Genomic DNA, 71763 nt, shown 5'->3' on the forward strand with positions numbered 1-71763 from the left:
CAGAAATGTGAATTTAACATAAAAACTAATGAAAACATCCCTAAAAGTAACTAGATCTTACTAAAAATATACTAAAAACAATGCCAAAAAGCATACAAATTATCCGCTCATCACAACACCAAACTTAAATTGTTGCTTGTCCCCAAGCAACTGAAAATCAAATAGGATAAAAAGAAGAGAATATACTATAAATTCCAAACTATCAATGAAACATAGCTTCAATCATATGAGCGGGACTTATAGCTTTTTGCCTCTTGAATAGTTTTGGCATCTCACTCTATCCATTGAAGTTCAGAATGATTGGCTTCTTTAGGAGCTCAGAGTTCAGATAGTATTATTGATTCTCCTAGTTCAGTATGATGATTCTTGAACACAGCTATTTTATGAGTCTTGGCCGTGGCCCTAAGCACTTTGTTTTCCAGTATTACCACCGGATACATAAATGCCACAGACACATAATTGGGTGAACCTTTTCAGATTGTGACTCAGCTTTGCTAAAGTCCCCAATTAGAGGTGTCCAGGGTTCTTAAGCACACTCTTTTTTTACTTTGGACCTTGACTTTAACCGCTCAGTCTCAAGTTTTCACTTGACACCTTCACGCCACAAGCACATGGTTAGGGACAGCTTGGTTTAGCCGCTTAGACCAGGATTTTATTCCTTTAGGCCCTCCTATCCACTGATGCTCAAAGCCTTGGGATCCTTTTTATTTACCCTTGCCTTTTGGTTTTAAGGGTTATTGGCTTTTTGCTCTTGCCTCTTGGTTTTAAGAGCTTTTGGCTTTTTCTGCTTGCTTTTTATTTCTTTTTTTTTTCGCCTATTTTTTTCTTTTTTTTTTTCTTTTTTTTTCGCCTACTTTTTTTTTCTGCAAGCTTTGCTCTTTGCTGATTTTTCTTGCTTCAAGAATTATTTTTATGATTTTTCAGATTATCAAATAACATGTCTCCTAGTCATCATTCTTTCAAGAGCCAACATATTTAACATTCTTAAACAACAACTTCAAAATACATATGCACTATTCAAACATACATTCAGAAAACAAGAAGCATTGTCACCACATCAATATAATTAAACTAAGTTCAAGGATAAATTCAAAACTCATGTACTTCTTGTTCTTTTGAATTAAAACATTTTTCATTTAAGAGAGGTGATGGATTCATAGGACATTCATAACTTTAAGACAAAGTTACTAACTACTAATGATCATGTAATGAAGACACAAACATAGATAAGCACTTAACATAGAAAACGAAAAACAGAGAATGTAAGAACAAGGAATGAGTCCACCTTAGTGATGGTGGCGTTTCCTTCTTGAGGAACCAATGATGTCCTTGAGCTCTTCTATGTCTCTTCCTTGTCTTTGTTGCTCCTCCCTCATTGCTTTTTGATCTTCTCTTATTTCATGAAGGATGATAGAGTGCTTTTGATGTTCCACCCTTAATTGTCCCATGTTGGAACTTAATTCTCCTAGGGAGGTATTGATTTGCTCCCAATAGTTTTGTGGAGGAAAATTCATTTGAGGCATCTCCGGGATCTCATGGTGATGAGATTCATGCGCCTCTTGAGCTCCATGAATGGGCTCTCTTGCTTGCTCCATCTTTTTCTTAGTGATGGGCTTGTCCTCTTTAATGAGGATATCTCCTTCTATGTCAATCCCAGCCGAATTGCATAGGTGGCAAATGAGGTGAGGAAAGGCTAACCTTGCCATAGTGGAGGACTTGTCAGCCACCTTGTAGAGTTCTTGAGGTATAATCTCATGAACTTCCACCTCTTCTCCAATCATGATGCTATGGATCATGATGGCCCGGTCTATAGTAACTTCAGATCGGTTGCTAGTGGGAATGATTGAGCATTGAATGAACTCCAACCATCCTCTAGCTGCAGGCTTAAGGTCCAGTCTTCTTAGTTGAACCGGTTTGCCTTTTGAGTCAATCTTCCATTGAGCTCCTTCTACACATATGTCCATGAGGACTTGGTCCAACCTTTGATCAAAGTTGACTCTCCTTATGTAGGGGCGTGCGTTCTCTTCCATGTTTGGCAAGTTGAACGCCAACCTCACATTTTCCGGACTAAAATCTAAGTATTTCCCCCGAACCATGGTGAGATAATTCTTTGGGTTCGGGTTCTTACTTTGATCATGGTTCCTAGTGATCCATACATTAGCATAGAACTCTTGAACCATTAGGATGCCGACTTGTTGGATGGGGTTTGTTAGGACTTCCCAACCTCTTCTTTGAATTTCATGTCGGATCTCCGGATACTCATTTCTTTTGAGTTTGAAAGGGACCTCGGGGATCACCTTCTTCTTGGCCACAACATCATAGAAGTGGTCTTGATGGGCTTTGGAGATGAACCTTTCCATCTCCCATGACTCAGAGGTGGAAGCTTTTGTCTTCCCTTTCCCTTTTCTAGAGGATTCTCTGGTCTTAGGTGCCATCAATGGTAATGGAAAAACAAAAAGCTTATGCTTTTACCACACCAAACTTAGAATTTTGCTCGCCCTCGAGCAAGAGAAGAAAGGATAGATGAAGAAGAAGAAGAAATGGAGGAGAGGGAGAAGGGGTTGTGTTTCGGCCAAGAAGAGAAGAGAGGGTTGTGTTGTGTGAAAATGAGGAAGAATGGAGGGTTATATATAGGGATGGGAGGGGGTGAAGGTTCGGCCATTTAGGGTGGGTTTGGGTGGGAAATTGATTTTGAATTTTGAAGGTAGGTGGAGTTTATGAGGTAGGTTTATGGGGAAGAGTGGATGGATGTGAGTGGTGAAGAGGTGACGGGGAAGAGAGATTGAGGTGATTGGTGAAGGGTTTTGGGGAAGAGTGTTTATGGGATTGTGTGAAAGATGGGTGAGAAGAAGTGAGTGGAGGTAGGTGGGGATTCTGTGGGGTCCACAGATCCTGAGGTGATCCTGTGGGGTCCACAGATCCTGAGGTGCTTAAGGATTTATAACCTTGCACCAAATTAGGCATGTAAAATGCCCTTGCACACAACTCTGGGCGTTCAGCGCCAGGTTGGTGCTTGTTCTGGGCGTTGAACGCCCATTTGTAGCCTATTTCTGGCGTTGAACGCCAGAACCATGCTTGTTCTGGGCATTCAGCGCCAACTCTCCTCCAGGGTGCATTTCTGGCGTTCAACGCCAAAACCATGCTCTGTTCTGGCGTTGAACGCCCAAAACATGCTTCTTACTGGCGTTTAAACGCCAGTAAGGTCTTCCTCCAGGGTGTGATTTTTCTTCTGCTGTTTTTGATTCCGTTTTCAATTTTTATATTTATTTTGTGACTCCACATGATCATGAACCTAATAAAACATGAAAAATAATGAAAAATATAGTTAGATAAATAAAAATTGGGTTGCCTCCCAATAAGCGCTTCTTTAATGTCAATAGCTTGACAGTGGGCTCTCATGGAGCCTCACAGATGTGCAGAGCTTTGTTGAGACCTCCCAACACCAAACTTAGAGTTTGGATATGGGGGTTTGACACCAAACTTAGAGTTTTGTTGTGGCATCCCAACACCAAACTTAGAGTTTGACTGTGGGGGCTTTGTTTGACTCTGCTTTGAGAGAAACTTTTTCTGCTTCCTCTCCATGGATGCAGAGAGAGATCCTTGAGTTGTAAACACAAGGTTGTCCTCATTCAATTGAAGGATCAATTCTCCTCTGTTCACATCAATCACAGCTCTTACTGTGGCTAGGAAAGGTCTTCCTAGGATGATGGATTCATCCTCTTCCTTTCCAGTATCCAAGACTATGAAATCAGTAGGGATGTAAAGGCCTTCAACCTTTACTAACACGTCCTCTACTTGTCCATAAGCCTGTTTTCTTGAATTTTCTGCCATCTCTAATGAGATTTTAGCAGCTTGTACCCCATAGATTCCCAGTTTCTCTATTACAGAGAGGGGCATGAGGTTTATCCCTGAACCAAGGTCACACAGAGCCTTAAAGATCATGGTGCCTATAGTACAAGGTATTATGAACTTTCTAGGATCCTGTCTCTTCTGAGGCAATGTCAGCTGATCCAGATCACTTAGTTCATTGGTGAACAAGGGAGGTTCATCTTCCCAAGTATCAATGCCAAATAATTTGGCATTTAGCTTCATGATTGCACCAAGGAACTTGGCAGCTTGCTCTTCAGTAACATCCTCATTCTCTTCAGAAGAAGAATACTCATCAGAGCTCATGAATGGCATGAGGAGGTTTAATGGAATCTCTATGGTCTCTAGATGAGCCTCAGAGTCCTTTGGTTCCTCAGAGGGAAGCTCCTTATTGATCACTGGACGTCCCAGGAGGTCTTCCTCCTTGGGATTCACGTCCTCTCCTTCCCTTACAGGTTCGGCCATGGTGCTTATGTCAATGGCCTTGCACTCTCCTTTTGGATTCTCTTCTGTATTGCTTGGGAGAGTACTAGGAGGGATTTCAGTGATCCTTTTACTCAGCTGGCCCACTTGTGCTTCCAAATTTCTAATGGAAGACCTTGTTTCATTCATGAAACTTACAATGGCCTTGGATAGATCAGAGACTAAGTTTGCTAAATTAGAGATATTTTGTTCAGAGTTCTTTGTCTGTTGCTGAGTGGATGATAGAAAAGGTTTATTATTGTTAAACCTGTTTCTTCCACCATTATTAAAGCCTTGTTGAGGCCTTTGATCCTTCCATGAGAGATTTAGATGATTTCTCCATGATGGATTATAGGTGTTTCCATATGGTTCACCCATGTAATTTACCTCTGCTATTGCAGGGTTCTCAGGATCATAAGCTTCTTCTTCATAAGAAGCCTCTTGAGTACTGTTGGATGCAGCTTGCATTCCATTCAGACTCTGAGAAATCATATTGACTTGTTGAGTCAATATTTTGTTCTGAGCCAATATGGCATTCAGAGTATCAATTTCAAGAACTCCTTTCTTCATAGGCATCCCATTACTCACAGGATTCCTCTCAGAAGTGTACTTAAACTGGTTATTAGCAACCATGTCAATGAGTTCTTGAGCTTCTGCAGGCGTTTTCTTTAGGTGAATGGATCCACCTGCAGAAGTATCCAATGACATCTTTGATAGCTCAGATAAACTATCATAGAATATATCCAGGATGGTCCATTCTGAAAGCATGTCAGAAGAACACTTTTTGGTCAGCTATTTGTATCTTTCCCAAGCTTCATAGAGGGATTCACCTTCTTTTTGTCTGAAGGTTTGAACATCAGCTCTAAGCTTGCTCAGCTTTTGAGGAGGAAAGAACTTGGCTAAGAAATCCGTGACCAGCTTATCCCAAGAGTTCAGGCTGTCTTTAGGTTGAGAGTCCAACCATATTCTAGCTCTGTCTCTTACAGCAAAAGGGAAAAGCATGAGCCTGTAGACTTCAGGATCTACTCCATTAGTCTTAACAGTATCACAGATCTGCAAGAATTCAGTTAAGAACTGAAAAGGATCTTCATATGAAAGTCCATGAAACTTGCAGTTCTGCTGCATCAGAGAAACTAGCTGAGGTTTCAGCTCAAAATTGTTTGCTCCAATGGTAGGAATGGAGATGCTTCTTCCATGTAAATTGGAATTAGGTGCAGTAAAGTCACCAAGCATCCTCCTTGCATTATTATTATTTTCAGCTGCCATCTCCTCTTCCTGTTTGAAAATTTCTGAAAGGTTCTCTCTGGATTGTTGTAATTTAGCTTCTCTTAGTTTCCTCTTCAGAGTCCTTTCAGGTTCTGGATCTGCTTCAACAAGAATATTCTTGTCCTTGCTCCTGCTCATATGACAAAGAAGAGGGCACAGAAAAAATAATAATAATAATAACAGGGATCCTTTATACCACAGTATAGAGGTCCTTATGTAAGTGGAAGAAGGGATGGGGACAAAGAATGTAATGTAAAGAAAGAAACACAAGGGTGAGGAGAGCAGAGATGTGAGATGAGGAGATGTTAGTAGATGAATAAATAAATAGAATAAGAGAGAGGGAAAATTTCGAAAATAATTTTTGAAAAAGAGTTAGTGATTTTCGAAAATTAAAATCAAAAATTAAAATAGTTGGTTAATTAAAAAGAAATTTTGAAAAAGAGGGAAGATATTTTCGAAAATTAGAGAGAGAGAGTTAGTTAGGTAGTTTTGAAAAAGGTAAGAAACAAACAAAAAGTTAGTTAGTTAGTTGAAACAAATTTTGAAAAGATAAGAAGTTAGGAAGTTAGAAAAGATATTTTGAAATCAAAATTTTTTTGAAAAAGATAAGATAAGAAGATATTTTTGAAAAGATATGATTGAAATTAGTTTTAAAAAGATTTGATTTTTTTTTAAAATTACAATTAATGACTTGATTCACAATAAATCACAAGATATGATTCTAGAACTTAAAGTTTGAATCTTTCTTAATAAGCAAGTAACAAACTTAAAATTTTTGAATCAAAACATTAATTGATGATGTTATTTTTGAAAATTTGATATAAAAATAAGAAAAAGATTTTTGAAAAATATTTTTGAAATTTTTGAAAATAACTAAAAAAATTGAAAAAGATTTGATTTTTGAAAAAGATTTTGAAAAAGATGAGATTTTTAAATTGAAAATTTGATTTGACTCATAAAAACAACTAGATTTTGAAAATTTTTGAAAAAGTCAAATCTAATTTTCGAAATTTTAAGAGAGAAAAAGGAAAAGATATTTTTTTGAATTTTGAATTTTTATGATGAGAGAGAAAAACAAGAAAAATGATGCAATGCATGAAAGTTATGGATCAAAATAATGAATGTATGCAAGAATGCTATGAATGTCAAGATGAACACCAAGAACACTATGAAGATCATGATGAACATCAAGAACACATTTTTGAAAAAAATTTCATGCAAAGAAAACATGCAAGACACCAAACTTAGAAATCTTTCATGTTTAGACTCTATGAATGCAAGAATGCATATGAAAAATAAGAAAAGACACAAAACATGCAAATGCAAAGATCAAACAAGAAGACTTACCAAGAACAACTTGAAGATCATGAAGAACACTATGAATGCATGAAATTTTTTCGAAAAAAAAAATGCAAGATGAACATGCAATTGACACCAAACTTATAACATAACACAAGACTCAAACAAGAAACACAAAAAATATTTTTGATTTTTATGATTTTATGATTTTTTTTTTTTGTATTTTCTTTTAATTTTTTTTCGAAAATCATTTAAAAAAAGGAAAATAAGGATTCAAAATTTTTAATATGAATTCCAGGAATCTTATACTCTAAAGCTCCAATCAAAGGGTCAGGCATGGCTTAATAGCCAGCCAAGCTTTAGTATGTAACTCAGACATGACACGTCTAACATGCCCTACAGTCGTAGCTTTACAGCCAGCCAGGCTTCAACATGCTTTATAAAACACTAGAATTCATTCTTAAAAATCTATATTTTTTTGAAAACATTTTTATTTTTATTTTTTTTAAAATATTTTTTTCCAAAAACAGATGAGAAATTTTTGAAATATTTTTGAAAAATTTTTGAAAAATAAAACAAAAAGAAAATTACCTAATCTGAGCAACAAGATGAACCGTCAGTTATCCAAACTCAAACAATCCCCGGCAACGGCGCCAAAAACTTGGTGCACGAAATTGTGACCTCTGGTAATGGCTCCAAAAACTTGGTGCTCTAATCTTAATTCATAATTTGTCACAACTTCGATACAACTAACCAGCAAGTGCACTGGGTCGTCCAAGTAATAAACCTTACGTGAGTAAGGGTCAATCCCACGGAGATTGTTGGTATGAAGCAAGCTATGGTCACCTTGTAAATCTCAGTCAGGCGGATAATAATTGATTATGGAGTTTTCGAAAATAATACTAATTAAAAAGAAACTAAGGATAGAAATACTTATGTAAATCATTGGTGAGAATTTCAAATAAGCATATGGAGATGCTTTCGTCCCTCTGAACCTCTGCTTTCCCGCTGTCTTCATCCAATCAGTCTTACTCCTTTCCATGGCAAGCTTTATGCAAGGGCATCACCGTTGTCAGTGGCTACAATCCCCTCCTCTTGTGAAAATGGTCCAAATGCTCTGTCACGGCACGGCTAATCATCTGAGGTTCCCGATCATACTGGAATAGGATTTACTATCCTTTTGCGTCTGTCACTATGCCCAGCACTCGCGAGTTTGAAGTACGTCACAGTCATTCAATCATTGAATCCTACTCGGAATACCACAGACAAGGTTTAGACTTTCCGGATTCTCTTGAATGCCGCCATCATTCTAGCTTACACCACAAAGATTCTGATTAAGAGATCTAAGAGATACTCATTCAATCTAATGTAGAACGGAAGTGGTTGTCAGGCACGCGTTCATAAGGAATGATGATGATTGTCACGTTCATCACATTCAGGTTGGAGTGCGAATGAATATCTTAGAAGCGAAATAACATGAATTGAATAGAAAGACAGTAGTACTTTGCATTAATCTTTGAGGAACAGCAGAGCTCCACACCTTAATCTATGGAGTGTAGAAACTCTACCGTTAAAAATATATAAGTGAAAGGTCTAGGCATGGCCGAGATGGCCAGCCCCCAAAACGTGATCTAAGATCGCATACAACTGATCAAAGATATCTAATACAATAGTAAAAAGTCCTATTTATAATAAACTAGCTACTAGGGTTTACAGAAGTAAGTAATTGATGCATAAATCCACTTCCGGGGCCCACTTGGTGTGTGCTTGGGCTGAGCTTGAATGTTACACGTGCAGAGGCTCTTTCTGGAGTTGAACGCCAGCTTGTAACGTATTTCTGGCGTTCAACTCTGGTTTGTGACTTGTTTCTGGCGTTTAACTCCAGGTAGCAGCGTAGAACTGGTGTTCAACGCCCTTTTACGTCATCTAAACTCGGCCAAAGTATGGACTATTATACATTGCTGGAAAGCCTTGGATGTCTACTTTCCAACGCAATTAAAAGCCCGCCATTTTGAGTTCTGTAGCTCCATAAAATCCACTTTGAGTGTAGGGAGGTCAGAATCCAACAGCATCAGCAGTCCTTCTTCAACCTCTGAATCTGATTTTTGCTCAAGTCCCTCAATTTCAGCCAGAAAATACCTGAAATCACAGAAAAATACACAAACTCATAGTAAAGTCCAGAAATGTGAATTTAACATAAAAACTAATGAAAACATCCCTAAAAGTAACTAGATCCTACTAAAAACATACTAAAAACAATGCCAAAAAGCGTACAAATTATTCATGGCCTTAGATAGATCAGAGACTATATTTGCTAAGCTAGATGGATTCTACTCAGAATTCTCTGTTTGTTGTTGAGTGGATGATGGAAAAGGCTTGCTATTGCTAAACCTGTTTCTTCCACCATTATTAAAGCCTTGTTGAGGCTTTTGTTGATCCTTCCATGAGAAATTTGGATGATTTCTCCATGAGGGATTATAGGTGTTTCCATAGGGTTCACCCATGTAATTCACCTCTGCTATTGCAGGGTTCTCGGGATCATAAGCTTCTTCTTCAGAAGATGCCTCTTTAGTACTGTTGGATGATTCCTTCAATCCATTCAGACTCTGAGAGATCATATTGACTTGCTGAGTCAATATTTTATTCTGAGCCAATATGGCATTCAGAGTATCAATTTCAAGAACTCCCTTCCTCTGAGGCATCTCATTACTCATAGGATTCCTTTCAAAAGTGTACATGAACTGGTTATTTGCAACCATGTCAATGAGTTCTTGAGCTTCTGCAGGCGTTTTCTTTAGGTGAATGGATCCACCTGCAGAATGGTCTAATGACATCTTTGATAATTCAGACGGATCATCATAGAATATATCTAGGATGGTCCATTCTGAAAGCATGTCAGAATGACACTTTTTGGTCAGTTCCTTGTATCTCTCCCAAGCTTCATAGAGGGATTCACCTTCCTTCTATTTGAAGGTTTGAACATCCACTCTAAGCTTACTAAGCTTTTGAGGAAGGAAGAACTTGGCTAAGAAAGCCGTGACAAGCTTATCCCAAGAGTTCAAGCTATCTTTAGGTTGAGAGTCCAACCATACTCTAGCTCTGTCTCTTACATCAAACGGGAAAAGCATAAGCCTGTAGACCTCGGGATCAACCCCATTGGTCTTAACAGTATCACAGATCTGTAAGAATTCAGTTAAGAACTGAAAAGGATCTTCAGATGAAAGTCCATGAAACTTGCAGTTCTGTTGCATCACAGAAACTAGTTGAGGTTTAAGCTCAAAATTGTTTGCTCCAATGGCAGGGATTGAGATGCTTCTTCCATGTAAATTGGAATTTGGTGCAGTAAAGTCACCAAGCATCTTCCTTGCATTGTTATTATTTTTGGCCATGTCTCCTTCTTTTTTAAAAATTTCTGTCAAATTTTCTCCAGAGAGTTGTGCTTTAGCTTCCCTTAGCTTCCTCTTCAGAGTCCTTTCAGGTTCAGGATCAGCTTCAACAAGAATGTTCTTATCCTTGTTCCTGCTCATATGAAAAAGAAGAAAACAGAAAAGAAAATATGGAATCTTCTATGTCACAGTATAGAGATTCCTTTACGTGAGTAGAAGAAGATAAGAATAGAAGAAGGAAAAGATGAGAATCCAAACACAAGGGTGAGGAGTGGGTTCGAATTCTTAGATGAAGAGGAGTGTTAGTAAATAAATAAATAATTAGAAGGAGATGAGGGAGAAGAATTTTCAAAAATTAGATAAATTAAAATAAAAATATTTTTGTTTTTAATTTAAAATCAAAGTTAGAATTCAAAAATAAGAAGGAAAAATGAAACTAATTTAAATTGAGATTTAAAACAATTAGTTAATTAAAAAGGAATTTTGAAAAAGAGGAAGGTAATTTTCGAAAATTAAAGAGATAATTAGTTAGATAGTTTTGAAAAAGATATGATTGAAATAGTAAACTTTTAAAATCAAACAAAAAGTCAAGTAGTTAATTGAAAAAGAATTGAAAATCAATTTTTGAAAAGATAAGAAGTTAGAAAAGAAGTTAGAAAAGATTTTGAAATAAATTTTGAAAAAGATGTGATTGAAATTTATTTTGAAAAAGATTTGAAAAAGAAATTTAAAAAGATTTGATTTTGAAAACTAAAGTTGATTACTTGACTAACAAGAAACAAAAAGATATGATTTTAAAATTTAAAGATTGAACCTTTCTTGATAGGCAAGTAACAAACTTAAAAATTTTGAATCAATCACATTAATTGTTAGCATTAATTTTGAAAATATGAATTAGAAATAAGAAAAAGATTTTGAAAATCAATCATAAAGTTTTCGAAAATATAAAAGAAAAATGAAAAAAAGATTTGACTTTTGAAAAAGATTTGAAAAAGATAGAATTTTAAATTGAAAATTTGATTTGACTCATAAGAAACAACTAAATTTTAAAAAGTTTTGAAAAAGTCAACTCAAATTTTCGAAAATTTATGAGTGAAAAAGGGAAATATATTTTTTTATTTTTGAATTTTTAATGATGAAAGAGAAAAACATCAAAAAGGCTCAATGCATGAAAATTTTGGATCAAAACACATGATGCATGCAAGAACACTATGAATGTCAAGATGAACACCAAGAACACTTTGAATGTCAAGATGAACACCAAGAACTTATTTTTGAAAATTTTGAAGAAAAGAAAAATATGCAAGACACCAAACTTAGAAATTTTCAAACTTTAGACACTAACAAATTGAAAATGCACATGAAAAACAAGAAAAGATGCAAAACATGAAAATGCAAAGATCAAACATGGAAATTCATCAAGAACAACTTGAAGATCATGAAGAATGCATTGCATGAATTTTCGAAAATGCAAGAAAAATAACAACATGCAATTGACACCAAACTTAAAATTTGACACTAGACTCAAACAAGAAACATAAAATTTTTGGTTTTTATGATTTTATAAGAATTTTTTTGGTTTTTTTCGAAAATTATTTTGGGAAAAACGAAAAAGAAGAAATTTTTTATATATTATTTTTGAAAATAAAAAATAAAAAATAAAAAAGCTTAAAAATAGAATAAAATTACCTAATCTGAACAACAAGATGAACCGTCAGTTGTCCAAACTCGAACAATCCCTGGCAACGGCGCCAAAAACTTGGTGTTGTTGCCGGACCAAAAACTTGGCGCTAATGTTACCGGAAACAGATGCGAAATTGTTGTTCGTTCCATCCCCGGCAACGGCGCCAAAAACTTGGTGCGCAGAAATCGTGATGGTTCATTCCTTGGTAACGGCGCTAAAAACTTAATACGCACGTTCATAATCTTAGTTCTTTGTCACAACTTCGCACAACTAACCAGCAAGTGCACTGGGTCGTCCAAGTAATAAACCTTACGTGAGTAAGGGTCGATCTCACGGAGATTGTCGGCTTGAAGCAAGCTATGGTCATCTTGCAAATCTCAGTCAGGCAGATTCATATGGTTATGGATATTTGATAATTAAAATATAATTAAAATATAAATAAAACGTAAATTAAAGATAGAGATACTTATGTAATTCATTGGTGAGAGTTTCAGATAAGCGTATGAAGATGCTTGTTCCTCCTGAACCTCTGCTTTCCTATTGTCTTCATCCAATCATTCATACTCCTTTCTATGGCAAGCTATATGTTAGGCGTCACCGTTTTCAATGGCTACATCCTGTCCTCTTAGTGAAAATGGTCCAATGCGCTGTTACTGCATGGCTAATCATCTGTCGGTTCTCGATCATACTCGAATAGGATCCATTGATCCTTTTGCGTCTGTCACTACGCCCAGCACTCGTGAGTTTGAAGCTCGTCACAGCCATCCCTTCCCAGATCCTACTTGGAATACCAAAGAAAAGGTTTAGACTTTTTGGATCTCAAGAATGGCCGTCCATGGATTCTAACTTATACCACGAAGACTCTGATTAAGGAATCCCAGAGATATTCATTCAATCTAAGGTAGAACGGAAGTGGTTGTCAGGCACGCGTTCATAGGTTGGGAATGATGATGGCTGTCATTATCATCACATTCATATTGAAGTGCGAATGAATATCTTAGAATCAGAATAAGCTTGAATTGAATAGAAAAACGATAGTACTTTGTATTAATTCATGAGGAACAGCAGAGCTTCACACCTTAATCTATGGTGTGTAGAAACTCTACCGTTGAAAATATATAAGTGATAATGGAGTTCATTGGTCTCGGCCCCAGAGGGGAACCAGAGTAACCAAGACTAAAATGATCCGAAGATGTAAATACAATAGTAAAAAGTCCTACTTATACTAAACTAGTTACTAGGGTTTACAGAAATGAGTAAGTGATGTAAAAATCCACTTCCGGGGCCCACTTGGTGTGTGCTTGGGCTGAGCATTGAGCTTTACACGTGTAGAGGCTTCTCTTGGAGTTGAACACCAGTTTATAACCTGTTTCTGGCGTTTAACTCCACTTTGCAACCTATTTCTGGCGTTTAACTCCAGAATGCAACATGGAACTGGCGTTGAACTCCAGTTTGCGTCATCTAAACTCGGACAAAGTATGGACTATTATATATTGCTGGAAATCTCTGGATGTCTACTTTCCAACGCAATTAAAAGCGCGCCATTTGGAGTTCTGTAGCTCCAGAAAATCCACTTTGAGTGTAGGGAGGTCAGAATCCAGTAGCATCTGCAGTTCTTCTTCAACCTCTGAATCTAATTTTTGCTCAAGTCCCTCAATTTCAGCCAGAAAATACCTGAAATCATAGAAAAGCACACAAACTCATAGTAAAGTCCAGAAATGTGATTTTTTATTAAAAACTAAAAAAATATACTAAAAACTAACTAAATCATACTAAAAACTATGTAAAAATAATGCCAAAAAGCGTATAAATTATTCGCTCATCAATACCCTCACCACACTGTTTTTTCTTTTGTTAAAAAGCTATCTTAATTTCTTATATACATTTTTTTGTTAGGCTTTGGCTGTAAAATTATGGCACACAAGTTTGATTTGTTGGGTTAGTAGTATAAAAATCTCATCAATAATTTTTTTTTTGCTTTTGGTGCACCCCTTTTTTTTAACATGCGATTATTTCTTAATGTTTGTAGGTATTACTAAAAAGTATCATAGCTCAAAAGTTGAGAAGCAGTAGGGATCAAACAAGCTCATATTCAATTACTATTATCAAGGAGTTAGGAAAAATCATTGTTTTTAACTTGTGTTGCTCATGTGATGGAACAAATAGTCTTCCTATAATGTTTCCCATCAAGAACATTTTGATGGACTAGCAGAGAGGATGAGAGAATTTTTTTTGAAGATTCTAAAGATGCTACCAGTTTATAAAAGCTACAGAAGAAAAAAGTAGCACAATTATTGATTCAAAAAACTAAAAGAAAATATTTGTTTCACTAGATATGAGGCATTGACAACTGAAGTAGTCAATGATTTATATGATTTATGCTTTAAGGCACTACACTTTATTCTTTTTTTGTTTTCTTTTGTGTGTGTGTAAGGATGTTAGCATTTGCTTGAATGTTGATTTGTGTTGCTTTAATAGATTAGGCAATTATATATGCTTAAGTAGAACAAATGTTGATTATGTTGTATCAGTTAGTTGATTATGTTGTATTAGTTACTGTATTAAGTAATTATACATCTCAACTGTTGCTTTTATTTTTAAGGTACAGAAATTCACTTTGATATTGGTCTATGTTATCTTGAATTTTATTAAAGCTTTCAATTTTATTCGATGCCTAAAATAATTTGTTCTTCCATATAAATTTTATCAGAGTTCTTATAATGTCAGGTGCATGTAATATATATATATATATATATATATAAGTAGAAATTAATGTAATTTTTTAATATCTATGTGAAATATGCTATTTATTTTCATCTCTAAGTGAAAATAATTGTCTTACTGCATATTCAATTTCAAATGCAAAAGTATAACATTACATCTTTATACAAAATCGAATGTTTAATATTTAAAAAAATATTAATTAATCTTGATGAATTAACTACAATATTTTTTTTTCATATTTATAGACCAATAAATCATAACAATGAATATCAAATATATATAAATAATAGTTAGTGTACTAAAATGAAATTCTAAATATTTAAACTGTAAAAGTTCTCGCATTAAATACATAAATAATCAATTCTAATCAGGTGGTATATTAAATCGATGTGCCTTAAATGATACCATACTAATCAATTATAAATTATACCACATTAATCAATTTAAGAGTATAATGTAGTTTATCCTATTTATAACTAAAATTGACAACTCATCAATATACATTTCACTTGGTTTAATAAAAATACAAACTTTATCAATAAGCTATTAACTTCTTCCCAAATTTAACGAGGTACTTCAATAATTTATATAACTTTTTAAGTATTAATACTTTTTGCAAAATATCTTACATAGATAATTATAGAGATAAACAAATAAATAATTATAAAAAATAACAAAAGTCCATCACAGAATTATTTAAATATTTTAAGCAAAATGGTTACAATACAAACACTACTATTATTACCCGCGCGTATGCGAGGGGCTTCTGCTAGTAGGGTAAATAATACCTGCTTCTCATAATTTCATTACCTCTTTTTGGACCACCTCTTTCATGGTTGGATTGAGTTTCCTTTGTGGTTGCACAACTGGTTTAGTATCATCTTCAAGAAGGATCTTGTATATACACTTGGTTGGACTAATCCCCTTTAAATCACTAACGGTCCACCCAAGAGCTGTTTTATGGCTCCTGAGCACTAAAATAAGCGCCTCTTCCTCTTCGGGCTTTAGGGAAGAGCTAATAATCACTGGATATGAATTATTTTCACCCAAGAACACATATTTCAGAGAAGGGGGCAAAGGTTTGAGCTCAAGCTTAGGGACTTCCTCCTCCTTTATTGGCGTGTTCATCAGCTCCTTTTGGGGTGGTGAATCATCAACTTTAACTAATTCATACTCAGAAATAGGATCTAAAATATCATCAAGTACCTCAGCTTCCAGTACCTCTTGAACAAGTGGTTCAATAACATCAATTCTTATACACCCTTCAGAATTATTAGGGTGCTTGAGAACTTCAAAAACATTAAGGACCACCTGTTCTTCATTGACCCTCAGGGTTAATTCACCCTTTTGCAAATCAATCAGAGCTCTTCCTGTAGCTAAAAAGGGTCTACCAAGAATAATAGAGTATTTTACATCCTCTTCCATGTCTAATATAACAAAATCAGCAGGAAAAATAAATGGTCCTACTTTCACAAGTAAATCCTCAACAACACCCACAGATAATTTAATAGAAAGATCAGCAAGTTGAAGAGAAATACGAGTGGGTTTTACCTCCTCAATTTGAAGCTTTTTCATCACTAAAAGTGGCATGAGATTGATGCTAGCTCCAAGATCACATAAAGCTCTCTGAATGGTGACATCTCCAATGGTGCAAGGAATCCCAAAGCTCCCTGGATCCTGCATTTTCTCAGGAAGTGTATGTTGAATAATAGCACTGCATTCCTTGGTTAACACCACGGTTTCTTGCTCCTTCCAATTCCTCTTGTTAGTCAACAATTCTTTCATAAATTTAGCATAAAGAGGCATTTGCTCATGAGCCTCTGCAAAAGGAATGTTGATCTACAACTTCTTGAAGACTTCTAAAAATTTAGAAAATTACTTGTCTTTGGAAGCCTTATGAAGCCTCTGAGGATATGGCATTTTGGGCTTGTATTCAGGAGTCCTTGGCAATGTAGGATAAGAGTGAAGAGAGTCAGGGAATGGGTTATCTGCATGCTTTGGAGGGGCGTGCTCTATTTCTTCCTTCTTCTCCTCTGGAGCTTCTTTTTCAACTAGCTCCTCATTGACCTTGGTCTCAGAACCAGCTACTTTACCACTTCTTAATTGAATAGCCTTGCAATCTTCTCTTGGGTTCACCACTGTATCAGCAGGAAATGTATTTGAAGATCTCTCAGGTATTTGTTATTTAGCCTATTTGCACCTCCAAGTTTCTAATGGAAGCCCTGGTTTCCTGCAGAAAACTCCTCATCATTTCCCAATTAGAATCTTGTTGGGGTTGAGAATTTGCCTACTGAGGTGGTTGTTGTGGATGAGACTGAAATTGGTGGTTATTTTGATTATTCTGTGGAAACCGCCCTAAGAATTATTGTTGAAATTCTGAGATCTCTAAGGTTGATCTCTCCACCCAAATTTTGGGTGATTTCTCCACCCTTGATTATAGGTCTTGGAGTATGGATCATTGTTGGGATTTCTAGGACCACTCCCCATATAATTGACCTGTTCAAAAGAGGATTGAGCATAATCATAATTATCATTTTGCACAAAATTACCTGTCATGTCATAAGGGACCTCTTGAGGTGCATTCTGAGTGTTGACAGCTGAAACTTGCATTCCACTCAACTGTTGAGTAAGTAGATTTATTTGCTAAAACATAAACTTGTTCTGAGTAAGAAGAGCATTAACAGCTTCCACTTCCAACACGCCTCTCTTTTGAGAGGTCTCAGAGTGCAAAGGATTCCTGTTGGAGGAATATAAGTATTGGTTGTTAGCAACCAATTCGATAAGCTCAATAGTCTCTCCCGGTGTCTTCTTCATGTGCAAAGAACCACCTACAGAATTATCCAAGCGCATCTTGGACATTTCACATAAACCCTCATAAAAGATATCCAGCTGAGTCCATTTAGAGAACATGTCTGGAGGGCACTGCCTAGTAAGTAGCTTGAATCTCTCCCAAGCTTCATAAAGGGTCTCACCTTCTTTCTATCTGAAAGTCTAAACCTCCACCCTTAACTTAGTCAGCTTTTGAGGTGGAAAAAATTTAGTCAGAAATCTAGTGACAACCTTGTCCCAAGTATCCAGACTCTCCTTGGGCTGAGAATCTAACCACAGTTTTGCTCTATCCCTCACAGCAAATGGGAAGAGCATGAGTTTGTACACCTCAAGATTCACTCCATTGGTCTTCACAGTATCACAAATCTGCAGAAAATCAGAAATAAATTGATTCTGGTCTTCCTGAGGAAGTCCATAATACTGGAAATTTTGTTGCACAAGAGTGACAAGCTGAGGCTTCAGTTCAAAATTGTTTACAGCTATAGGAGGCACCACAATGCTTTTTCCATAAAGATCTGCATTAGGAGCAGTGTAAGAGCCAAGCACTCTTCTAGGTTCCTCATTCCCATTCAGATTTGCCATATTGGCATTAGCAGCATGATTATGATCCATGTTGGACTCTGCAGCCTTGTACAGTCTTGCTTGTTGTAAACGCCGCCTAAAAGTCCTTTCAGGTTCAAGATCAAAGTCTAATAGAGGTTCCTTGTCCCTATTCCTGCTCATAAATAGAAAAAAGAAAACAAAAGATGGAAATCTCTACATCAGAGTGCAGAGAATTCCCAGTGAGGTAACTTGTGTAAAAGAAATAAAATAAAACAACTAAATAATTAAAGCCGAAAATTTTTGAAAATTAAAAAAAAATAAACAGGAAAATTAAAATAAAAATAACTAGGGAACACCAAACTTAATTTTAGAAATTAAAAAAATATTAGTACTAATTTATTTATTTATTTATTTATTTTTAAACTAAATAATAAAAGAAAAGAGAAAGAAAACGAAACTAGGGAGGGGGTGCTAACGAAAAAAAGAGGAAAATATTAGTGCTAATTTTGTTTTCGAAAATAATAAAGCAACAATTATGTAAAATTAAAACTAAAGTGCCTAATCTAACCAATCAAACAACTAGTAGTTGTTAATTACTATCAATCCCCGGGTTTAGGGTTTAGGGTTTAGGGTTTAGGGTTTAGGGTTTAACCGGCAAGTGCACCGGGTCGTACCAAGTAATACCTCTGGTGAGTGAGGGTCGATCCCACGAGAATTGATGGATCAAGCAACAATGATTGAGTGATTGGCTTAGTTAGACAAATAGAAAATAGTGTTTGAGTGTTCAAAAGCATTAACAGTAAATTGAAAATATCAGAAAGCAAGCAGTAAACAAGTTGTGAAAAATATATATGGAGAAACAGTTAAGGCTTCAGAGTTATCTATTTTTCGGATTGACTTTTTTTACTAACTATTTTAATCATGCAAGATTTAATTCATGGCAAACTATATATGACTAAACCCTAATTCCTTAGACCTTTTTAGTCTCCTCTAAAATTCATCAACCGCCAATTCCTTGGTCACTTAATTCCAATTAGAGGGTGAAGTTCAATTCTAGTTTATATGTCATAGAAATCCTAATTACCCAAATATAAGAGGATTATATGTCACGTATCCTGTTAAGTACAGATAATTAGAAATTTAGGAAAATATGTTTTCAAGCTGTTGTTCAAGTAAAGAGCTTTTCCAAGTTATACAAGAACTCAATTAGAAAGAGGGTCATACTTCCGTTCCACCCAAATTCATAAGATAAATAACGAAAATAATTCTTGAATTATAAATCAATACATGAATTAAAATAGAAAAATAATAGTATCAATCCATACAATAAACAGAGCTCCTAACCTTAACAGTGGAAGTTTAGTTGCTCATGATTCAGAGAGAAAACTAGGATTCAGAAAAACTGTAAATTGCGGAATGAGGTAGAAGAGAAGAGGAGTCCGAAGGGCTGATTCTTTTTCCTTTTATATCTAATCCTAATTAATGTAAAATATATTTTCTAAAACTAAAATAATATATTTTCCTAATTATAAATAAAAGTTGAATCAAAATTAATTTGATTGATCCGTGCAAGGCTTGAGGAGCGTGGGGACCATTGGATTCATTAAGCTCCACGCTAAACTTGGCCTTTTCCAAGTTCAATGTGGAGAAGGCAGCGTGGTCTTTAGCGTGTTCCTTTGAATCAACACTGAACTTGGCTTTTTCCAAGTTCAGCGTGGAGAAGGCAGCGAGTGCTTCCCTGGGAGTTCTCAAATCCACGCTGAACTTGGCAGGAACCAAGTTCAACATGAAGGATGCAGAGGTTGCTGGAGAAGAAATGTGGACTATTATATATCGTTGGAAAGCCCTGGAAGTTAGCTTTCCAATGCTACTGGAATTACGTCGATTGAACCTCTGTAGCTCAAGCTATTCCGGTTTGAGTGCAAGGAAGTCAGGATTGACAGCATCATTTGCTTTCTCCCTTTTCTGCTACAAAACTCCGTCAAATCCCTCCGAATGCTACTTGAAATAAATAAAATTGTACACAACTCAAAGTAGCATCCATAGTGGCTAAAAGATATTTAAATTTTGATTAAACTTAGCAATTCAAGTGCAAATTCACAAGGAAAAGATAGATAAGATGCTCACGCATCACATAACACCCTTTTTACCTTTCCGTCTTTGTTTTATAGGATTGCAACTATTTTTCTAGCTACCTTTTAACTCTTTTCTATCATAATTTTTGTGCTCTTAGTGACTGAAAATTTCAGAGGTGCAGTTTTTATATTTTTCTTCACTTTTTGTGACGTTTAAAGCTTGAACTTAAACCCCAAGCGCTTCTATGCTTCCGGATGTTTTCACACAAAATCCAGAGATACAACAGTATATTACACATATTTAGTAAGCCAAAACAGTGGTAACTCACAAATTTCTAGAAATTCAAAACAAGTATAAATTCATCACAAAGTGGCTCATATAAGTACCGAAAATAAGCACAACCATACTCTAACTAATCCTAAACCTTATCTCTTATGTAATTCAGTTAGTAAACCTTTCTCACACTAGAAAACATGCATACAAGGGCAAAAACACAGCTGGTGGTGGTGAGTTTCATTTTTGGGCCTAAAGTGTCGCAAAACGTCGAAATTCAACCACTGTGAGCTCGAAACTCCTTAACTCCTTAGGCGTGCTCCATGGGTGCTTCAAGAGGAGTTCTCTATACATGGAAGAGAGTAAGGATTCATCATGGATACTATTTTTTTAGAAGAAAAAGAAAAGGAGAAAGAACAAGAGTTTACCTAGCCGAAATTCGGTATAAACGCAAAGATTGGCGAAAATGGACAAGAGTTTGTGCTTGTATAGTTTGAGTCCTTTAAGAACACTTGAAGAATAGTGTATGAATGGTGAGATAAGGGGCTGAAAATGCAGGTAGTATGTGCAGAATTTTCTCTGTTTCTCCTCTCTCACTCACAGTTCTTATCTCTCTCTTTATAGTAAAATGTTATTGAATTTTTGCTTGGTAATTGTCTTAAATAAAATTTGAAGTCTAACCTAGTTAAATGTGGTAAAAGAGGGCTGAAAAAATTAGAGATAAATTGGCTGATAGCAAGAGAGAAGGGGCGTGATTTTGAGGAAACACAGTTAGCATCATAATGACGTGTTTATCTGCAGTTAACCGCGGTTAATTACTCATAGTTAAAAATACAACAAAGAGGGGTGAAAAGAGGGAGGCTAAGTTACTTGGGTAGCAAGCAAGAAGATTTGGAGTCTCTAAGAGTTGTTTGCGGAATACTAGCTGAAAATTCGGTTCGGGTAACTTTTACCGTATGGTAGAATAATTAATGGCTAATATTTATTCTTAAAGGAGTAAATAATGAATGGATGACTAAAATAAATCTTGAGGCACATTTAGATGGGTAAAAATTATTTTGACCACTGATTTTGAGGTTTTCAGTTACTAGAGTTTTTCTCAACACACGCAAAACCGTCACTAAAAGTGAATTTCCAGCTCAAAAAGACTCTAGTGAGAAAAATAAACCAATGGTAAGCTAATAATTATTATTTATTAGTCAAACTTGACTTAGGAGATAATTACCCTCATAAAGTCAATTTTGACCTTATTAATGGTCTTTTTCTATTCAATTTTTTATTTTTTCTTTAATTAATTTTTTTTATCATTGGGCTAGCCTCACTATTTCTTGTTGGGCCGTGAGTCGAGATTTTGTGAAATAAATTTTAAAATAACCAGAAAAATATGTTTACCAAAAATCGGGTTCTTACAACACACCCTTGTATTTGCCATACAAATGTGTCCCGTCGACCGAAACAAACGGTTAAAAGCTTCGATACACGGGAGAAGGCCCAAAACACCTTATCAAGCTGGCTAAAATTTCTGTCAATCATGTTTTCATTGTAGTGTGGAACTGCGACACAATCATGTATGGTACAAAGAAGGCAATCGGACAAAGCTTGTAACAGAATGAAAATCTTGTTATACGACTCTTCCCAATCGCCATAAATCTGAGCAATCGTCTTCTGCTTTGTCATCTACACCTTTTGATATGATTGCTTGAAATGTAACTTTGTTGCACTGCACTTTGCAACACTGGGATGGATATAGATGGATCAACATATATAATTGGTAGGATAACAATGCAAATCAAACTGCCATCCAATTGAGTCTGATCTTGAGACGTAGTTGGAGGCAAACAAGTATGTGCCCCCCAAACCTCCGCACCTCCCTACAAGAGAACTCATAAATTTAAACATCTAAGATATACCCTAATATACATTAATTTAATTCTATAATCTGATAATACAACATTTAGCAGTAATTCAGATTCTGTCGAAGTGCTACACGAAAACTCCATGGACACCCAGCGAAAGATTACTTGCATCGACAATGGTATTTTAGCCTATCCGACTCCAAGACCCTGTATTCAGCTTTTTTTCGAATTCTGTAATTCTTCACTGCCAAGAGAACAACATCTCTACTACTAAACTATTGGCCCACTCGAAATTCTATCTCTCCATCTGAGTTGTAATCCTCATCATCGCCAAAATTAAAAGGGTCCTCTAGTTGCATCGTATACAAACTGAAAACTTCTGATAACTGTGGAACAATCAACAGGGGAGGAAGAAGAAATCGAACATCTCCACCACCTGGAGTATCCGGCACATACTCTCTTGATGGCTCACTATCGTTGGATGACCTGGTGTCGACAACATAATCTGAATCAGACTAGCTCAACTTTACGTCAACACTATCCTGCGGATCAACAAAGTGAATTGGCCTCGCCAAGACCGGGACTACATGGGATATTGAAGAAGATGGCCCAAAACCACTAATCATGTCACGAATCTTTGCATACAACTCCGTCACATGTTGTGGCATTAGTCTACCATGCACATCAAACATTATACTAACGTGCTTATCGGCTTCAACCTAAAACGTCATATTATTAAGACCTCCACTAGCCAACGCTGATAGGAATCTATATACTACTTGACCAACCTCCTTCGAACCAATTGCTCCTATGTTGATCAAGATGACATTCTTAAGTACATCTAGAGAATCAACACAGAAAGTGCACATCATTGCAGTTAAATTGTACTCAAATTTTACTCATTCACAAAAAAAATGATTACTAGCCTTTTTTGTTTGTTTTTTTTTTCTTTTTTGAAGAAAGAAAGAAAGAATAAAAAGATGGATGTAGAATGGATGAGCCAAAAAGTTACTTATATAAATATTTTCTATTATGTATCTAAAGTGTAAAGACTCCTATTTATTTAAGCACGTACCCCAAATACTATCTCACCATACTTATTATGGTGGTATTTCGGATACAATGCCAGAAAATTACTTAAGGCAGTATCCTAGATACAATACACCCGACTTATGCACATGTTTTCAAAGTGTTTATATCTTAGATATAGAGTATTTGAATTGTGATTTTTTAGGTTTTGGTTCTTCGGTACTCAAAATATGTAAGATTAATACAAATACATAAATACATTATAAATTACACATAAAAATATATTTAAATAATTTAAATAAAAAAAATCCAATTTAATTGGAGTTAGTTAAAAAATTATAAGAGTATCTAACTTTCTTTCAATATTAGCATTACCCCCCAAAATCATGCCTATCACTCTATAAAAAGTAGGAGCTTGAGGAATGTCGGGAGATATTTAAAATTAGTAAATTACTTTGGAACCTGAAAAACCCCTTGCAAGTTGCGTTAGCTGCAATGGAGGGAACCTTGCTACCCCTATCCTCTCCAACCCCTACCAAACCGAACAATAACTTCATTCTCTTCCAACGCTTCACTTTCCCTTCTTCACTTAATCACTTCCAAAAAACCCTCTCCACTCCCAAACGCACCGTCTTGACAGCTTCCTCTCGAAACTCACACCGTAGCTCTGCACTCGCTCTCCACGAAACCGCATCCGTTTCGGAGAAAACCGACGCCTCTTCCTTTGCCGCTTCCGCTTTGCCCAAAATCGACAAGACCGGCAGGTTCTGCAGCCCCAGAGCCGCCAGAGAACTTGCTCTGTAAACTGAAATCACTCCAAGTTTATTCTCCTTGCATTTTATTTATTTACTCGTGTTGCTTCTGAAATTCTGATTCTCAAAGTGCTTTTTTTGTTTTGGAATGTTGCGATTTTAGGTCTATAATTTATGCTTCTTGCTTGGAAGGTTTGGACCCGGTTCGATTGTTCGAGAAACGGATGAATGAGCGGCGAGGTAACGGTTGGCGTTTTGTTTGGTTTGAAGTTGGGACCTTGAATTATGGTTATGTCATGTGGTTGAGTATTGTGAGTGGAATGTGTTTGTTTTTTAACTTTTGGTTGGTTTCAGAACCCGGTTATGACTTTGACAAGGAGAAGTTGTTGAAGTATAATCATATGAGTTTTGGAGGGCCACCTGTTACTGTTGAATCTGTTGAAGAAGAGAATGAATTGCTAAGTGACATTGAGAAGGAGTCTGCTGTTGGTAAAAATTGTTCAAAGCATTTTCCCGCTTTTTCCCTTTCTTTTTAAAAATTAAAAAACAGTGATAAAAGATAATTGAAGCTTGCCTGTGGCCTAAAATTAAACTAGCAGTAGTTGTTTTTGTTATTGTCAATAACTCAATATAGATATTGGAAGTGAAATTCTCGCTGCTGCATTGAAATTGAATTGTGTTGAACATGCTTGTCATAACTTCTAAGTTGTTTGCCAGAATTGTAAAATCAAGTATTTTCGTGATTTGTAGATTTGATATCTAATCTTCACACTTTTTGTGGCTCTGGAAAAGAAGGCAATCATTTTGATTTACTGTGAATGTGCAATTTAATCAGTCTTCATGGTGAAAAGTTTATATTTCTTTTCTGGTTCTTAATGTTGCTTTAAAACCAGGCATCAGTAGCTAACCACCTTGATATTTCTTATGATAATTCAATGTTGAAAGTCTAGCATGTTCACATCACTAAAATACATTAATACAATATCAGGATTTTTATTTCAATGTAAATAGCAGTTTAACTTGGTTGTTGCTGACTTGCTGCAGTAGTTTGGATGTTTAGCAATCCAAGTATCCGATGCATGTCTTAAGCTATTCTCAAAATGTTAGGATGCGTTTGGTTTGCGTTTTCATTTTCTGTTTTCATTTTCAGTATTTTTTATTTTCTGAATTTTGTGAAGAAAAAAGAGAAAACACCGAAAACAGTAAAATCCTTTTTTTGTTTTGTTTTCACTTCCTGTTTTTTCTTTTTTCTTCACAAAATTTTGAAAATAGAAATCACTGAAAATGAAAATGCAAACCAAACGCACTCACACCCTTATTTCCTTATTTTGAGTTGTTGACAGTATGTGTGTATAAGGGTTTATGTGGGCATTAAACCCTCTGTGAATTAGAACTTTGGCACTCAAGCACGGCAACTTTTTATTTAACAGCTTTTCGTTCAGGCACCAAGTACTGGTGAAAGTTTTACAATTATGGTATAAAGTAAGAGTTTTCATAAATTCAGCACAGCCTTCATTATTTCTCTCACATTTTGCCCAGGGAACTTTTCACCTGGCTATGTTGCATTTATTTCCTGTTCAGTTTCTATATTTTGTTTTGTTGCTGCCATCTCCAAACTGTTTAAAACATGTTTTCCACATGCCAGAAGCTGAAGTCCTTGCAGCTCCTCCAAAGCTAGTATACAACAAACTGATATTGAGGTAAAACATTTTCATATAGTGCTATATCAAACTTGAAATGTTAGCTAAAGCTTCTAGTTTGTATCTCTTCTTTCTCCCCTCCTTCCTAACATTGCAAGATTGATTGCTCCTAAGTGTGTGAATGCCGTGAGGGAGGATAATAATGTAAGACCATGCTTTATTTGCAGGTTCACTAGGAAATTATTAGTTGCAGCGAGGGATAGATGGGATGCTAATGTTGATGTCATTAACGAAATTGTCCCACAAAATTGGAAGGTATGGAATAATAACTCTTCTGTTCAATTTATTATCCCCGGCCCTTTCAAAATTCATGCAAGTACTATTCATAGTTTCTTCTGGCAGTTGGAAAACTTATATCTTATTAATCATGATCTACTTATTCATCCATGTGACACATTGAACATCTTTAGGAAGAAGGGACAATGTATTAAGAAAAGGGTAGATGATTAACTTTATTTATTCCTTCCTGCGTTTGATCATCCTTGGGAACAAGTAATAGTTTTAAGGATTTCTATTTGAGGGAATGAGAAAAAGAATATCTCATGCAAAAGTACAACGAAGTTTTATAATACATTATACAGTGCTGTTTGTTTTGCTTCCTCCATTCTCTGGTTAAATCTTCTATCTATTGCAGTTGATACAAGAGATTACTTTTTGTATCTGAACATAAAAGCTATAAACTATAAGCCCGTGAAATTTGGATGGTTTCTAATATAAAATACAAGATGCTTTTCTTCTTATCTGTGAGATTAAATAGTCTGTTTTTCTGCAAATTACTTATATTCTTTGGTTCACGACCTATATGGAAAGAAGGACTGTGTCAATGATTGGGATTTTTGAGAGATGCCATCTTTCCCCTTTTACAGGCCATCCTTTCCCTTCTTCATTTTTAGATCTGAACATGAAACAACTCCTAGTAGAAGTTAACACTTAATATTATTAGTCTTGAATAAAAAATTATTTTTTTTACAAAGGGAAGAAAATTTTGAAAAATGGGGGCATTCCGAGAATCGAACTCGGGACCTCTCGCACCCAAAGCGAGAATCATACCACTAGACCAAATGCCCAGTTGTCAGTGGTATCACATCACTATTATTTTAGTGTGCAGTTTTTCAAATTGACTTTGACTTCTTTATTCATGTTTATTTGTTAGCTGTATTTCACATACTATATGCAATGAAACTCCTGCTTCACTTTAGATCCAGAACATGAAACTCTCCCTATTTAAAGCCAAGGCTTAAGTAAGCTAGTCAACCTAGGCCGATTATAATCCAGTTACCCCTGAATGCTTTCACACTATACAAAATCTTGGCTTGCACATTTACACTGGACAGAGTCCCCTGCACAATTCCAGTCATAAAACCATTATGTTTTTGTATGATGAATTGATACGATGATAGAACAAATATCTCTTTTTAAGTTTCAAAGAGAAGAAAGAGGAAAAGAGAAGAAATAGATCTCTAATATGAAGGGAGCAAAATATTAAAAATGGGGCATTCCGAGAATCGAACTCGGGACCTCTCGCACCCAAAGCGAGAATCATACCACTAGACCAAATGCCCAGTTGCCAATTGCATCACACCGCTATTATTTTAGTGTGTAGTTTTCAAATTGAGTTTGAATTCTTTATTCATGTTTATTTGTTAGCTGTATGTCATATAGTATATACAATGAAACTCCTGCTTCAGTTTAGATCCAGAAGCTGAAACTCTTCCTATTGGAAACCAAGGCTTAAGCAAGCTTGTCAACCTAGGCAGATTATGATCCAGTTATCCCTGAACAATTCACACTACACAAAATCTTGGCCTGCACATTTACACAGAAGAGAGTCCCCTACAGATTGCCCGTCACAAAACAATTATAGTTTGTATGATGAATTTATATGATGATAGAATATAGATATCTTTGAAGTTCCAAAACAAGGAAAAAGAAAATGAAGAAATAGATCTCTTATATGAAGGGAACAAAATATTAAAAATGGGGCATTCCGAGAATCGAACTCGGGACCTCTCGCACCCAAAGCGAGAATCATACCACTAGACCAAATGCCCAGTTGCCAATGACATCACATCGCTATTATTTTGGTGTGTAGTTTTTCAAATTGAGTTTGAATTCTTTATTCATGTTTATTTGTTAGCTGTATCTTATATAGTATATACAATAAACTCCTGCTTCAGTTTAGATCCAGAAGCTGAAACTCTTCCTATTGGAAACCAAGGCTTAAGCAAGCTTGTCAACCTAGGCAGATTATGATCCAGTTATCCCTGAACAATTCACACTACACAAAATCTTGGCCTGCACATTTACACAGAAGAGAGTCCCCTACAGATTGCCAGTCACAAAACAATTATAGTTTGTATGATGAATTTATATGATTATAGAATATAGATATCTTTGAAGTTCCAAAACATGGAAAAAGAAAATGAAGAAATAGATCTCTTATATGAAGGGAACAAAATATTAAAAATGGGGCATTCCGAGAATCGAACTCGGGACCTCTCGCACCCAAAGCGAGAATCATACCACTAGACCAAATGCCCAGTTGCCAATGACATCACATCGCTATTATTTTGGTGTGTAGTTTTTCAAATTGAGTTTGAATTCTTTATTCATGTTTATTTGTTAGCTGTATCTTATATAGTATATACAATAAACTCCTGCTTCAGTTTAGATCCAGAAGCTGAAACTCTTCCTATTGGAAACCAAGGCTTAAGCAAGCTTGTCAACCTAGGCAGATTATGATCCAGTTATCCCTGAACAATTCACACTACACAAAATCTTGGCCTGCACATTTACACAGAAGAGAGTCCCCTACAGATTGCCAGTCACAAAACAATTATAGTTTGTATGATGAATTTATATGATTATAGAATATAGATATCTTTGAAGTTCCAAAACATGGAAAAAGAAAATGAAGAAATAGATCTCTTATATGAAGGGAACAAAATATTAAAAATGGGGCATTCCGAGAATCGAACTCGGGACCTCTCGCACCCAAAGCGAGAATCATACCACTAGACCAAATGCCCAGTTGCCAATGACATCACATCGCTATTATTTTGGTGTGTAGTTTTTCAAATTGAGTTTGAATTCTTTATTCATGTTTATTTGTTAGCTGTATCTTATATAGTATATAAAATAAACTCCTGCTTCAGTTTAGATCCAGAAGCTGAAACTCTTCCTATTGGAAACCAAGGCTTAAGCAAGCTTGTCAACCTAGGCAGATTATGATCCAGTTATCCCTGAACAATTCACACTACACAAAATCTTGGCCTGCACATTTACACAGAAGAGAGTCCCCTACAGATTGCCAGTCACAAAACAATTATAGTTTGTATGATGAATTTATATGATTATAGAATATAGATATCTTTGAAGTTCCAAAACATGGAAAAAGAAAATGAAGAAATAGATCTCTTATATGAAGGGAACAAAATATTAAAAATGGGGCATTCCGAGAATCGAACTCGGGACCTCTCGCACCCAAAGCGAGAATCATACCACTAGACCAAATGCCCAGTTGCCAATCGCTATTATTTTGGTGTGTTGTTTTTCAAATGGACTTTGACTTCTTTATTCATGTTTATTTGTTAGCTGTATCTCATATATTCAATGAAACTCCTCAGTTTAGATCCTGAACCTGAAACTCTCCCTATTGAAAACCAATTAACCAAGGCTTAAGCAAGCTTGTGAACCTAGGCAGATTATGATCCACTTAACGGTGAATGCTTCACACTATACAAAATCTTGGCCTGCACATTTAACACAGAACAGAGTCCCCTACAGATTGCCCGTCAAACAAACCATTATAGTTTGTATGATGAATTGATATGCTGATAGAACATAGATATCTTTGAAGTTTCAAAACAAGGAAAAAGAAAAAGAAGAAATAGATCTCTTATATGAAGGGAACAAAATATTAAAAATGGGGCATTCCGATCGGGACCTCTCGCACCCAAAGCGAGAATCATACCACTAGACCAAATGCCCAGTTGCCAATGACATCACATCGCTATTATTTTGGTGTGTGGTTTTTTGAATGGACTTTGACTTCTTTATTCATGTTTATTTGTTAGCTATATCTCATGTACTATATACAATGAAACTCCTGCTTCAGTTTAGATCCAGAACCTGAAACTCTCCCTATTGGAAACCAAGGCTTAAGCAAACCTGTCATCCTAGGGAGATTAAGATCCAGTTACCCCTGAACACTTCACACTATACAAAATCTTGGCCTGGACATTTACACACAACGGAGTCCCCTACAGATTGGCAGTCACATAACCATTATAGTTTGTATGATGAATTGATATGATGATAGAACACAGATATCTTTGATGTTCCAAAAGAAGGAAAAAGAAAATGAAGAAATAGATCTCTTATATGAAGGGAACAAAATATTAAAAATGGGGCATTCCGAGAATCAAACTTGGGACCTCTCGCACCCAAATGATGATCATACCACTAGACCAAATGCCCAGTTGCCAATGACAAAACATCACTATTTTAGTGTGTAGTTTTTCAAATTGACTTTAAGTTCCTTATTCATGTTTATTTAGCTGTATTTCATACAATATATACAATTAAACTCCTGCTTTACTTTAGATCCAGAATATGAAAATGAAGCTCTCCCTATTGAAAACCAACGCTTAAGCAAGCTTGTTAAGCTAGACAGATTACGATCCAGTTACCCCTGTGCGGTTCACACTATACAAATTCTTTCAAATTCTTTCTGTAGCGAAACCGATTGCAAAAGAGGATGTAGGTCCCCTAAGAAAGGACGTGTGTAATGTAAAACAAAAAATTGATTGCTCTATTGTTTGTGCCTTGCACATTTACACTGTACTGAGTCCCCTGCAGATTGCTAGTCACAAAACTATTATGTTTTTATATGCTGCATTGATGATGATAGAAAATAAATCTCTTAAGTTTCAAAAAGAAAGAAGAAAATGATCTCTTATATGAAGTGGAACAAAATTAAAAATGGGGCATTCCGAGAATCGAACTCGGGACCTCTCGCACCCAAAGCGAGAATCATACCACTAGACCAAATGCCCTGTTGTCAATGACATCACTTCATTTTTAATTTAGTGAGTAGGTTTTCAAATTGAGGTTAACTTATCTGTTCATGTTTATTGCAAGCATGTATTTCATATTAGTATGTATATTATATATAGCTTTCACATTTTTTTATTGATTTTTCTTCTTTGAGATCTATAATTTTAATGATTTAGTAATCTAAAGATATTATTGTATGCTGTTTTTGCTTTATCTATTAAATAATCTTTGAACTCCTCTTTGTTTAGTTGGTGCTCATTTTAGATCTGGAACATGAAACTCCTATTGTGAAAGTCAAGGCTCAAGCAAGCTGTCACCCTAGGCAGATTACTATTTGCTTAACCTTATATTTTAATCATATTGATTTCACCTCTTAGCCTATTTTAAAAACCTTGGCTTGTACAATCTAAAAATTTGGGGCATTTCGAGAATCGAACTCGGGACCTCTCGCACCCAAAGCGAGAATCATACCACTAGACCAAATGCCCTATTGATAGTGATATCACCATTACCACTAAGTAATCCATGTTTATCACCTTATTTTCAGCGGATATTGCATGTAATATATAAATAACTCTTTTTCGGGGAGTTCTGCGTTTGTAATTAAGTTGTTAATATCTTACTATAATTTTGTATCTTATCTCTATTGTATCCCTTATATAATAATATGCTTATAGTAATTTATCTTGTCTATTGATACATGTCAGAACGAACCAGCAGGCAGGATTTTAGAGCTTTCTATTCTTCATTTGGCAATGTCTGAAATGACGGTGCTCGATACAAGACACCAAATTGTCATCAATGAGGTTCATCCTTTTCTTTTACCCTTCTTCTGTCCAGCATTAGCCTTCTTTATTTCTTCACACATTATATCTTACCAATGTGTGTATGTTTGTTTTGAAGGCTGTGGATCTTGCTAAACGGTTTTGTGATGGAGCAGCCCCTCGTATCATAAACGGTTGCCTCCGTACATTTGTCCAAGGCCTAGAGCTCGGGGCATCAGAAACCGAGTTTAGTTGATTTCTATGGATATTTCATATTTATGTGTTCATTGCCTTCCGTTTCTTGAAACTCCCAGTATAGATTCAAGGGAAAATTGATCACCCATGGTTGGATACAGTTATGTTGAAGCATTATGTATGGGTTGGTATCGGTTACGGAAGGCAATGTTTGAAGCAGGTGACTAGGTGTTATATTTGATACAGTTCACATGACTTTGAAATGTTGTATCATGTGTAGTGTATGTTATTTTAATATTTTTGTTGTCCAATTGTAATAATAATTTTATAATTTGTTTAAGTTAGATGAATTGATTATCTCATGGGATTTCAACAGATGTATAAAATTTTTTGTTAATTAATAAAATGATTTATCTTCCCAAACAACAAATACAAAAAAGTAGGTTCTTCTATTGCCTGCCCACTGCTCTCCATTTAATTAAAATACATAATTAGATAATCGTGAAACTATAATCTTGTGATTCAACTCTTCAATTTTTTTAATCACTTGCTAGAATTTAAATCCTTAAATATTCTCTTTTTTTATTTTATTGTCGGAACCTTAAAATATTCCTTAAACTTCAACGTATTTTGAGGGGGAAAAACACTAAACCAATCATCCAAACTAAGTAATAAATTTCAAACTTATGATTTTTTTCCTACAAAATCGTAGAAATTTTTATTTAAATGAATTAAAAAATATTTTATTTACGGAAATGAATAATTTTAAAAATTATTACGAAAATTCGCAGAAATTTGCACGTATCTTGTTTACCATAAAACAGCGCGCATTTACAGTGAGGTTCTGGGCTCCATTTCCATCCTTTCCACCACTTTTTTCTCTCTTCTATCATTTTCTGACCATATTTTTTAGTAAGACGAAGATGGCCCACGCAGATGCACGGTCGGGGCAGCCGACTTCGCAGTTAGTTTTGTTATCATGACGTTTATGTTATTCCATATATGTATAGCCATGGTTATGATACTTGACAAGAACTAAAATACAATTCATGATTTAGGTGGCCAAATGTATCGCTAGCAACATGTCATTGATAAGGTATAATTCTAGAAACGTAGTTCTCATTTTTTTGTAATTAAGTTTTTAACTACATAATTATTAATGTAGATATATAATTATTAATGTAGATATTAAATATTAGGATAGATATTTTCAAACCGTTGAAGTTAATTTATTGGTTACATGCTTCTTAATTTATTAATTTAGTTATTAACTATTGAACTAAAAGTTATTTTTTATATTAAGTGAACAATTATGTAATTTTGTAATTACTTAAATTAAATTATTAAGTAAAAGTTTGTGAATTAGATTATTAGTTAGTTTAGTCAATGTTTTTATTTTACGTAACGTATTGAGGAAATATTTATTAATTAACTAAGTAAATATTAACGTAAAAAATTTTATTGATATAAATTCAGTTAGTACATATATGTAAATTTTTGAAATAAATGTATATAATAGTTAACTCAGTTTGTTATGTCGATGTATGTGTACAAATTTTTTTCTAATTGTGATCAGTTATTTTTTATCAGAGGCCTTACTTACTTCTTCTTCGGTGAATGAGTCACACGCTTCCATCACCGGATGCCATCGTCCCGTATTTGAGGGAAGTTGGCTTCCGCGACATAGTACCTCTCAGGGACTTTGTCCTTGACAATTCCCTGATCACGGCATTCGTGGAGCGCTGGCGTCCGGAGACCCACACGTTCCACCTGCCATGGCATGATGGGTTAGACTGTATCAACGGCATGATGACCTTGCAGATAAGGCTGCTGTCCAACTGTCGATGGTCTTGGGACATGACTGGTGCTAAACACGTATGCGCTTCACCAATCTTCCGGACCTCCCTGACGAAATAAACCATTCATGGTTGGAAACTACACCAAATATAATAATCATAAATGAGTAAATACGCCACAATTAAACTTGATGTCACCACTATCCGAGGTTCTGTCGGAGGGCTACACGGAGACTCCAATTACATCCAGTTGCAGTTTGGCGGCAATACACATGGTACTTTAATTGGTCCGATTTGACCACCCGATACTTAGCACTTCTGCGAATGCTGTAGTTCTTCACACCTTGCATTACTGCAGCTCTGCTTCTGAATCTGTGGTCGATTTGAAACTCCACTCCATCGTCTAGGTTGTAATAGTCTTTCCCGATATTGAAAAACAGAGATTTCTCATGCATCGCGTCTAGATCCAATGCATGATAGTGATTTGGTACATCTGATAGCGCTGAAATCGGGTGGGGGGAGGCAAAACATAGCGTACCGTTGCCTCGGCTGGCGTCTCTGGTACAAACTCCTCCTGCTCATCATCTTCAGAGGAATCACTATCGTTGCTATCTGCAACGTACTCTTTGTCGGAGTCTTCATCACCCACGTCCAAGTCTTCCACTGGACTAGTAACATGAATCGGTGGTGGTGCGAGAGGTGGGTCATCCTGCACAAAGGTTGAAAGGACGGATCTACTGCCACCAACATCACCTAACTAGACGGAAAGCTCCATCACTTGTTCCGCCATGATTCTTCCATGGATGTCAAACATGAGTCGCACATGCTCTTCGCCCTGAATTCAAAACAGATGAAACCGAAAAACCCTGTTACCCAACGATGCTAGCAACCTATACTCCACCTTTCCGATCTTTTTTCTCCCTAAACCACCAAGGTTACTCAATATCAGACTCTTCAACTCGGACCGCAAACTTATGCGCTGGGTGCGCAACAATAACAGATTATCACACTTAAATATCACCACATTGTCACTGTTCCTGATACAACAATTAGGATATACACACAACCACATATCCGTTACTACTGGACATATTGGCCTATTTTTCGGAAGAAAAATAGAAAAGAAAAAGATATGAAATGTATGTGGAGAATGCTAAGGACACCTCCTTTTATATCTGTTCAAAATTTGTCTTAATGTATCTCGTTTACATTGTAAACGTTATAATTTGACACGTATCTCGTTTAACTTATACGTATCTCGTTTACACTGTAGTGTAAACGAAATAAATAGTCCTACGTATTTTCACAATAATTTTTAAAATTATTCATTTCAGTAAATAAAATATTTTTTTAATTTATTTAAATAAAAAATTCCAAAATCTTCGAGTTACATCAGTTTTATTTTATATTTTTTATTGACATAAGATTACATAATTAAATATAGGATTTTTTTCAGAAATAAAATAAAAAAAAATTCATATTTCCCCAAACACCATTTTTTAACTTTAATTCCCCAAATACGATTTTTTTTTGTTTAGAGCAAGTTCGCCGCACCCTCGGCGAACTCCCTTTAATTTTTTTAATCCCGCGAATTTAATCCATTTTAATCCATTATCATCATCTCCAAATAGTATATAGATTTACAAACAGTATACAGGAGTACACAAAAATACACAGACAACAAGCATGGCTTCTTCAAGGATTTTTTTAATTATAAATTAAAAAAAAAGTCATATTTAACAATAACAACTATTATCATCGTCTCCAGAAATACACAGGTACACCGAAATTTTAAAATGTAAATAAATTTTTTCAAAATAAAATACGACTTATAATTTAAAAAATTCTTGTTAAATATGGCTTATTCCGGTGTACCTGTGTATTTTTTGGAGACAATGATAATAGTTGCCATTGTTAAATATGGCTTATTTTTTTAATTTATAATTAAAAAAATCCTTGAAGAAGTCATGCTCTGTGTATTTTTGTGTACTCTTTGTAGATCTATATACTATTTAGAGATGATGATAATGGATTAAAATCGCAAGATTCAAAAAAATTAGAGGAAGTTAGCCGAGGTAAGGCGAATTCTATAATTTGTATAAAGTTCGTTGGAGGTGCGACGAACTTGCTTTAAACAAAAAAAATTGTATTTGGAGAATTAAAATTCAAAAATTATGTGTGAGAAAATATCGATTTTTTATTTTATTTCTGAAAAAAAATCCTTAAATACACGTATAAAATTTATCAAAATTAAATTCTTTAAAAAAAATATAAAATGTGTTGTGATAAGAATGGGACGTGGATGCCCATTTTCTATGTGGAGCTCATATTCCAAGAATGAAGAATATTAAAGGAGCATTAATTGAAAGTTGAAAATGAAGACCCCTTATGTGTATATATAGGAGGTTAAACCTCCGTGATGAACAATATAATCAATCAATAACAACAATCTCTTCTCTCTCTCTCTTATACTATTTTCTCTTTCTTATACTACAATATTAATATATTAATTATATTGTGATAGTAATTATAGTGAATAGTAATACTAGAGTTTCTTATTTATATTTTCTTATTTTATATTTATTATATCTTCCTTAATTATTTATATTACAACACGTTATCAGTACGAATCTCTAACGATATTTTAGGAAGACTCCAGGTAACAAATTTTCATTATGTCGAAATTCTTTCATCTTAAATTTAATGTTCTTAATATATCTGGAAATAATTATTTATCATGGATACTAGATGCTAAAATCCATCTTGATTCAATGTATCTTGGAGATACCATTAAGGTTGAAAATAATACATCCCAGAAGGATATAGCCAAAGCCATAATTTTCCTTCGTCGTCATCTTGACATATGTTTGAAAAATGAATATCCCACGTTAAAAGATCTTGCAGATCTGTGGAAAGACCTTGAAGAAAGGTACAATCATGTGATACTTCCTCAAACCCGATATGTTAGAGAAAACTTTCTCAACCTTCCATGCCTCGAATGTGCTCCTGCAATAGCAGTATCGAGAAAAAGGATTTAAAAATATTTTGAGCTAATTTCTTGCCTTCTTGTTGTTGAGCGCAACAATGAATTACTCTTAAGAAATCATGAAGCGCGCCTAGCTGGCGCCGCCCAATTTTCTGAAGTAAATGTGGCAAATTCTAACCCCATAAGAGGTAAATGGCAAGACTTTGGTAGCAAAAAAAAATTATGGAAGGAAAAGAAATTATGTTCACAAGAAAGAATCTCACTAGAAGTGGGATAAAGAAAGAAATAATGGGTAAAGTAAATCAACTGAGGATAAATGCTTCCGTTGTGGTGGAAATGGCCATTGGTCACGTACCTGTCGTACCCCAAGGCACCTAGTTGATCTTTATCAAGCATTCTTGAAAAGGGATGACAAAGGAAAGGAAACAAATTTTGCTTCAAATGATGAAAATTCTATCACTCATTATGATGTATCTAATTTCTTTAAGGATTGTGAAGGAAATATTGGCTATTTGATCAATGATGGAATAATTTGATATGTGTATGTGTTTGTTAAGTATTCATGTGAATAATTTTACTGTGCATGTACTTCTACTCATTTTATTATTATCATTTGTCTTTGAAGAAAAATGGCAAGGACATATTCTGAAGATATTTGCCTTACAGATAGTGCAAGTTCGCACACTATTCTTAAAAGTGATATATATTTTACCCATCTTGTGCCAAAAGAAGAGTATCTTAATACTATTATTGGCTCAGGCAATGTGATAGAAGGCTCCGGAAGAGCTATAATTTTGTTTCCTGGAGGAACAAAATTTATAATAAATAATGCACTATTATCTACGAAGTCTCTAAGAAACTTGTTGAGTTTCAAAGATATTCGCCGAAATGGATATCATATTGAGACAATGAATGAGGGAAATCATGAGTATTTATGTATTACAACTCATGATTTAAATAAAAAGGTTATATTAGAAAAATTACCCTCACTTTCATCTGGATTGTATTATACCAAGATTAGTGCAATTGAATCACATGCCATTGTAAACCAGAAGTTTACTAGCCCAAATGAATTCATAACTTGGCATGATAGATTGGGTCATCCGGGAACAACCATGATGAGGAGAATTATTGAAAACTCTCATGGAAATTTACTAAAGAACCAGAAGATTCTTAAATCTAGTGAATTTTGTTGTGCTTCATGTTCTCAAGGGAAGTTAATTTTAAGGCCATCACCAGTAAAGATTGGATTTGAGTCCCCTGAATTTCTAGAAAGGATTCAAGGTGATATATGTGGACCTATTCATCCACCATGTGGATCTTTTAGATATTTTATGATCCTAATAGACGCATCTTCGAGATGGTCACATGTGTGCTTATTCTCTTCTCGCAACCTGGCGTTTGCGAGATTACTGGCTCAAATTATTCGATTAAAAGTATAATTTTCAGAAAATCCAATCAAAGCAATTCGTCTTGATAATGCTGGTGAATTTACTTCCCAAACTTTTGATGCTTATTGTATGGCTAATGGAATAAGTGTTGAACATTCAGTAGCTTATGTTCACACACAAAATGGGTTAGCAGAATCACTTATTAAACGCCTCCAATTGATTGCTAGACCTTTGCTTATGAGAACAAATCTTCCAACCTCGGTTTGGGGGCATATTGTTTTACATGCCGCAGCACTTATTCGTTTGAGGCCAACGAGTTACCATCAGTTCTCTCCTATGCAACTAGCTTTTGGCCAGCAGCCAAATGTTTCCCATTTAAGAATATTTAGGTGTGTGATATATGTTCCCATTGCACTACCTAATCGCACCAAAATGGGACCCCAAAGGAAATTGGGGATATATGTTGGATATGATTCTCCCTCTATAGTAAGGTATCTGGAGATACAAACAGGAGATGTATTTAAATCCCGGTTTGCGGATTGTCATTTTGATGAATCAAAATTTCCAACATTAGGGGGAGAGAATAAGCTTCCTGAAAAGGAACTTAATTGGAATGCATCATCATTGATGCATTTAGATTCTCGATCAGGGCAATGTGAACTAGAAGTTCAAAAGATTATACATTTGCAAAGAATAGCAAATGAATTGCCTGATGCATTTTCCGATACAAAGAGGATAATCAAATCTTATATACCAGCGAAAAATGCCCCAATTTGAAATGATGTCCCAGTAGGACAAGTAGCCATTGAAGCAAATTCACGCCAGAAGCGTGGCAGGCCTGTCGGTTCCAAAGATAAAAATCCTTGAAAGAGAAAAGAGGTAAATAATATTCCTGTTGAAAAAGACACAGTAAAGACACCTGCAATTGTCCAAAATTCTGATATAATTTTAACGCCAGAAGACGTTCAGGTACCTGAAAATTGTGAAAATGATGAGATCTCGATAAATTATGTATTTACAGGAGAGAAATGGGACCGAAATAAGATAATTGTCAATGAAATATTTGCATATAATGTGACATTAAATATCATGCATGAAAGTAAGGATCTTGAACCAAGATCAGTCGAAGAATGTCGACAAAAGAATGATTGGCCAAAATAGAAAAAAGTCATGAAGGTTGAATTAGACTCACTTGCAAAACGTGAAGTCTTTGGACCTGTAATCCGTACACCTGAAGATGTAAAACCTGTTGGATACCGATGGGTATTTGTGAGAAAACGAAATGAGAAAAATGAAGTTGTGCGCTATAAAGCCCGACTTGTGGCACAAGGTTTTTCACAAAAGCCCGGTATAGATTATGAAGAAACGTATTCCCCTGTAGTGGATGCGATAACATTACGTTATTTGGTCAGTTTATCTGCATATCATAAACTACATATGCATTTAATGGATGTGGTAACAGCCTATTTATACGGCTCATTAGATTGGGATATCTATATGAAAGTCCCTGAAGGACTAAAGATATCTAAACAATCCAATGAATATTCACAAGGATTATACTCAGTTAAATTGCAAATATCTTTATATGGTCTAAAGCAATCTGGACGAATGTGGTATAATCGTCTTATTGAGTATTTGGCCAAAAACGGATTTAAGAATGATGATATCTGCCCATGTGTTTTCATAAAGAAAACTGCATCTGGATTCATTATTATTGCTGTGTACGTTGATGATTTAAATATCATTGGAACTCCTGAAGAGATTCCAACAATTATAAAAACTCTAAAGGAAGAGTTTGAGATGAAAGATCTTGGAAAGACTAAATTTTGTCTCGGCCTGCAGATTGAACCTACAAAAAATGGGATCTTTATTCATCAAACAACATATACAGAAAAGATCTTGAAAAGATTTTATATGGATAAGTCGTATCCATTAAGTACCCCAATGATTGTAAGATCTTTAGATGTGGAAAAGGATCAATTCCGTCCTAAAGAAGAGAATGAAGATATCATTGGTCCTGAAGTACCATATCTTAATGCCATTGGAGCGCTAATGTATCTTGTTAATAATACGCGACCTGACATATCATTCGCGGTGAATTTACTAGCAAGATATAGTTCCTCTCCAACCAGAAGACATTGGAGTGGAATCAAACAGATCTTTCGATATCTTCATGGAACGGTTGATATGGGATTGTTTTATCCCTATGGATCCAAGTCACAATTAGTTGGCTATGCAGATGCTGGATATTTGTCTGATCCACATAAAGGGAGATCTCAAACAGGATACCTATTCATATATGGTGGTACAACTATATCATGGAGGTCCACGAAACAGATGATTGTAGCAACATCCTCTAATCATGCTGAAATACTAGCGATACATGAAGCTAGTCGCGAGTGTTTTTGGCTAAGGAGTGTGATCCAATATATTCTGTCATCATGTGGATTGATTGATCAGAAGATAGCTCCAACTGTCCTGTTTGAAGATAATACAGCATGTATTGCTCAACTTAGAGGCGGATATATCAAAGGTGATAGAACAAAGCATATTTCTCCCAAATTCTTCTTCACTCGTGATCTTCAAAATCAAGGGACAATTGATGTCCAACAGATCCGCTCAAGTGATAATCTGGCAGATTTATTCACAAAGTCACTCCCAAAATCTTCTTTTGAAAGATTGGTACATCAGATTGGGATGCGCCGATTTCGAGATATAATATAATGTCGGCAAGGGGGGGAGACTGTACTCTTTTTTCTTTGGTCAGGTTTTTTTCTATTAGGTTTTTCTTGACAAGATTTTTAATGAGGCAGTCCCCATCACTAAAGGATATTGTACTCTTTTTTCTTCAATAAGGTTTTTTTTTTCCTAGATTTTTCTTTAGTAAGGTTTTAACGAGGCAATAATCTTAAATGGTCATCCAAGGGGAGTGTTGTGATAAGAATGGAACGTGGATATGCATTTTTTATGTGGAGCTCATATTTCAAGAATGAAGAATATTAAAGGAGCATTAAAGTTGTAAATGAAGACCCCTTATGTGTATATATAGGAGGTTAAGCCTCTATAACGAACAATATAATCAATCAATAACAATAATCTCTTCTCTCTCTTATACTATTCTCTCTTTCTTATACTACAATATTAATATATTAATTATATTGTGATAGTAATTATAATAAATAAGAATACTAGAATTTCTTACTTACATTTTCTTATTTTATATTTATTATATCTTCCTTAATTATTTATATTACAACAAAATGAACTGATTATTCCCAAATCCCAAATCACAAGTCACACCAAACCGGCTCTGTTACCAAAATAAAACCAAACCGGTTCATCTTCTTCCTATCTATGTATGCCCTAATCAAAGGTCATCGAAACACTATCTGCATCTTCGGCTCGAAACGAGGACTCTGAATTCAGCTTCCACAACCCTCTTACCGGTCGAAATCAGTATTCGGAAGTCATAAAGGGTTTTTAGTTCTTAAAATGCTGGGTGGCCTCTACGGCGACCTTCCTCCACCATCCTCGGCGGAGGAAGAAAAACCCACCACCAACTCCACCGTCTGGTCCACCAGCACCAAGATGGCCCCCGCCACCCTCCGCAAACCCGCCACTGTCTCCGCCCCTCCCGTCACCCTCCTCCGATCTCAATCCAAACCAAAACCCCTCCCCACTCCCTCCTCCTCCTCCAAAATCCCCTCAATCCCTGCTGCTCCGGCACTTCCACCGCCGCCGGTTCTCCCCGACGACCCAGCACACCACCAGCCTGCACTCGTCGGCGTCCAGTCGACGGTGATAGAGGAGTACGACCCCGCCAGGCCCAACGACTACGAGGAGTATCGCCGCGAGCGGAAGCGAAAGGCGAGGGAGGCGGAGATGATGCGTGAGCTGGAGCGGCGGCGCCAGGAGGAGGAGGAGAGAGAGAGGAGAGAGAGGGAGGAGAGAGAAAGAGAGAGGGAGCGGGAGCGGGATTACGGCGATTCCAGGTTGAATATTTCCGGCGAGGAAGCGTGGAGGAGGCGTGCTGCCATGAGTAGTGGAGGTGGCAGCGGTGGTGGTGGCGGCGCTGTTCCGCGATCCCCGTCGCCACCAGGGAATTTGGATGGTTTTAGCATTGGGAAGTCGGAGACTGGCGGGTTGGGGCTTGGGGCAGGCGGGCAGATGACGGCGGCGCAGAGGATGATGGCGAAAATGGGGTGGAAGGAAGGACAGGGGCTTGGGAAGCAAGAACAAGGAATCACTACTCCATTGATGGCAAGGAAAACTGATAGAAGAGCTGGTGTTATTGTGAATGCCAGTGAGAACAGTAGTAATAAGCCTGAGAAGAAGGTGAAGAGTGTTAACTTCCATGGGGTTCCTACTAGGGTGCTCCTACTTAGGAACATGGTATGTATATTCAATAGTTCATGCTACATTTTTTTTATTGTGATTCATTTAATATGATTTGGCTATTATTTCCTTCTTATTAGTCTTTGAGATAAATGCCAGTGTCATGTTTTTGTGCTAGAGGCAAATGAGGGCTCAAAAGACCATAGTTGAAATTGTTATGGAGATTTATATATACCCGTTTGATAAGTTTAAGTGACAGAGAGAGTAGTTTAGATTTAAGTATGATTTATGCCGCTATCCATGGAGTCAAGGCCAGGGAGAGCTTAGTTTTTGTTGCTATGTTATGGGCAACTAGTTTGAGAGCTAGGGAGCCTATTCTATGAGAATTGTTTGGCAATGCTGTGTTGCCTTGCTGTTCTCATTACCTGCATCTTGTATTTCTAGCTGTCTAGGCCTAAGTATCTTGTTATTGTTGTAATTGTCATCGTTTGTTATTGTTGATCATTTAATAGGAGTAGTCAATTCACTCAATTGTCATAGTTGTTAGTTTTGTTATGATGGCGGTATAGACATAGAAGTATAGCTGAGATGATCTCAAGGGATTCATTTAGCCATTCCAATTTAATTACTAAGTTGCTCTCTGCTGCTGGCCATTTTTCTTGGTTGTCTTGTTTGAAAGAGTTTTTGAAGGTGCATATTCTTTTTGGCAGTTTTTTCCATATAAGCTTTCACTATGTGATTGAGGATGTCGTATCTATAATTTAAAAACCTTGGGAACTGATTCGAGTAAGTGTGGACAATGTCAATATTGCAATTTGAAGCCAAAATGCATTTTGCTCCCCCCCCCCCCTCTTCTCTCTCTCTCTCTCCCCAAAAAATTAAAATAATTGTAATTTGCAAATTATGAAACTATCTGCATTACATACACAACTACATCACAATTATGGCCGAGTTAAGAAGGAAAGGTGTGTGTTGGCATCATAACAAACAAAGCATACTTTTGAGTGTTGTATCATTAGGGAAGCCACTGATTAAGTGATTATTGTATATTAGCATGCATAATTTTCTGATTAGTTAGTTTGATGTGCCTTGATTAAGCTCTTTCCATTTTCTCCTGCTAAAGTTGAATATCTTGTTTATGAAGCATTCTTTCTAAGTACTGTGTCATGTTTATGCTTTCTTGTTGAAGGTGGGTCCTGGTGAGGTAGATGATGAACTAGAAGAGGAGGTAGGATCAGAATGTGCCAAGTATGGAACTGTAACTCGGGTTTTGATATTCGAGATAACAGAGCCAAATTTCCCTACTGATGAAGCAGTAAGAATTTTCGTGCAATTTGAGAGATCAGAGGAAACAACCAAAGCTTTAATTGACCTTAATGGTCGGTACTTTGGAGGTAGAGTGGTGCAGGCCTCATTTTATGACGAGGAGAAGTTCGGCAAGAATGAGTTAGCTCCAATGCCAGGAGAAATTCCTGGTTTTTCCTGACAGGAAAAGACTCGTTGATTTCCATACAGTTGACCCTGGTGATTGCTCTGAAATCTTGAAATTGAAGGTTCAGTGTTTCATTACATTATAAGATAATTTAGCATTGTGTTGTACTTCGGATTCAATCATGGTCGAAGTGTGTTGTAAGGATGACAAAGGGTTGCTGCTCAAAGAATTATTGTGATGAAAAAAGAACAAACTTCACTGTTAGCTAGCTAGTTCTAACGATTTTCATTGTACATTGGAAGTTCCTTTATGTGATGGTCGAATTTTGAAATTGAGATCCTAATGATTAGTTATTACGGTGTCAGATTCTATACTCTGATACCATGATAGATTAATCGCTGTTAGTGAGAATAGAAACAAAATTCGAAAAAATTAGGATTGTTTCATTTCCTTTTTGAGATTCAACTTTGTATTCATTGTCTGCATTGCACGATTCTTGCAATCCGCATGGTTGAATATTTTGTATTTGGTCATTTTCAATAAAATATAAGAACGATCACACTCCAAAAGATTATCCAACCCAAAGAGTAAATCAAGAAAAACTGTATACAAATTCCAAATCTCCTGCATTCATTTAGCTAGAGAATTGATATGGAGAATCATAGCACATAAACTCCGAACAAGTTGCAGAAATCTATGACCCGATTTCACCTCTGAACCATCTCAGAAATGAGGTTTCCACGCCTAGAAGGCTAACTTCTAGTAGTTACAGATAGTGGTGTCTTGTACTCATTCTACTTCATACACCAAACTGAATGCTAATAACACATTGAAAAGTAAATGAAATGCATTGTAATTCTATACTAGTCAATGAGAATTGGCATTTCTGCACTGTTGCGGTTTTCTGCACTTTTACCTCCTGGCTTTTCTGCAATCTTGGCCCTGGCCTTTTTCTTTTCCTTCTCTTTTTCTTTCCTTTTAAGAAAAGTTTCAGGGAGGTCACCTCTAAGAATTTGAACTTGGAAGACAAGTTTCTCTTCACTCGACTCCTTGAGTTCAAAGACGCAAGCGTCCCCAACCTCCAAATGATTATCAACAGCAAATTTTTTCCAGCCTCTGTGGTTAAAGAACTTCTTGTAACTTTTGCCGAGTCCGCAATACTGCATGTCCCAGCTCTTGCTTCCATACTTGAGAATAGCTGGGACTTCAGCTGAAGGAAGTGTTAATTCGTTTGAAACCGGCTACATACCAACAATACAAGATGTAAATGATTCTACCCCAGCATTTCAGAAAAACAGTTTTGTTTCTAACAGTGTGAAAGAATATTATCAATATTGATCTCCAACATAAACATTACGTTGTCTTGTCTGAGCTCAACGCTTCTGAAGGCAGAGTAAAGAAGCAAATTTCCAGAATAGGACACAAAGAAATGTAACTTTAAAACACTGGTCATCTATGTTTCACCAAAATACATGTGTGAAATTTGGTCTAATGTTGAATTTTGTTACCTTATGCCTTTCTATGTGTAAAGTTGTGCATCTTTTTATTTGAATATTTGCACTTATTTTGGCCTTGTTTGTACATTAAGCCAACATACATCTCTCTGTTGCTGATTGGGGTGTGTGATTCCTTTTATGTGAATCTCACACTCTATCTAATGATATGCCACAGAAGTGTATGTCGGCTTGGTATACGAAACAAAATAAATACACAAAACCTTTGTCATATTTATCCACTCCAAATCCAGACAAATAGTTTTAAGATTTTCGCGTTGCATAACGCCAACATGACTCACGTCCTCACCATCATTGAACTCACAATCGTGGTGAGAATGTGAGTTGAGTTTGTCTAAGACGTACATTTATATTACTATACCTAATTATGGCCATTTGACATCTCAATAAGATGTCTTTATATTAGAGAGGCAAATGCAATAATAACATATTTGTGTGTAATAAAAAGTATGGGATTACCATGCTAAAGCAAGGATAAATATGTGATTTTGAAATAATCACATGATAGAATGGGCATCCTGAAAGTGGTTGAATGTCATCATCCCCCGGCAAATTTGTTGTAGGACCGGGCACGGTTTTCAACGGGGCTATGTTTTCTATTACAACTCCAGAACTACTTGCAATGAAGTTCACTGCAAAATTTGAATTAGATGAAGTTAGTTTTGGAAAAAAGAAAATTAATTGTACTGGGCCACCAGGACATCCCCATTCTCATATATTATTAGGAGTTAAACTTAAGAATATTTATAGTTAAAGGTAACATTTGTAAAAAAAATGGTCTTGTTTTATGTCAACCTAAGTGACTAGCCCTAAAAGTTTTACCTTTTGAGTTTGACGTACTCATTTTGTGCTGCAAATCTAGACAAGAAAAATGTGAAAATTAAAAATAACAGGTGCAGGAGAAGGATCTACATGCCAAACAAGATTCGAGGTTAAGTATCGCGCACCTGGAGGAGATGGTGTAAAATACTAAAATAAGAGACAATGATGATATGTTTGTTTGAAGAGAAAAAGAAAGAAAAGAAAAGGAAAAGGAAAATGATTATTTTTTATTGTTTGGTTGAGGAAGGAAATTAAAGAAGAAAGAAAAGAGATAAGATTTGAAAGTAATACCATCTTTTTTACTAAGAAAAAAAAAGGAGAAGAAAAATGATTATTTTTTATTGTTTGGTTGAGTAAGGAAATTAAAGAAGAAAAAGAGATAAGACTTGAAAGTAACACTATCCTTCTTACTTTTTTTTATGGGACAAAAACAGTGTTGAAGAAAATACAATAATAAAAATGAAGATATTATTCTTTGTTACTTTATATGCTAATTATTAATTATATAGTAAAGTTATCATTTTTTTTGTTATTAAACCATGTTATTTCTTCTTATTTTATATACTTTATTAATTATATAGTAAAAATATACAATAATTTTGTTAATATTATTTTAATTTTATATTTATTTATATTTAAATTAATTATATTTTTATTATTCATAATTATTAATATAAATTTTATTAAACATATATAAATAAAAATATCATTTTTATTAATTATAGTATCATTATTCTATTTATGATTTTATGATATTTATTAAATATTATTTTTTAATAAAAATAATATAATAAATATAAACTAATTAATTAATTATTGAAATAAAAAATAATTATTTTAGTATGAAAATAAAATTAAAAAATTTTTATTATAAAAAGATACTAAAATTTTATATATTCATTTGATGATAACTGGATTATAACTTGTTGATTATAATTTGTTGAAATTTGATTGTTTTTAAAATATTAGTAAAGATATCTATTTTAAATTTTAATTTTAGACTTTTCACTATTTTATATTTTTTTTATTTACGTAGGACCAGTTCTATCGATTCAACTAGTAACTTATCGGTTGAACCAATAAACTAATGAACTAATAGTCTGACCGGTTCGATCACCAGTTCAGTTCTTACAACTATAGACAAGACTAATTGACTAGGAAAATTCTATAAAATTGATGTTATAATTAAACAGATCTGCTACACATCCAAGGCTTATTGCCATCCAAGTCCAACCAAGCAGGTCCAATACCAATAAAAACCACTCATTAAAAGAGCGTGTATACGTGCTCGAAATCCTAGAAAACGTTACTTGTCTCTTCGCGCTCTAATATGAAAAACCATTCATATCTCCTACTCAAAACTGTAACAAAATAATTTAAAATCTCTCTCAAAATCTTTCAAATTCTCTACGAAAACTACTGCAAAATCCGGTGGTGCGTTTGAGATCATCAACAAAAAAAAAAAGATTCCTCAACGTACTGACAAAACTACTTGTTCATTATGTTCAGTTTTTTCCTTCGCATTTCTTGTATTTTTCACATTTCTATTAGTTTGATTTAGGGTTTAGTGGATCGAGTCCATTCATTTAGTAGATCGAGTTTCTCTAATTCAATTTTTTCTTGTTTTTCTCTGTAACTAGGGCATCTAATGAAACTGTGTTGTTAATTTATTGGTTCTGATAAATAATTTCGGTTCATTTCTTAGTTTAATTGAGATTCATTTGGATCCAGAAATGAATTAGACGTGTTTTTATTGATGATTGAGTCTTTTTGACTACTTGTTCAAATCTGAACTAATTTCGGTTCATTTGTGTGTTAATTGAGGTTCACTTGATGCTGCTGATAAGTATTGACCAAATTTTTTATTCTTTAAGTAATTTTGGTTCATTTTTTAGTTTAATTGAGGGTTCATTTGGATCCATAAATGAATTCGAGGTGTTTTTATTGATGATTGAGTCTTTTTTACTGCTTGTTCAAATTTGAACTAATTTTGGTTCATTTGTGTGTTAATTGAGGTTCACTTGATGTTGCTTATAAGTATTGACCAAAATTTTTATTCTTTAAGTTATTTCGGTTCATCTCTTAGTTTAATTGAGTTTCATTTGGATCCAGAAATAAATTCGACGTGTTTTTGTTGATAATTGAGTCTTTTTGACTGCTTGTTCAAATCTGAACTAATTTTCGTTCATTTGTGTCTTAATTGAGGTTCACTTGATGCTGATGATAGTATTGACCAAATTTTTTATTCCTTAACTAATTTCGATTCATTTTTTAGTTTAATTGAGGTTCATCTGGATCCAGAAATGAATTCGATGTATTTTTATTGATGATTGTGTCTTTTCGATTGCTTGTTTAAATCTGAACTAATTTTGATTTATTTGTGAATTAACTGAGGTTCACTTGATGCTGCTGTTAAGTATTGACCAAATTTTTTATTCCTTAAGTAATTTCGGTTCATTTCTTAGTTTAATTAAGGTTCATTTGGTTTCGTTTGGCTTGACTTTGCTAAACTTGTTCAAGTGTGCTTGTTTAGTTAGTTATAGCTCCAATTTTTATCCGTTGTATATATTCAATGTCTTTTTGTTAATAATTGAGTCTTTTTTACTGCTTGTTTAAATTTGAATTAATTTCGGTTTATTTGTGAATTAATTGAGGTTCAATTCATGCTGTTGCTAAGTATTCACCAATTTTTTTATTCCTTAAGTAATTTCGATTCATTTCGGTTAATTTTTAGTTTATTTCGATTCATATGAATAAATTTCTTTCAATTATAGGAACAAGTTGATGCTTTCAGGTATGAATATGGTCCAACCATTCTCTTGGACAAGATAAATAAATTGAGTGACAAAGTCATCCGCTGCCTTCTCAAGTCCTTTTTGTAGATTCTCATCTGGGGATATAGAAAGTAAATAGATTCAATCTTCTAAATTATAATGAATTTCTATTAACATTCTTGAACACTATTTTGTAAGGAATTATAAATTTTAATATATATATATATATATATATTTAAAATATTTTTTTAAATTCCTTTTCATTTATTTGTTGGAAATGTCTCGGTTGTATTGAGATTACATTAATTTGAATGAATTTAGGTTCACACTGAATATATTGAATATATTTATCAAACCTCAACAGTGGCAAAAACACAAATGAATCGAAATTTAGTCACAAATGAATCGAAATATTCTCTAATAAACAGATACAACACAATTGCAGAAGCTAATTTGAAAAACCAAAAAGTGACTATTCAATAAAACATAACATAAATCAGAAATTAACCCTCATTTTCATCAAAGGGAAAAATATTATATGAGTAAAACATAAATGAACCAAAATTTATTTTACTAAACACTGAAATTTCTATCATAGTGCATCATATCCTCTCCAGGATAATTCATATCTTGTGCATGATAAAGGCTGGAGCTTGACTGAATCATTGATCCACCATCTAAAAGGTTCAACTGCAAAAGAAGTAATTGTTGAAGAATAAACCGAAATATTATCATAACAATACCATTATGTAATAACAAATAAACCGAAAATTGTGCATTCTATAAATTCAGAAACTCCTGCATTCTATCTAAATTTAAATTCATAAACAACACTAGTTTTAGCAAAGTAGAATGAAATTATTGATTATCACTTTATTCAATTGCATTAGATTCCATTCAATTCAAAAAAAAATTTGAAAGAGCTCAACAGTCACGTGGAGCAAGAAAAGACAGATAAGAACCATAAAAGACAAAACAACTCCTATGTCATCTCTGGCATAGCCATCAACAACATGAGTTATTTATCACACCACTCTGTAGCACATGAAAACGATTGATCCATGATAAACAGATAAATGCCGGTCAAGAATTATCAAAAGTATTTTTTCCAAATCATCGTTGCAAGTACAGTCTTGACCGACAAGATTTTCGCTATCGAATTTAAAATGTGTCACAAATGAAATAAATAACCGGGAGTAAAATTCCGAGTCGTTTCCCTAGAAGTTGACACAAAATGCAAATTATTGGTTGTGATTTTCCTAGAAATTTTTAAGGTTGAGAACAAGAGAAATAAATAACTAGAAATTAAAGCAATGAATAATTAGCAAGAGTTGTAAAATAATCAATATAAAAAGCCTTGGTTAGGGGTGAGAATTGGAAATTCTATCCTTATTGTCTTTCCCAAGTGTGATGGTAAAAGCTCATTGCTCTCACTTAGTTATCCTCAAACAAGTGGAGAAAAGTCAAGTGAAACAATTAGCCTTAACTCACAAGTCCTAGTTACTTCGTAGGGAAGAACTAGAGTTGGTGAGTCTCAAGCTAATTGGCAATTTCCAATTACAGATTAATACTTGGGTATAATAATTCAAGTGACTCCAATTATCAACCCCCAACCAAGCAAGGAAATCTACTCCATTATATTGGATGACATTTCCTCAAACACTTGGTGGGCGAAAATAAAATATGATAAATATGACAAAATAATTCAATCCAAATTACCACTAACAATAATCAATCATAACAAAATAAAAAATAATAATAGATATAAAAACAACTCAATGCATTAATAAAATTCAAAGGTAATAAGATCCAAACATGGATTCAAAATAATCAAATGAAAAAATGGAAAAGAGGAATAAAGGGATTAGAGAAGAAAAACTATAAGGAAAATGACTCCAAATGAAGGTGAACACAGCTTCTCCCCGATCAAATTGCAAGTAAACTAAGAAAAACCAAAAATCCTAGAGAGAAGTGGGAGTTTCTCTCACTAGAAGTCAAAATTAATAAAAAATTAAGCTAAAGTGTGAAAGTGTCCAGTCTCAGCTCCATCCCAGCCTCTAGTCTGCATTTTCAAACTTGAAACTGGGTCCAAATAAGCCCAGAAATTGCCCCCAGCGAGTTCTGTTAATTGTAGCACGTGACGCTCGTCATGCTTACGTGTCAGCCACGCGTACGCATCATCCACGCATATGTGTCGGTGGGCTTTGCACAAGGTCACGCGTACACATAAGTCACGCGTACACGACAATGGTCGATGCTCCTGGTCACGCGTACGCATCAGTCATGCATACGCGTCAGTGAAAAATGGCTTGATCACGCGTACGCGTCAGCCATGTGCGCGCGTCGCCTCCAGCTTCTCTAATCTTCAAATTCTTGTGTTTCTTCCACTTTAGCATGCTTCCTCTTCATCCTCTATACCATTCCTGCTCTATAATTCCTGTAATCACTTAACACACATATCACGGCATCGAATAGTAATAACAAAGGATTAAAATTAGCGATTTAAAGGCCTGGGAAGCATGTTTTCAATCATAGCATAAAATTGGGAAGGAAACTTAAAAACATGCAATTTACATGAATAAGTGTGAGAGTAGTTGACAAAATCCACTCAATTCAGTCCAAAATATATCATAAAATAGTGGTGTATCAAATCTCCCCACACTTAAACATTAGCATGTCCTCATGCTAAGTTCATGTGAGCCAAAAAGAGTGAAAGAAAAATGGTGAGACTTATGCAATGCAATTTATCTATAAGGATGCAACTACATGCTAAATGCTTCTACCTATTTAGTTAAAAGTAAACAAATTCTCCAAGAACACATATAAACTGAATTCCACTAATTTAAATCTCAAAATGAAGTACAAGTAGGCTTGCAAGAAGAAAGCTCATAAGAGCTGGGAACAAAGAATCGAGCATCGAACCCTCACTGGAAGTGTATACACTTTAATCACTCTAGTGTTTGAGGGTCGATTCTCTCGGTTCTCTACTAATCTTTCTTTCTAAGGCTTGCTCTTCTTCTACCAACGAACAAAAATTTAATGCACAAATACACATATCAAGAGGTCTTTTCAAGGGTTGTAGTGGGGGTTAGGGTCAAGGTAGGAATGTATTTGGTTAAGTGGACTAAAATTCGAATCCTTGATTAACCTAAAATTTCCACCTAACCTAAGACATTCCATGTCATTACAATGCAAATTCTAACCACCCGTTGATTATTTTTCCATAAATTCATGCACCTTGATATCTTTTGGGTACAAATTATATGCATTAATTCAATTATTTACCTTGGGGCATTGTGTCCCTTTTTTATTGCTTTCTCTTTTTCTTTTCTTTTTCTCTTCTTCTTTTTTTTTTTGTTTTTTGAAATGAGTTAATGCATATGATTAATGTGCTGGATGCATGAACAAGTGCCCAAACTATTTTCATCTTTTCATATAAGACTATAAAATACCCATTTCCCAAATCAAGTATTCCCCAATCCCAAATTACCCATACTTAATTTATGTGCATTCTCATTAGTCTAAGCTAACCAAGGATTCAAATTAGGGACATTTATTATTTTTACTTAGAGTTAATGATGTGCTAAAATAATGAATAAATGGGATCAAATAGGCTCAATATTGGGTTGCAAAGGGTAATGAAAGGGTAAGGCCATATGGGTATATGAGTTATAGTAAAATAAAGGCCTCAATCATATAAGTGCATGCATACATCAACCAGTGAAAATATAGAATCAAGCAAGACAAAGATCACAATTTTAGAGAGAACAACACACACCAAAAAATCATTAGTTGATAGATGCAACCAATCAAATAGGTTAAAAAAAAAACTCACAAGGCTTGTGTGTTTGAGCTCTAAAACCATGTTCCAAATTAAATTTTTTCAGGCAAGTTCAACAAAATTTTAATTCAAACTAGTTAGATACCCTAAAACAGTTTCTTGGACAAGAATTTATCACTTCAACCAAGTAGTATCTAAATGCAAGCAACTAACTACATGATGCGTGAGCATCTTCTCTATCTTTTCCTAGTGAATTTGCATTCAAATTGTTGAGTTTAATCAAGATTTAATTACCTTTAGCCACTATTAAACGCTACTTTGAGTTGTTTGCAATTTATGTTTATTTCAGATAGCATTCGGATGGATTTGACAGAGTTTTGTAGCAGAAAAGGAAGAAAGCGAATGATGCTGTCAACCTCGACCTTCTTGCACTCAAACAGATATAAGTTGAGTTACAGAGATTCAATTGATGTGATTCTAGTGGCATTGGAAAGCTAACTTCCAGAGCTTTCCAATGATATATAATAGTATACCGTTTTCTTCCATTTCGCATGGTGATGAGCAGATAATTTATACGCTTTTTGACATTGTTTTTAGTATGTTTTTAGTAGGATCTAGTTACTTTTAGGGATGTTTTCATTAGTTTTTATGTTAAATTCACATTTTGGACTTTACTATGAGTTTGTATGTTTTTTTGTGATTTCAGGTATTTTCTGGCTAAAATTGAGGGACTTGAGCAAAAATCAGATTCAGAGGTTGAAGAAGGACTGCTGATGCTGTTGGATTCTGACCTCCCTGCACTCAAAGTGGATTTTCTGGAGCTACAGAACTCGAAATGGCGCGCTTCCAAATGCGTTGTAAAGTAGACATCCAGGGCTTTCCAGTAATATATAATAGTCTATATTTTGGCCAAGAATAGACGACATAAACTGGCGTTCAACGCCAGCTCTCTGCCCAAATCTGGCGTCCAGCGCCAGAAAAGGAGCCAAAACCAGAGTTGAACGCCCAAACTGGCATAAAAGTTGGCGTTCAACTCCAAGAAAGACCTCTACACGTGTAACACTCAAAGCCCAGCCCAAGCACACACCAAGTGGGCCCCGGAAGTGGATTTATGCATCAATTACTTACTTCTGTAAACCCTAGTAGCTAGTTTATTATAAATAGGACCTCTTACTATTGTATTAGACATCTTTGGTCTCAGTTTTAATCCATTGTTCATCTTAGGAGACTATTGATCACGCTTTAGGGGGCTGGCCATCTCGGCCATGCCTGGACCTTCACTTATGTATTTTCATACGGTAGAGTTTCTACACTCCATAGATTAAGGTGTGGAGCTCTGCTGTTCCTCAAAGATTAATGCAAAGTACTACTGTTTTCTATTCAATTCATCTTATTTCGCTTCTAAGATATCCATTCGCACCCAAGAACGTGATGAAAGTGATGATTATGTGTGACGCTCATCACCATTCTCCCCTATGAACACGTGCCTGACAAACACTTCCGTTCTACATGAAATAAGCTAGAATGAATATCTCTTAGATCTCCTAACCAGAATCTTCGTGGCGTAAGCTAGAATGATGGCGGCATTCAAGAGAATCCGGAAAGTCTAAACCTTGTCTGTGGTATTCCGAGTAGGATTCAATGAATGAATGACTGTGACGAGCTCCAAACTCGCGATTGCAGGGCGTTAGTGACAGACTTAAAAGGATAGTAAATCCTATTCCAGCATGATCAAGAACCAACAGATGAATAGCCGTGCCGTGACAGGGTGCGTGAGCATATTATTCACTGAGAGGATAAGATGAAGCCATTGGCAAGGGTGATGCCTCCAGACGATTAGCCGTGCCGTGACAGGGCATTGGATCATTTTCCCGAGAGATGACCGAAAGTAGCCATTGACAGTGGTGATGTATCACATAAAGCCAGCCATGGAAAGGAATAAGACTGATTGGATGAAGATAGCAGGAAAGCAGAGGTTTAGAGGAACGAAAAGCATCTCCATTCGCTTATCTGAAATTCCTACCAATGAATTACATAAGTACCTCTATCCCTATTCTATTATTTATTATTCAAAAACATCATTATCAATTTATATCTGCCTGACTGAGATTTGCAAGGTGACCATAGCTTGCTTCATACCAACAATTTCCGTGGGATTCGACCCTTACTCACGTAAGGTATTACTTGGACGACCCAGTGCACTTGCTGGTTAGTTGTATCGAAGTTGTGACATATTATGAATGTGTAATCACGATTACGCGTACCAAGTTGCTCACGTGCCAGGAATAGTTTGAGCCTGGACATCACAATTTCGTGCACCAAGTTTTTGGCGCCGTTGCCGGGGATTGTTCGAGTTTGGACAACTGACGGTTCATCTTGTTGCTCAGATTAGGTAATTTTCTTTTTATTTTCTTTTCAAAAATTTTTCAAAAAAATATTTCAAAATTTTCTCATCTGTTTTCGAAAAAAAAAATTTTTTTATTCAAAATTTTTAAGAATGAATTCTAGTGTTTCATGAAGCATGTAAAGCCTGGCTGGCTGTAAAGCCATGTCTAAATTTATTTGGACTGAGGCTTGCAATTTGTTATCAAGAGCAATATACCCTCGTGTTAAATGCTGAAGCTTGGCTGGCCATTGGCCATGTCTAGTGTTTTGGACTGGAGTTTTCTTTGAAAGCTTGGCTGGCTAGTGAGCCATGTCTAATTCCTGGACTGAAGCTTCAGACTAAGAATGCAAGATTCCTGGAATTCATATTAAAAATTTTGGAATCCTTATTTTTCTTTTTCATATAATTTTCGAAAAAATCCAAAAAAATTAGAAAATCATAAAAATCAAAAATATTTTTTGTGTTTCTTGTTTGAGTCATGTGTCATGTTATAAGTTTGGTGTCAATTGCATGTGCATCTTGCATTTTTTGAAAATAATCATGCATTCATAGTGTTCTTCATGATCTTCAAGTTGTTCTTGGTAAGTCTTCTTGTTTGATCTTTGCATTTGCATGTTTTTGTGTCTTTTCTTGTTTTTCATATGCATTCTTGAATTCTTAGTGTCTAAGTATTAAAGAATTCTAAGTTTGGTGTCTTGCATGTTTTCTTTGCATTAAAATTTTTTCAAAATTGTGTTCTTGATGTTCATCATGATCTTCATAGTGTTCTTGGTGTTCATCTTGACATTCATAGCATTCTTGCATGCATTCATTGTTTTGATCCATAACTTTCATGCATTGCATCATTTTTCTTGTTTTTCTCTCTCATCATAAAAATTCAAAAATAAAAAAAATATCTTTCCCTTTTTCTCTCATCAAATTCAAAAATTTGGATTGACTTTTTCAAAATTTTTTAAAAATCAAGTTGTTTCTTATGAGTCAAATCAAATTTTCAATTTGAAAATCTTATCTTTTTCAAAATCTTTTTCAAAAATCAAATCTTTTTCAAATTTCTTAGTTATTTTCGAAAATTCCAAAAATATTTTTCAAAAATCTTTTTCTTATTTTTATACCAAATTTTCGAAAATAACAATAGCAATTAATGTTTTGATTCAAAAATTTCAAGTTTGTTACTTCCTTGTTAAGAAAGATTCAAACTTTAAGTTCTAGAATCATATCTTGTGATTTCTTGTGAATCAAGTCATTAATTGTGATTTTAAAAATCAAATCTTTTTCAAAAAAAAAAAACTAATTTCTATCTTATCTTTTCAAAAATATCTTCTCATCATATCTTTTTCAAAAATTTGATTTCAAAATATCTTTTCTAACTTCCTAACTTCTTATCTTTTCAAAATTGATTTTCAAAATTTGTTTCAACTAACTAACTAACTTTTTGTTTGTTTCTTACCTTTTTCAAAACCACCTAACTAACTCTCTCTCTATTTTCGAAAATATCTTCCCCCTTTTTCAAAATTTCTTTTTAATTAACTAATTATTTTAATTTTTTATTCTAATTTTCGAAAAATTACTAACACTTTTCAAAAACTATTTTCGAAAATCACTAACTCCTTTTTCAAAAATAATTTTCGAAAATTATCTTCTCTCTCATCTCCTTCTATTTGTTTATTCATCTACTAATATCTCTCCCTCACTCACAAAAAAAAAAGGATCTCTATTATTATTATTTTTCTGTGCCCTCTTCTTTGTCATATGAGCAGGAACAAGGACAAGAATATTCTTGTTGAAGCAGATCTAGAACCTGAAAGGACTCTAAAGAGGAAACTAAGAGAAGCTGAATTACAACAAACCAGCAAGCACCTGTCAGAAATTATCAAACAGGAAAAGAAGATGGCAGTTGAAAATAATAATAATGCAAGGAGAATGCTTGGTGACTTTACTGCACCTAATTCCAATTTACATGGAAGAAGCATCTCCATTCCTGCCATTAGAGCAAACAATTTTGAGCTGAAACCTCAATTAGTTTCTCTGATGCAGCAGAACTGCAAGTTTCATGGACTTCCATCTGAAGATCCTTTTCAGTTCTTAACTGAATTCTTGCAGATATGTGATACTGTTAAGACTAATGGAGTAGATCCTGAAGTCTACAGGCTCATGCTTTTCCCTTTTGCTGTAAGAGACAGAGCTAGATTATGGTTGGATTCTCAACCCAAAGACAGCCTGAACTCTTGGGATAAGCTGGTCACGACTTTCTTAGCCAAGTACTTTCCTCCTCAAAAGCTGAGCAAGCTTAGAGCTGATGTTCAAACCTTCAGACAGAAAGAAGGTGAATCCCTCTATGAAGCTTGGGAAAGATACAAACAGTTGACCAAAAAGTGTCCTTCTGACATGCTTTCAGAATGGACCATCCTGGATATATTCTATGATGGTTTATCTGAGCTATCAAAGATGTCACTGGACACTTCTGCAGGTGGATCCATTCACCTAAAGAAAACGCCTGCAGAAGCTCAAGAACTCATTGACATGGTTGCTAATAACTAGTTCATGTACACTTCTGAAAGGAATCCTGTGAGTAATGGGACGCCTCTGAAGAAGGGAGTTCTTGAGGTTGATACTCTGAATGCCATATTGGCTCAGAACAAAATATTGACTCAGCAAGTCAATATGATTTCTCAGAGTCTGAATGGAATGCAAGCTGCATCCAACAGTACTCAAGAGGCATCTTCTGAAGAAGAAGCTTATGATCCTGAGAACCCTGCAATAGCAGAGGTGAATTACTTAGGTGAACCTTATGGAAACACCTATAACTCATCATGGAGAAATCATCCAAATTTCTCATGGAAGGATCAAAAGCCTAAACAAGGCTTTAATAATGGTGGAAGAAACATGTTTAACAATAATAAACCTTTTCCATCATCCACTCAGCAACAGACAGAGAACTCTGAACAAAATACTTCTAATTTAGCAAACTTAGTCTCTGATCTATCTAAGGCCACTATGAGTTTCATGAATGAAACAAGATCTTCCATTAGAAATTTGGAAGCACAAGTGGGCCAGCTGAGTAAAAGGATCACTGAAATCCCTCCTAGTACTCTCCCAAGCAATACAGAAGAGAATCCAAAAGGAGAGTGCAAGGCCATTGACATAAGCACCATGGCCGAACTCAAAGAAGGAGAGGAGGACGTGAATCCTAAGGAGGAAGGCCTCCTGGGACGTCCAGTGAACAATAAGGAGCTTCCCTCTGAGGAACCAAAGGACTCTGAGGCTCATCTAGAGACCATAGAGATTCCATTAAACCTCCTTATGCCCTTCATGAGCTCTGATGAGTATTCCTCTTCTGAAGAGAATGAGGATGTTACTGAAGAGCAAACTGCCAAGTTTCTTGGTGCAATCATGAAGCTGAATGCCAAATTATTTTGTATTGAGACTTGGGAAGATGAACCTCCCTTGTTCACCAATGAACTAAGTGATCTGGATCAACTGACATTGCCTCAGAAGAGACAGGATCCTGGAAAGTTCACAATACCCTGTACCATAGGCACCATGATCTTTAAAGCTCTGTGTGACCTTGGTTCAGGAATAAACCTCATGCCCCTCTCTGTAGTAGAGAAACTGGGAATCTATGGGGTGCAAGCTGCTAAACTTTCATTAGAGATGGCAGACAGTTCAAGAAAATAGGCATATGGACAAGTAGAGGACGTATTAGTAAAGGTTGAAGGCCTTTACATCCCTGCTGATTTCATAGTCCTGGATACTGGAAAGGAAGAGGATGAATCCATCATCCTATGAAGACCTTTCCTGGCCACAGCAAGAACTGTGATTGATGTTGACAGAGGTGAAATAGTCCTTCAATGGAATGAGGACTCCCTTGTGTTTAAAACTCAAAGATCTCCCTCTGCAACCATAGAGAGGAAGCATGAAAAGCTTCTCTCAAAGCAGAGTCAACCCAAGCCCCCACAGTCAAACTCTAAGTTTGGTGTTGGGAGGCCACAACCAAACTCTAAGTTTGGTGTTAAACTCCCATATCCAAACTCTAAGTTTGGTGTTGGAGAGTTTCAACAATGCTCTGAACATCTATGAGGCTCCATGAGAGCCCACTGTCAAGCTATTGACATTAAAGAAGCGCTTGTTGGGAGGCAATCCAATGTTTCTTTATTTAACTCTATTATTCTTGTTTTTCATGTTTTCTTAGGTTCATGATCATGTGGAGTCACAAAATAAATATAAAAATTGAAAACGGAGTCAAAAACAGCAGAAGAAAAATCACACCCTGGAGGAGCATCTGCCTGGCGTTCAACGCCAGAACAGAGCATGGTTCTGGCGCTGAACACCCAAAATGGGCAGCATTCTGGCGCTGAATGCCCAGAACAAGCATGGTTCTGGCGTTCAACGCCAGAAATGGCAGCAAATGGGCGTTGAACGCCCAAAATGGGCACCAACCTGGCGCTGAACGCCCAGAGTTGTGTGCAAGGGTATTTTGCATGCCTAAATTGGTGCAGGGATGTAAATGCCTTGACACCTCAGGATCTGTGGATCCCACAGGATCATCTCAGGATCTGTGGACCCCACAGGATCCCCACATACCTCCACTCACTCTTCTCTCTTCTCAATCATCCTCTACTCCCAATAAACATTCTTCCCTATTAACCCTTTACCACTCACATCCATACACCCACTTACCTTCAAAATTCAACATCTCTTCCCCACCCAATCCCACCCATATGGCTGAATACACACCTCCTTCCATCTCACCCATATCTTCTTTTTCTTCTTCTATTCCTTCTTCTTTTGCTCGAGGACGAGCAACATTCTAAGTTTGGTGTGGTAAAAGCATAGCTTTTTTGTTTTTTCCATAACCATTGATGGAACCTAAGGCCAGAGAAACCTCTAGAAAGAGGAAAGGGAAGACAAAAGCTTCCATCAAGGGTCTATAGCTCAGTGGTAGAACATTTGACTGCAAATCAAGAGATCCTTAAGTTACCTCAGGGGATATATTTTCTTCCACACAATTATTGGAAGCAACTAAGGGTGGAACATCAAGAGCACTCCATCATCCTTCATGAAATCAGAGAAGATCTAAAAGCAATGAAGGAGGAGCAACAAAGACAAGGAAGAGACATAGAAGAGCTCAAGGACATCATTGGTTCCTCAAGAAGGAAACGCCACCATCACTAAGGTGGATTCATTCCTTGTTCTTGCTTTCTCTGTTTTTTCGTTTTCTATGTTATGTGCTTATCTATGTTTGTGTCTTCATTACATGATCATTAGTAGTTAGTAACTTTGTCTTAAAGTTATAAATGTCCTATGAATCCATCACCACTCTTAAATGAAAAATGTTTTAATTCAAAAGGACAAGAAGTACATGAGTTTCGAATTTATCCTTGAACTTAGCTTAATTATATTGATGTGGTGACAATGCTTCTTGTTTTCTGAATGTATGCTTGAACAGTGCATATGTCTTTTGAAGTTGTTGTTTAAGAATGTTAAATATGTTGGCTCTTGAAAGAATGATGACTAGGAGACATGTTATTTGATAATCTGAAAAACCATAAAAATGATTCTTGAAGCAAGAAAAAGCAGCAAAGAACAAAGCTTGCAGAAAAAAAAATAGGCAAATAAAAAAAAATATAGAAAGAAAAAGCAAGCAGAAAAAGCCAAAGCTCTTAAAACCAAGAGGCAAGAGCAAAAAGCCAATAACCCTTAAAACTAAAAGGCAAGGGCAATAAAAAGGATCCCAAGGCTTTGAGCATCAGTGGATAGGAGGGCCTAAAAGGAATGAAATCCTGGTCTAAGCGGCTAAACCAAGCTGTCCCTAATCATGTGCTCGTGACATGTAGGTGTCAAGTGAAAACTTGAGACTGAGCGGTTAAAGTCAAGGTCCAAAGCAAAAATAAAAGAGTGTGCTTAAGAACCTTGGACACCTCTAATTGGGGACTTTAGCAAAGCTGAGTCACAATCTGAAAAGGTTCACCCACTTATGTGTCTGTGGCATTTATGTATCCGGTGGTAATACTGGAAAACAAAGTGCTTAGGGCCACGGCCAAGACTCATAAAGAAGCTGTGTTCAAGAATCATCATACTGAACTGGGAGAGTCAATAACACTATTCGAAATCTGAAGTTCCTATAGATGCCAATCATTCTAAACTTCAATGGATAAAGTGAGATGCCAAAACTATTCAAGAGGCAAAAAGCTATAAGTCCCGCTTATATGATTGAAGCTATGTTTCATTGATAGTTTGGAATTTATAGTATATTCTCTTCTTTTTATCCTATTTGATTTTCAGTTGCTTGGGGACAAGCAACAATTTAAGTTTGGTGTTGTGATGAGCGGATAACTTATACGCTTTTTGACATTGTTTTTAGTATGTTTTTAGTAGGATCTAGTTACTTTTAGGGATGTTTTCATTAGTTTTTATGTTAAATTCACATTTCTGGACTTTACTATGAGTTTGTGTGTTTTTCTGTGATTTCAGGTATTTTCTGGCTGAAATCGAGGGACTTGAGCAAAAATCAGATTCAGAGGTTGAAGAAGGACTGCTGATGCTGTTGGATTCTGACCTCCCTGCACTCAAAGTGGATTTTCTGGAGCTACAGAACTCGAAATGGCGCGCTTCCAATTGCGTTGTAAAGTAGACATCCAGGGCTTTCCAGCAATATATAATAGTTCATACTTTGGCCAAGAATAGACGACGTAAACTGGCATTCAACGCCAGCTCTCTGCCCAAATCTGGCGTCCAGCGCCAGAAAAGGAGCCAAAACCAGAGTTGAACGCCCAAACTGGCATAAAAGCTGGCGTTCAACTCCAAGAAAGACCTCTACACGTGCAACACTCAAAGCCCAGCCCAAGCACACACCAAGTGGGCCCCGGAAGTGGATTTATGCATCAATTACTTACTTCTGTAAACCCTAGTAGCTAGTTTATTATAAATAGGACCTCTTACTATTGTATTAGACATCTTTGGTCTCAGTTTTAATCCATTGTTCATCTTAGGAGACTATTGATCACGCTTTAGGGGGCTGGCCATCTCGGCCATGCCTGGACCTTCACTTATGTATTTTCATACGGTAGAGTTTCTACACTCCATAGATTAAGGTGTGGAGCTCTGCTGTTCCTCAAAGATTAATGCAAAGTACTACTGTTTTCTATTCAATTCATCTTATTTCGCTTCTAAGATATCCATTCGCACCCAAGAACGTGATGAAGGTGATGATTATGTGTGACGCTCATCACCATTCTCCCCTATGAATACGTGCCTGACAAACACTTCCGTTCTACATGAAATAAGCTAGAATGAATATCTCTTAGATCTCCTAACCAGAATCTTCGTGGCATAAGCTAGAATGATGGCGGCATTCAAGAGAATCCGGAAAGTCTAAACCTTGTCTGTGGTATTCCGAGTAGGATTCAATGAATGAATGACTGTGACGAGCTCCAAACTCGCGATTGCAGGGCGTTAGTGACAGACGCAAAAGGATAGTAAATCCTATTCCAGCATGATCGAGAACCAACAGATGAATAGACGTGCCGTGACAGGGTGCGTGAGCATATTATTCACTGAGAGGATAAGATGAAGCCATTGGCAAGGGTGATGCCTCCAGACGATTAGCCGTGCCGTGACAGGGCATTGGATCATTTTCCCGAGAGATGACCGAAAGTAGCCATTGACAGTGGTGATGTATCACATAAAGCCAGCCATGGAAAGGAATAAGACTGATTGGATGAAGATAGCAGGAAAGCAGAGGTTTAGAGGAACGAAAAGCATCTCCATTCGCTTATCTGAAATTCCTACCAATGAATTACATAAGTACCTCTATCCCTATTCTATTATTTATTATTCGAAAACATCATTATCAATTTATATCTGCCTGACTGAGATTTGCAAGGTGACCATAGCTTGCTTCATACCAACAATCTCCGTGGGATTCGACCCTTACTCACGTAAGGTATTACTTGGACGACCCAGTGCACTTGCTGGTTAGTTGTATCGAAGTTGTGACATATTATGAATGTGTAATCACGATTACGCGTACCAAGTTGCTCACGTGCCAGGAATAGTTTGAGCCTGGACATCACAATTTCGTGCACCACATGGCCACCTCCACGCCAAACTTGGATCCTTCCAAGTTTGGCGCCACCAAGAAACCCCAAGGAAGAATACACGCTGCTATCTCCACGCCGAACTTGAGTTTACTCAAGTCCGGCGCCAACTCAAAAGCCTCCAAGGAATACACGCTGCCATCTCCATGCCGAACTTGAGTTTACTCAAGTTCGGCGCCAACCTTTAGTACACACGTGGTCCCCATTCACTCATACAAGGCTGCACGTAGAATTAAATTAATTTTGATTAAATTTTATTTTATTTTAAAATAGAAAAAGATATTATTTAGTTTTAGGAAATTTATTTTACATTAATTAGGATTTGATATAAAAGGGAAAAGAATCAGCCCTTCGGGTTCATCTCTTCTCTTCTACCTCATTCCGCAATTTATGGTTTTACGAATCCTAGTTTTTCTCTCTGAACCATGAGCAACTAAACCTCCACTGTTAAGGTTAGGAGCCCTGCCTATTGTATGAATTGATAATATTACTTTTCTATTTTAATTCATGTATTGATTTATAATTCAAGAATTGTTTTCATTGTTTATTTTATGAATCTGGGTGGAACGGAAGTATGACCTTGGTTCTAATTGAGTTCTTGTATAACTTGGAAAAGATCTTTACTTGAATAACAGCTTGAAAATAATTTTTCCTAAACTTCTAATCATCTGGATTTAACTAGATACATGACATATAATCCTCTTATGTTTGGGTAATTAGGGTTTCTGTGGCATATAACTAGAATTGAACTTCACCCTCTAATTAGAATTAAGTGACCAAGGAATTGGCGGTTGATGAATGTTAGAGGAGACTAAAAAGGTCTAAGGAATTATGGTTTAGTCACATATAGTTTGCCATGAATTAAATCTTGCATGATTAAAATAGCTAGTAAGAAAAGTCAATTCGAAAAATAGATAACTCTGAATCCTTAACTATTTCTCCATATATTATTCACATCAATTTTACTGCTTGCTTTCTGATATTCTGAAATTACTGTTTATGCTTTTGAACTCTCAAAACACCATTTTCTTTTTGTTTGACTATGCTAATCACTCAATCATTGTTTCTTGATCCATCAATCCTCGTGGGATCGACCCTCATTCACCTGAGGTACTACTTGGTACGACCTGGTGCACTTGCCGGTTAGTTTGTGGACTTTAAATTCCGCACCAAATTTTTGGCGCCGTTGCCGGGAATTGACTGTGATTGACAACTACTGGTTGTTTGATCTCTTAGAGTAGGCATTTTTACTTTAATTTCATTTAACTTATTTCCTTAAATTAAAAAAAAAAGTTGATTTATTTTATTTAAATTTTTTCTCTTAATTTCTGAAATTAAGTTTGGTGTCCCTTTAGTCGTTTTTATTCTTCCTAGTTATTTTACTCATTGAATTTGAATTTTATATTCCTTTTTACTTATTAGTTATTTTCTTTTCTAAATTATTTAGTTTATTTTCTTTATTTTATTTTTCTTTTATTTTCATTTTCTTTTATATTTTATTTTATTTTTATTTCTTTTTATTATTTTTATTTTTCTTTATGTTCTTTCTCCTTTGCTTGCCTGTTTACCACATGATGCGTTTAATTCTGTTTGGTGTTTTGTGCTAAGGAAAAATAATGGAGAGAGATCACATGGGTTACTACTCACACCCAAGTAGTGATTCATATTATTGTGGATGGAGTAACTATCCGAATTTCGGTTGGCAAAGTCAAAACCAAAGAAACTTCAGTGCTCCATGTTCCAACTATCAAGAACCACCATCTCCATATTTATACCAAGAACCACCACCTCTCTATCCATATCAAGAATCATCATCTTTCTACCCATATCAAGAGCCACCATCTCCCTATTCATACCAAGAACCATCCTCTTTTTACTCTTATCAAGAACCATCATCTCCTTCTTATTCATATCAAGAGCCACCATCTCCTTATTCATATCAAGAACCATCATCTCTTGAGCTTCTCATGAAAGAATTCATACATGATATAAAGATGAGTGTAAAAAATGTAGAGAAATATGTGGAGTTGATTATCAAGCCCCAGAAAGAGGAATAAGCAAATTCATTTCTAAGAGATATAATGCAAGATCCTATGGAAGAAAGTAGGAAATCAATCAAAGGAGTTCATACTCCAGTGAATTAGAGAACTCTCCACCGTCACACATGGAAGAAGAGGAAGATGCCAAAACAAAGGAGGAAGACGCACAAACAAAGAAGGAAGATGCACAAACAAAGGAGGTTGTAAGGGATGAAAACAATTATGGGAATCTACACTCCAATGAAGCAGAGAGTGGCATAGAGGGTAAGTTTCTTGAACTACCAATTCAAGAAGTTCTTAATGAAGGGTACACTCTAACCATCACACAACACCCAAATTTTGAAATCAAAGAAGTGAAGGCAACCAAGGAAAGCACTAAAAAGGGGATTGTGACCAAGAAACAGAAGAAAATATCCATGAAAAAGAGAAGGCCAGCAAAAAACATCCAACCTCTACCCCCAACAAGCAAGGTGAATCAAGTTAACCACAATAAAAGAAAGCTTGTTAGGAGAAATTTATATCAGGGGGCACTAATTTTCACCTCTCCCCCCTTGGAGACATTTCTTCTAACCAACTGGAAGAAGAGGAAGAAAATTTAACAATCAAGTGTCAAGCTAGTGACATTAAAGAAGGGCTTGTTGGGAGGCAACCCAACTACTAGTATCCTTGTTTTTGCAGTTACTTTGGTTTTAATTTTACAGTTATTTTGATTTTAGCATTATAGTTATTTTAGTTCTAGTTTTAAATTACTTTATCTCAATTTTTTTTTAGAATTTTTCATGTTTTACATGTGTTTTGGTCATGCAGAGTGGTTAGAACAGGTACAGGAGCAATTAAAAGGAATTTTTGACACCCTAGAGTTTTTCTTTGCTTAGGGACAAGCAAACTTTTAAGTTTGGTATTGTGGAGTGTGCTCTCTGTTTACCTTATCATTAGTGGCACCATGGGGAGATGAATGTTCTTCATGGAGGAGCACACCAGCATAACTGAGGTGGTTGAGTTCCTTTCACTCTATTTCCCCTTCCGTTCTTATTTTGTTGTCTTCTGTTTTCTGTTACTTTGATTGCCTGCATGATCTTTGGTACTTTCAGTTTTTAGATTTAGTTTCATTCTGTTATTTACTTTTAGTTCAAAAAAAATTGTCTCATGTACCACTCACTGAGCTTGAATCTAAAAATAAAAGAAAAGAAGTGATGTATTGCATGAGAAATTAAGTTTATATTGAAGAGTAGTCTTATTTACTTAGATGTGGTGGTATTATCTGTGATTTTAAATGCATGATATGAACAGTGCATATTTGAATTTGAATCAAAGGATGTTGATGTATAAGGAAAAGGAATTTAGAGAACTATTATGAATTCTATGAAGTTAGTGAAAGCTTAATCCTTGAAGCAAAAGAAACATCAACAGAAAAAAGGAAAGCAAGGTCCAAGACTCTGAGCATCAATGACTAGGGAGGTCAGACATAATTAAAAGCTCAAAGAGTTGTTTCCCTAGTCATATGCTTGTGGTGTGAATGTGTCAAGTAATCCTTGAGACAGAACACTTAGAGTCGAGGCCAAGTGCATTTAGCAGTGTATGCCAAAGGCTTTGAGCACCACTATCTGGGAATAGCTGAAAGAAAATCAGAACTTCAAGAGAGTTCCCCAGTTAAGTGCTTGTGGTGTTCTTGTGTCAATTAACCCTTGAGACAGAACATTTAAAGTCACGGCTAGACTCAAGGTGCAAAGCACCAATTCATTGAGAATTAAAGGATATCTGCTATGTTTAAGGATTAAACTAAAGTATAAAGATTAGAGAATTCATAATATTATCCAGATTCTAATTCTGAATAACAATGACATTCCTCTGATTAAAAGGAGAGTGAGATACCAAAACTATTCCGTATTACAATAGATAAACCCCACTTCAAGAAGAGACATGAGCCTAATTGAACTCTCACTTCTCATGCAAATTCACATCTTAATCATGCATTATTTTTGGCTGCTTGAAGACAAGCAACAATTCAAGTTTGGTGTTGTGATGCGTGAGCATCTTCTCTATCTTTTCCTAGTGAATTTGCATTCAAATTGTTGAGTTTAATCAAGATTTAATTACCTTTAGCCACTATGAAATACTACTTTGAGTTGTTTGCAATTTCTTTTTATTTCAGGTAGCATTCGAACGTATTTGACAGAGTTTTGTAGCAGAAAAGGAAGAAAGCAAATGATGCTGTCAATCCCGACCTCCTTGCACTCAAACAGATATATCTTGAGCTACAGAGATCTAATTGATGTGATTTTAGCAGTATTGGAAAGCTAACTTTCAGAGCTTTCTAACGATATTTAATAGTTTATCCTTTTCTTCCATTTCGCACGGCCACCTCCACGCCAAACTTGGATCCTTCCAAGTTTGGCACCACCAAGAAGCCCCAAGGAAGAATACACGCTGCCATCTCCACGCCGAACTTGAGTTTACTCAAGTTCAGCGCCAACTCAAAAGCCTCCAAGGAATACACACTTCCATCTCCAGAGTTTACTCAAGTTTGGCGCCAACCTTTAGTACACACGTGGTCCCCATTCACTCATACAAGGCTGCACGTAGAATTAAATTAATTTTGATTAAATTTTATTTTATTTTAAAATAGGAAAAGATATTATTTAGCTTTAGGAAATTTATTTTATATTAATTAGGATTTGATATAAAAGGGAAAAGAATCAGCCCTTCGGGTTCATCTCTTCTCTTCTACCTCATTCTGCAATTTACGATTTTACGAATCCTATTTTTTCTCTCTGAACCATGAGCAACTAAACCTCCACGGTTAAGGTTAGGAGCCTTGTCTATTGTATGGATTGATAATATTACTTTTCTATTTTAATTCATGTACTGATTTATAATTCAAGAATTATTTTTGTTCTTTATTTTGTGAATCTGGGTGGAACGGAAGTATGACCTTGGTTCTAATTGAGTTCTTGTATAACTTGGAAAAGCTCTTTACTTGAACAACAGCTTAAAAACAATTTCTCCTAAACTTCTAATCATATGGTTTTAACGGGATACGTGATATATAATCCTCTTATATTTGGGTAATTAGGGTTTCTGTGGCATATAACTAGAATCGAACTTCACCCTCTAATTGGAATTAAGTGACCAAGGAATTGGCGGTTGATGAATGTTAGAGGAGACGAAAAAGGTCTAAGAAATTAGGGTTTAGTAACATATAGTTTGCCATGAATTAAATCTTGCATGATTAAAATAGCTAGTAAGAAAAGTCAATCTGGAAAATAGATAACTCTGAAGCCTTAACTGTTTCTCCATATATTATTCACATCAATTTTACTGCTTGCTTTCTAATATTCTGAAATTACTGTTTATGCTTTTGAACTCTCAAATCACCATTTTCTATTTGTCTGACTAAGCTAATCACTCAATCATTGTTGCTTGATCCATCAATCTTTGTGGGATCGACCCTCATTCACTTGAGGTACTACTTGGTACGACTCGGTGCACTTGCCGGTTAGTTTGTGGACTTTAAATTACACACCACTACACATGCAAAATATCGTATTTAACAAAAGAAAATTAAAATATTGGTGTTGAGAGAGAGTTGTTACTTTTGGGAGTCGGTTACCGACCTCCCCACACTTAAAGCTTGGCACGGTCCCCTATGCCATCAGTGATCCGCAAGGTGTGTCTGGGATCGCCACTTCCAATGGCTAAATGATGGGGGGGGGGGGACAGGGGGCCTCCGTTTCCATAGCTTGATTGCTTGCATCGCCATCAACAGAAGTAGAGTCTGAGGTGTCGGGGTCCTCCGGAGGTGGGTTGGATGGTGGTGGTGCATGGAGTGTTGATGATAGTGGGGCAGAAGATGATGGAGCCTCCAAAGATGGGTTGTCATTCATGCTCTTGGGTGGAACTTGTGGCATGATCCACTTTCCATGGAAAAGTAGTTCATCTGCTAATGGGATTTTACTCTTTACATCATCCGCTTCGTGCAGAATGCCAGCTACAGATGCTAGTTCCATGACCAAGGCTGGGAAGGGAATGTTACCAACCGTGTGAACGTGGCCCATGGCCCGGCGAAGGAGTCTAGGGATGTTAAGCGGTCTCTCAGTCAAAATGCACCATACAAGCACGACCATGTCCCCGGTGATAGAGGACTCATGAGTGCTCGGCCAGACATAGTGGGACATGATCTGTTGCCATACACGAGCCTCATTTGTCAAATTATTAGTTGAAAGCCCCTTTGGGTTAACCTTGCTTTGCCCATAAACCCAAGTGCTTCCAGACTTAGCAATTGCCTTAAGGACGGGGTCCCAATCAAAAGTATAACCTTTGCGGGCAATTTTTGCTTTGTGGAAGAGCAAGTAACAGAAACGGAAATGAAATTCAATTAATAGTAAAGAAACAGAGAGATCCAAGATTGAGATTGAAACAAAATTTCTTCAATTCTCCAATCCAAGATCCAAGACAAATGTAAAATGAAATTGAAAGCAATGAAAACAAGAAATTAAAGTTCACTCAAGTTCAAAAGCTCTCCGAAAACTATTATGAAAATTCTAAAAGGAAAGCTCTCCGAAGAACTTGAATTCTATCCTATTTATACACTTTCTTCAAATGATCTTCAAGCCTTGAGTTGGGCCTTTGCTCTTGGTGGAATTGGGTTGAAAGAGGCCTTGGTTGATTGCTCTTGAAGTTTGGAGAAGAACCGAAGTGAACCAATTGAACCGGTTTTGAGGTTAGCAAAAGTTGGACCAAAAGTTTGAGCCAAAGTTAGGGGTCTAACTTTGGCTCCAACTTTTCATATCAGCTTAGCACATTCTGCTGGTATGGACGTTGGTGCCAACGTTAGGGGTCTAACTTTGACCCTAACGTTGGCAATGCCTTGTGTGCTAGTGGCGCCAACGTTAGCCACCAAGTTAGGGGGCTAACGTTGGCACAAACTTTTGCTCCTTTCCCATTGTAATTCATGTGCCAACGTTAGCCTCCAAGTTAGGGGGCTAACGTTGGTGCAAACGTTGGCTCCTTCCCCATTGTAATTCATGTGCCAACGTTAGTGCCCAAGGGAGAAATTCTCAAGTTCCAACGTTAGCCTCCAAGTTAGGGGGCTAACGTTGGGGCTAACTTTTGGAGCCCAGGGGAGAAATTTCAAGTTCCAACGTTAGCCTCCAAGTTAGGGGGCTAACGTTGGGGCTAACTTTTCAACCAAAAGTTTGTGCAAAAGTTTGATGCTAACTTTAGGTCCAACTTCTTGTTTCCTGGTTCAATTTCACTTATTCCATTGTCTTCTCTTTACTCCTAGCTATTCCTTCTTGCTTCAACCTTTCTCCAAGCTTTCTTCACCTATCATTAATCAACCAAACTCATCAAAGCTATGCTCAAAATCATGAGATATTCAATCTTTCATAATATGCAACAAATATAGCATAAAACCTCATGAAATGGCATGAATTCATATATGGTTGATTCAATCAAGGGAAACATGAAAATCTACTCAATTAGCTTGCTTGTAGCTCAAGAAAGTGCATAATTCTAAACAAAACAAAAGAAAAAGACTAGCTAAAATAGGCTAGGATGACTTGTCATCACCTGGCACAACATTCTGTCCAGGCCGTACTGTGGCATGGTCCCAGCACGAATTCAGCACAAAAGGAAAAATGGTCGTCGCGCGTACACGTGGGCCACGTATACGCGTGACTAGTGCCCGTGCTCTTTGCCCCCTTCCCACATGGCCCCAGCACAACATTCTATTTGGCCGTGCGGGCGCGTCGTTCCAGCACCGTTTTTGCATGGTGCAGATTCGGGGGCTCACGCGTGCGCTTCAGCCATGCGCACGCGTGACTGGCTTTTTTTTAAAAAATCAGAAGAGAAGGTACTTAAGCATAATTCAGGTATCTAAATAAGTAGAAAAGTATAAAAACACTTGAAAAGTAAAGCAACAAGAGATGTAAATTGGAAGATCGTACCATGATGGGTTGTCTCCCACCTAACACTTTTCTTTAACGTCCTTAAGTTGGACGGTCTATAAACTCAGTCCTCTTCCTTGGCTGGATCCTTCAAGAGCAAGATCTCTAGCTCCTTGTTGTTCTTCACTTTTTTACCATGATAAAGCTTTAAATGGTGGCTATTGACTTTGAAGAAGGTAGGGCTTGAGGGGTGACTTAGGTGGACGACTCCATACGGTTCAACCTTTTCCACCACGTAGGGTCCATCCTATCTTGACCTCAGTTTTCCCGGCATTAATCTCAACCTTGAGTTGTAGAGAAGGACTTGATCCCCAGCTCTAAACTCTCTTCTCTTGATGTTCTGATCATGTACCGCCTTCACCTTTTCTTTGTAGAGCCTTGAGTTCTCATAAGCCTCTAGCCGAATGCACTCCAATTCTTTCCGTTGTAATTTTCTTTCAATTCTGACTCCTCCCAATCCTGAGTTGCATTCTTTCACAGCCCAGTAAGCCTTGTGTTTCACCTCTACCAGAAGGTGACAAGCCTTTCCATAGACTAGGCGAAATGGACTCATGCCAATTGGTGTCTTGTAAGCCGTCCGGTAAGCCCATAGCGCATCTCCAAGTCTAGTACTCCAATCCCTCCGATGAGGTTTCACAATCTTCTCTAGTATGCGCTTGATCTCTCTATTAGACACTTCGGCTTGTCCATTTGTTTGGGG

At 36.0% G+C, this 71763-nt stretch overlaps 3 protein-coding genes and 11 non-coding genes across 14 annotated transcripts; 4 read left to right on the forward strand and 10 right to left on the reverse strand.

Annotated features, from left to right (window-relative positions):
• The first annotated feature begins 9786 nt into the window (after positions 1–9786).
• On the forward strand, positions 9787–9890 carry LOC148567095 (small nucleolar RNA R71). Its single transcript, XR_015881500.1, has one exon. It is a non-coding gene; the product is annotated as a small nucleolar RNA R71 (small nucleolar RNA).
• Positions 9891–17596: 7706 nt separating this feature from the next.
• On the forward strand, positions 17597–17700 carry LOC148567096 (small nucleolar RNA R71). The gene has a single exon (XR_015881759.1). It is a non-coding gene; the product is annotated as a small nucleolar RNA R71 (small nucleolar RNA).
• Positions 17701–23694: 5994 nt separating this feature from the next.
• On the forward strand, positions 23695–32169 carry LOC107639148 (antitermination NusB domain-containing protein). The gene is made up of 7 exons (XM_016342581.3): positions 23695–24094; positions 24210–24286; positions 24401–24535; positions 25692–25746; positions 25914–26001; positions 31512–31610; positions 31708–32169. The coding sequence occupies exons 1-7, from the start codon at positions 23790–23792 to the stop codon at positions 31822–31824; spliced, it is 876 nt and encodes a 291-aa protein (XP_016198067.1). The 5' UTR covers positions 23695–23789; the 3' UTR covers positions 31825–32169.
• TRNAP-UGG (transfer RNA proline (anticodon UGG)) lies at positions 26742–26813 on the reverse strand. Its single transcript has one exon. It is a non-coding gene; the product is annotated as a tRNA-Pro (tRNA).
• On the reverse strand, positions 27237–27308 carry TRNAP-UGG (transfer RNA proline (anticodon UGG)). Its single transcript has one exon. It is a non-coding gene; the product is annotated as a tRNA-Pro (tRNA).
• On the reverse strand, positions 27726–27797 carry TRNAP-GGG (transfer RNA proline (anticodon GGG)). The gene has a single exon. It is a non-coding gene; the product is annotated as a tRNA-Pro (tRNA).
• Positions 28215–28286, reverse strand: TRNAP-UGG (transfer RNA proline (anticodon UGG)). The gene has a single exon. It is a non-coding gene; the product is annotated as a tRNA-Pro (tRNA).
• TRNAP-UGG (transfer RNA proline (anticodon UGG)) lies at positions 28704–28775 on the reverse strand. Its single transcript has one exon. It is a non-coding gene; the product is annotated as a tRNA-Pro (tRNA).
• On the reverse strand, positions 29193–29264 carry TRNAP-UGG (transfer RNA proline (anticodon UGG)). The gene has a single exon. It is a non-coding gene; the product is annotated as a tRNA-Pro (tRNA).
• Positions 30732–30803, reverse strand: TRNAP-UGG (transfer RNA proline (anticodon UGG)). Its single transcript has one exon. It is a non-coding gene; the product is annotated as a tRNA-Pro (tRNA).
• On the reverse strand, positions 31221–31292 carry TRNAP-UGG (transfer RNA proline (anticodon UGG)). Its single transcript has one exon. It is a non-coding gene; the product is annotated as a tRNA-Pro (tRNA).
• Positions 32170–41289: 9120 nt separating the features above from the next.
• DRT111 (D111/G-patch domain-containing protein) lies at positions 41290–44034 on the forward strand. Its single transcript, XM_088483032.1, has 2 exons — positions 41290–42328; positions 43461–44034. The coding sequence occupies exons 1-2, from the start codon at positions 41429–41431 to the stop codon at positions 43755–43757; spliced, it is 1197 nt and encodes a 398-aa protein (XP_088339158.1). The 5' UTR covers positions 41290–41428; the 3' UTR covers positions 43758–44034.
• A 276-nt stretch (positions 44035–44310) lies between these two features.
• Positions 44311–46197, reverse strand: LOC107639145 (B3 domain-containing protein Os06g0112300-like). The gene is made up of 3 exons (XM_016342578.3): positions 46040–46197; positions 45677–45849; positions 44311–44944 (listed from the first exon to the last, which is right to left on the reverse strand). The coding sequence occupies exons 1-3, from the start codon at positions 46059–46061 to the stop codon at positions 44567–44569; spliced, it is 573 nt and encodes a 190-aa protein (XP_016198064.1). The 5' UTR covers positions 46062–46197; the 3' UTR covers positions 44311–44566.
• Positions 46198–57263: 11066 nt separating this feature from the next.
• On the reverse strand, positions 57264–57371 carry LOC148567099 (small nucleolar RNA R71). The gene has a single exon (XR_015881793.1). It is a non-coding gene; the product is annotated as a small nucleolar RNA R71 (small nucleolar RNA).
• Positions 57372–71763: the final 14392 nt, after the last annotated feature.

The sequence above is a fragment of the Arachis ipaensis genome, chromosome B4 (genome assembly GCF_059453495.1).
Source record: "Arachis ipaensis isolate K30076 ecotype BB chromosome B4, ASM5945349v1, whole genome shotgun sequence".
In the NCBI taxonomy this organism is placed as follows: domain Eukaryota; kingdom Viridiplantae; phylum Streptophyta; class Magnoliopsida; order Fabales; family Fabaceae; genus Arachis; species Arachis ipaensis.

Coding starts and splice junctions, on each gene's coding strand:
- DRT111 (XM_088483032.1), top strand. CDS start 41,429: ATGCTGGGTGGCCTCTACGGCGACCTTCCTCCACCATCCTCGGCGGAG. Junction 42,329..43,460: donor TGCTCCTACTTAGGAACATG/GTATGTATATTC, acceptor TTCTTGTTGAAG/GTGGGTCCTGGTGAGGTAGA.
- LOC107639148 (XM_016342581.3), top strand. CDS start 23,790: ATGGAGGGAACCTTGCTACCCCTATCCTCTCCAACCCCTACCAAACCG. Junction 24,536..25,691: donor TGAGAAGGAGTCTGCTGTTG/GTAAAAATTGTT, acceptor TCCACATGCCAG/AAGCTGAAGTCCTTGCAGCT. Junction 25,747..25,913: donor TACAACAAACTGATATTGAG/GTAAAACATTTT, acceptor CTTTATTTGCAG/GTTCACTAGGAAATTATTAG.
- LOC107639145 (XM_016342578.3), bottom strand. CDS start 46,061: ATGAGTACGTCAAACTCAAAAG. Junction 45,850..46,039: donor GAGTACGTCAAACTCAAAAG/GTAAAACTTTTA, acceptor CAAATTTTGCAG/TGAACTTCATTGCAAGTAGT. Junction 44,945..45,676: donor TTTATCCTTGCTTTAGCATG/GTAATCCCATAC, acceptor GTTGGTATGTAG/CCGGTTTCAAACGAATTAAC.